General features: G+C 37.1%; 3 protein-coding genes across 4 annotated transcripts in view; 1 reads left to right on the forward strand and 2 right to left on the reverse strand.

Moving 5' to 3' along the window:
• Positions 1-4,700: 4,700 nt before the first annotated feature.
• Positions 4,701-27,482, reverse strand: LOC139742492 (uncharacterized). The gene is made up of 18 exons (XM_071653029.1): positions 27,285-27,482; positions 24,505-24,690; positions 19,794-19,914; positions 18,877-18,991; positions 17,994-18,122; positions 17,464-17,671; positions 16,736-16,818; positions 15,977-16,034; positions 13,393-13,482; positions 12,566-12,576; positions 11,435-11,560; positions 10,906-11,017; positions 10,405-10,434; positions 8,086-8,280; positions 7,415-7,593; positions 6,576-6,701; positions 5,710-5,811; positions 4,701-4,853 (listed from the first exon to the last, which is right to left on the reverse strand). Exons 1-18 carry the CDS (start codon positions 27,352-27,354, stop codon positions 4,701-4,703), a joined length of 2,094 nt encoding a protein of 697 aa, XP_071509130.1. The 5' UTR covers positions 27,355-27,482.
• A 7,218-nt stretch (positions 27,483-34,700) lies between these two features.
• On the forward strand, positions 34,701-58,226 carry LOC139742494 (kinesin-like protein KIF28). Its single transcript, XM_071653030.1, has 21 exons — positions 34,701-34,902; positions 37,609-37,809; positions 38,647-38,779; positions 39,996-40,190; positions 40,760-40,979; positions 41,694-41,824; positions 42,467-42,598; positions 43,178-43,348; positions 43,991-44,002; positions 45,594-45,709; positions 46,730-46,917; positions 47,306-47,437; positions 48,134-48,285; positions 49,220-49,368; positions 50,038-50,172; positions 51,005-51,088; positions 52,192-52,401; positions 53,050-53,337; positions 56,967-57,047; positions 57,396-57,573; positions 58,192-58,226. The coding sequence occupies exons 1-21, from the start codon at positions 34,858-34,860 to the stop codon at positions 58,224-58,226; spliced, it is 2,988 nt and encodes a 995-aa protein (XP_071509131.1). The 5' UTR covers positions 34,701-34,857.
• Positions 58,227-61,902: 3,676 nt separating this feature from the next.
• Positions 61,903-72,089, reverse strand: part of LOC139742506 (myosin light chain 3, skeletal muscle isoform-like) — a 12,696-nt gene continuing 2,509 nt past the window's right edge. The window contains exons 3-6 of one of the 2 annotated variants that reach the window (XM_071653040.1): positions 68,294-68,437; positions 67,654-67,815; positions 66,730-66,807; positions 61,903-62,977 (exon numbers count right to left, since the gene is read on the reverse strand). In XM_071653040.1, coding sequence (XP_071509141.1) covers positions 62,934-62,977; positions 66,730-66,807; positions 67,654-67,815; positions 68,294-68,437 — 428 coding nt within the window. In that variant the 3' untranslated portion in view covers positions 61,903-62,933. Of the gene's footprint in view, positions 62,978-63,018; positions 64,171-66,729; positions 66,808-67,653; positions 67,816-68,293; positions 68,438-72,089 lie in introns of those variants that run through there. The other variant, XM_071653041.1, reaches the window with a different exon arrangement.

Genomic DNA, 72,089 nt, shown 5'->3' on the forward strand with positions numbered 1-72,089 from the left:
ATCATTTATTTCTTTGGAAAAAACGTGGTTGTGTTAAATGCATTTGTTTAGTTGGTCCAGAGGTTACAAATTGTTTTAAATCTTACATCGCCTTTAATATAAAACAAGAATGAACATTACACACTATCAATAACGATGATCATCAAAAATATTTATTGTATGCAACCAATGCACGTATCAAACTTCTCTTGTCATGATTACTGCTTACATAAAGTTATGTCTTCATTAATTCCAATAAATACATCCTACGTGCTCTTGCATAGGCAGGAATTCCATAATTCAATGAATTACATTATCTTTTCATACTCCCTTTGTTTACTATGTACATTTCTCAATGTACTAAGGTAAACATGCTTGCATAGTTTGATGGTAATAAATATATCTGTACATGGAATGGCACAAAGATACTGTACATTTATTATTTTCTTAATTCATAAGGTATACATGATTTCCTCAATAAAATATCTGCCATTAAAAGACATTGATCAGAAAGGTCTGCTTGTAAAAGTCTCAACTTATCCAGTGACACCACTGAAAGACTTACGAACGCGAGTGAATATTTACATTGTAGGCAGTAATAAGGCCTGAATATGACTTTTCATAACTGAAATTTATGCCCGCCATATAAATAACCATGATACACACATATCATACCAAAGTTACCTTTAATAAAGTGGAAGATTTTGTCATACTTGAAGCAGAATATAATTTCTTAATGAAAAAAGAGAGAGAGAGAAAAAAACTTGATCAGGTTTGGCCATATACATTGTATACGCTGTGTCATAGAACAGCACAGATATACATGTACAATTGTATTCGCAATAAAAGAATACCACAGTAGTAAGATAAGTCAATTACCAGTGCAGTAAAACAAACAAGGCTGCAACACAAGTACAGTAAAAAAACAAACAAACAAACAAAGCAGTAAGATAACGGGAAAACCAACAAACCACTAAAGTAGGTTTCAACAAGCAAGTTCACAGCTGACTACAAGTATTGCACAAACATGATGAAGACACATAACAACAGTTGCACTCTTTCTGCATGCGTTTAAGACAAAAATACAAGGTCTAGGATTGCGCATTTTCTCCTAGGATAATATCTGAAGTATTGCCATCAGTTATTTCACTTAATATCACATAAAATAAAGAAGGTATAGCTACCTTTAAAAAGAGTTAAAAACATCCATATAACTCTGTGATGGTATTCTACATTGCGCTATGTGCAGACGTTATGGAAGAGAACATCTTTTAAAACATGATAAGTCTGAAGAAACATTTCTCCAGATAACATTCAGCCTTTAATGATTTTTATTTCAAAAAATTTGAAAGTACAGGTACTGTGGGATACAACTGTGCCCCTGTGTTGCATAGAAGAAACCACGAAGGAAACATACAAAAATTATTGTAATGCTCTGCAACATCTTGCACAACAATAATTTGCCAATTTGTTTCTTAATTTGCCTTTGATCTCTTGCATAGAATTTAACATCCATATCAAAACATTCATCTCTTCTCACAGTGTGAGGTCATACATTTGTTAATACAGGACTAGGGTTTCACATGACAAAAACATTATGCAATGCCAGCAATGATCAATACACATCCCCATTTATAGAAAGAATCTGATGCAAGAGCTATGCTCCTTGCCAGTCATGATTTATCACTGTACCCAAAGTGGGATACTCAAGAACTGATATAAAGCCAAGTTCTGCTACACACGCCATGAACAGATCTTCCTACATGCAACCATATTATGTTGTTACTGGTTACCCTGACCAAGGTCTCAATTTATTTGTTCTCTCTCTACTCTTACATGTAGCTTGTCTTCTTAGAAGCTAATATGTTTATGGTGGCATTAAAAAAGAAAATATTTTCAGATCCCAAATCCCAGCTAAGGTCCTTCTGTTAGCCACATGATGCAATTACTTTGCATAATAATGAGAGTTTCAGCCTTCTTTTTCAACTTAAAATTTCCCCAGAAATCTATACTTTCATAATATCTCTCTCTCCCCCTCTCTTGTTTTGTAAATAAATAGCTGATATTGCAAATGATAGCACACAAGTATGTTAACCATGCCAGGGGTCACGATTAGGCCAAAGCATACACCTATATCAGGGGCGGATCCAGGAATTCTGTAAAGGGGGGGGGGGGGGGTTGACTAATATTTCTGGTGCCACTTCCGGGTTTCATTTCATTTTTTTCTTTTTATTTCTTTTGTTTTTAACGAAAAATAAGGGGGGGGGGCGTGCGCCAGTTGCGCCCCCTCTGGATCCGCCACTGTATATAATGTACTACATATGACTTTAAATACATGCATTAATTTTTTAGACTTTAGGTTCTAAAAAACTAGCTGGAGCATGTACTTGTTCTCACACAAATGTTGGTCATAATATGTATAGTGGAAACACTGGTAATAACAGTAATAAAATTGAATCTTTACTTTATCTCATTACACATCACAATGCCACTTGAAATTGCATGAAAAGCACTGAAAATTTGACAAGATTGTGGTATTTAGCACATTTTGTATAACAAACCATGAAGACTATCATTCAGCCATGTTCAATCATAGCAACATATGCATGTAGAAATAAAAAGATGCAATTTACAATATATACATCTTTATTAGAATAAACAATGGAGGATGGATGTGACACATGGAAGTGTATATAAATAGCAATATTGCTCGCAAAAAAAAAGATAAAAAATAAGAAAATAATAATAATTTTAGTCAATGGATGCTTGTCATGGGTTTATCAAATCACATAAGATCTGCAACTGCATTCATCTTTTCCAAAAGAAACATAGCAGCACTAATCGGAATGAAAGTGGTGAAAGTTATCTTGGCATAAAGTTTGGTAAGCTGCATCTTTTAGAACAAGGAGCAGACCCCGTAAATTGAGAAGTATACCAGTATGTGATACCAAGTGTGATTCATCTCAGCTTCATAAAATTAGCCAGATCCATACCCTGATTTCATCTGACATTACATTTTTGATTGTGGCAAGTTCTGTGAGTTCAGCACTTCCGAAGAAAGCATTTGACTTGTGATGTTGCCTCCTCAGTAGTGACTGGATACCCTGTTGATTTCTATCTGTATGGTTTATGATTTACTCTTCCTCTTTTTGTAATAAAATGTTTTTATTTTATGACAAAAATATGATATCAAATCTCGGATCCTACAAGGTGTACGCTGCCCACGGTGCTCTCAGCTGGTATTGTCCATTCTGAACAAAAGAAAGACAAGAAACAAAAACAAATACCAAGTTAGCATTCGATGCCACAACCTTTTCTTGGGATTAACTGAGCATTCACACACTAAACATTACCCAATGCATGAAGGTCATTGTTTCCAAATCTTTCACTAGCATCAATGGTTCAAATCCCAGGGACAAGTTAAATAGAACAACTGGACAAGCAAATCATCTAACAGGTGCCCTCATTCTGTATTCTTCTTGTTTATAACTTATGGCACATTCATTTTCCCATCTTTCCTGATGACAGATCTTACCCATGGAAGGAAGCAGAAACATTCCCACCATTCATTTTTTCTTTCAGTTTTCTCATTCCCAACTTATATGCTCAAGATTAAAAAAAGCAGTTCATGATCAAGAATGAAGGTGAATCCTTTAAATATGTAAAATTACTATCAACATACAATTATGGGGGGAAGAGGGTGGCTTAACTGCAAAATGATACCATGGCACTTTTTGTTGTTGTTGTTGTTGTTAGACTGCCTCACTTTTGTTTATGCATTCAGTTACAATTAATTATGGCTTCAACATCAGAACATTACAATTGGGTAAAACAGAAAATATCAATGGTGCTTTATTAGGATGTCACTCAACAAAATGACAATTCACACTTAATAGATCAACAAACACACATCCATTAGGTAAATTATCAAACTGTTCTGTAAGTTCATTCTTTGCGACAAATGCATGTGCTTCTGTGCATGGCTCACGAAGATATACCAGTAGTATGACAGTTTAGCATATGATTGTATCACAAAATCAACTTAAAAGGTACAGTATTATCACAAAGAATTGAGACATAAGTGGGGAAAGGAAACTCCAGTAAGAAAACACAGAAAATCGGAATATATTATGATGATGTACTGGGTAATGTCAACTTCCCAAAAATGATAAAAGCAAAAAAAATATTTTGCCACTCACATACAAATGAAAATATTGCAAAACTTCATTCTCCTTTGACGATCATACATGAAAAGACAACATGTACACTACAAACATATGAAGTATTCCCAAGGAGATAACTTACAACTAACAAATATTTACAGCCAGAGTGTTATAATGTGTGGTTTTTTTTAATACATTGTAAAAATAAGTTTGTTGCTATGCTACCATCTAGTCCTACTTGCATAATTGTTCATATAAAACACTTTCAGGAAGTGCAGAATGGGATAAAATTAGAAAAATAAGGCAAATATTTCACATGCCTGGATATCTTCAAAAAGAATGATTCAGCATGGTTAAGAAAAGATAATAGGAGAAAATATTGATGAGTGAAGTTATCATTGTGAACTGAAATTACTCTTCAGAGAGTATGTTAGACCACAAGTCTGCACAGTCTTTTACTGTACTGTGAGACACATTTTGCTCTCCATTATGACAGGGTTAAAAGGAAAAACATAGCATTAGAACAAGTGACGGTCGAGTGTGAGCTTTTTTTTGGCACTACACCACAATACACACCACGACTGCAGGAACGGCCCCTACCGTGGGCTGCTGGCGCGGGACAGCCGGTTGCTGGGTTGGGTCCCTGAAGCGGGACTCCAGGGCTTTGGTCCGGGCGTTTGGCTGACCAGCATGGCGGGGAGTACCTTCCATCTGATTTGTGTTCATGCGCATTTTATGTATTGTGCATGGAAATGGACAGGGGCGCATAGGACGGCCATTGATGTGGTATGATGAGCAAAAATATGGCAAAATGGCCAGATTATGGGTGCAGAAATAGATATACATGTATGTTTTGGAACAGGGGTTTTGTTGTTTTTGTGGCAATATGTGGAATATTGTCATCATTTTTATCATTTGATATGAAGTTCAGAAATGTTTGAAACATGACAGAGTGTAGATATCATGCAGAGGGTGTATTTGTTTGTGTTAGACAGATGTAAAGAGGCATGCAAAGAAACAGAAAGACAGAAGAATAACATTGAGAAACATAGGTATGGCATGCAATAGAAAGCTATAACAAGTAACAGAAACTTTGAAACTTAATTCAGGAAATAATGCCTAGTCTGCAGTATGGGCAAGAATTTACAATAACACCGAGGTAGACAAAAGCAAAATAAGTAGCGAGTATTGGACTTGTTCAAGATAACAACTGAATGCCATATTGGACATCTCAATGGCTGCTTAATGGTCATGCCATTCTTGAAATTATTACAGTTTTGATGATTTGGAGGACTAGTCTGACTAGCCCTGCAATTGCTCTGCCTGGTAAGTATCTAGTAATCTCTTGAATGAAACCTTTTGGCGACCCCTCCTCTTCAGCTCTCTGACCATCTTTTAATCCATCCTGAGTCAACAGCTCACAATGCAATTGATATCATACACAAACAGATTGCCAGTATGGGGGTAACAAGAGAAAAACAAAACAAAACACAAACATATGCATACACACAAACACATGCAAACATAAATGCCAACACAACACACACAAAAGAGAGCAGTGTCTCACCTGATGTAGCTTGTTGAGGTCCAGTGAATGCCTCTTCATGGCTGGCTCGTAGGGGGCGCCATGGCCTGGCCTACCCCAGCGCTGGTCAAAGGTGTCGTAATGCTGCAGGGCACAATTCACATGAAAACATTAACGTTTCTTCTTCTTCTTCTTCTTCTTCTTTTTTTTTAATCCCATACAACCTTCAGTGACATAATTTACCATTCAACTGGTACCATGTATAACCCACAACACACACTGTAGCATATCATAGTGACAGAAATGGTCTTTGTAAAGCAGTTTTGATATTACAATCCGTATTTAAATGTAAAGCCATATTCCTTTCTGTTATGATAGTCTTGGGCATGAAAATTTTAATATGCATATTTTCTACGTAGAAGTATGATGAAATTATTCTACCTTTTATTATTACCTCATTCTTTTTCCAAGCAAAATACAGAAAATGACAACAATGATACAGTATAGTAATTCTTTGATCTAAAAACCTTTGACATTCTGGACATTGATTTGCTGCTTGCAATAGCAGCAACAGACAATAATATCAAGAAGTTTGTGATTTCATCTTTCCTAGAGGGACAGTGGTGAAGCTCAACTCAATGGCCAGTGTCAGCTTCCAGTCCCACATGCATCAAGTAATGTAAGTCACCTGAAATATGCTGCGCAAATCACAAAGGCCAGTAATGGCAGCAAAATTAAACATGGATTAGCACAGTCTTTGGGACTGATCATCCACAGCAGAATGCCATGTACTGCAGTTGATTGCTTTTAGATTCATTGCATCAACGGCTTTGCACTGTATGTGCCCCCCCCCCCCCAAAAAAAAAAAAATCAATTGTTTTATCATATGACATAATCTGACTGCCTACCTGATTGACGGCTTGTCTAGATACAATTTTCTCTGCATCCCGCTGTTGGGCCCTCTGTTCGGCCTGTCGGACAAGGTCTGTCCTGTAATCCTGAGCTTCAATTCCTGGTCTTCGAACGTCCATCATCTGGGGAGAAGATTTAAAGATACAGATAGCCATGAAGTACATGTTGACTGTCAAATTATCAAGATGAAATCATGACAATATTCCTGATGTATCACCTGAAGCTATAGGAAAGGAGAGGAATAGAGTGATGACTGATCCCAGCCGATATGAACAAACACAAAACCTAACAAATTGCCTAAATATGTCATTATTGTCATCAATAATTATATCCTTTGATTCTAAATGTCGAAATACATTTTGTACCTTTACAGAGTGGCTATGAAAGGCAAACTATATCTCATTGCTCTTTACATTAAAAACAATATGAGTATTCATGAAGTAGCAGTAACTAACAGCTGACCCTCCCATTGTGAAAATGTTTCATGGAGTGGACAATTTTGAATACATTCTGTAGAGCTGAGGGGAAATCTCTCTCTAAAATCATTTCGGATGTTCTCAATAGGAAGAACAAATCTCAATTAAAAACAAAGAAAGCAACCCTTTGGGCATTTGCAAGTTAAAATGCGTAAAGATGAAGTCATGTCAACCTGCTTTCAATAGTCATGAATGAAATGAGTGCTTTCATATGATAATAACAGTATGTGATTACAAGCAGTACATTCTATCACAGCAAAAGTCCAAACTGTGAACCACTGAATGAAATCATATCTCAACACAACTCCGAAAGCAATAATAACAAACTGATGAAAGCGCAGTACTTGGTTAATTCTTACATGTTTTGTGACATCAGAGTAGGCCTTGTGGTGGATGGGCAGCACGGTGCCTGTGGCTGGATCCCGGGCCCGGTAGCCCACCTCCTTACTCCTCATCCAGTTGACCGTCTCTCCTCCAGGTTTCTTCACCTCCCTCGCCTCGTACTCACGCTGCATCTTCTGTTCCTCCATATTTGATTCTATTAGAAAGATATAGATAGATGGATAGGGAAAGAAGAAGATAAACAAATTAATATATTTCTCATATCTGTGTATTACAAACACACAAATCTATACCTTTGTATGTATTCATCTCTTTTATATATTCCCTTGTTCATCTTTCTATTCCTCTACATAATAGTATGTATGTCTTTATGCCTACATGTACAAGTTGATATCATAGATAGTTACAGTAATACTAGGATACAGACATACATATGAATGGTATATATGCCAGAGTTTAATGACATACACTTGCAAAAGGAAGAGGTGATGCACATATTTGAATCTAAGGTGGACATACACTTTTACATACCTTTCACATTAATTTAAGTCATAGAGCAGTTTGTAAGATTCATACGTACGTACTCAAAATGTAAGAGAACAGTAAATATTCACTGCATGAAGAACAAAATAATAGGAGACAAGAGAATCTTGGAGGAGGCCTTGCAGTAGAAAGTCGAGTTACTTACTGAGCGTGGTGAGATATTTGCGCTTGGCTTCCACTTCTTCTGCTTTTGGGGGATCCACTCCCATCTTGTCCTTGGTAGCCTTGCCGCTCACGAGCACCTGCACCTTGCCATCTGGTCGATAGATAGGTGCCCCTCCCCCGGGTCTGCCCCAGGGTTCGTTGGGATCCCTTGTGCTCTCATCAATCTTAATGTGCTCTGAAAGGAAGGAAGGAAGGAAAGGGGGATGTTTAGGATACCACTTGAAGTCAGTCATATAACCATTTTTACAACAAAAGCACCATATCAAACATTACAGATGTATCATCCAAGCATAGAAAATCTGTGGGCAAGCTATGCACAGGGTATCACTGCAATTGTATCAAAAACAAACAAATAGATGGGAAAATATCCCTGACTACTCAAATCTGAGGAGATGAAAAGAAAGTGTTTGGACAATAACAAGTTATCATTGTCTCTCTGCTTATTTTGTGAATATTTTACTCCTAACCATAATCAACAGTAATCAAATCCAGGCAGTAGAAGTGAAACTGCATGAAATGAAATCATATCATTTCCATCCAAAGTTGTTATGAGCTCACACAATCCCTGTAAAACAGCTCTCAATTTGATTACTGTCAGAGGACCTCTTTACAGAGATTCTGTCAAATCTCCCAATCTCTCAAATTCAAGGTTACCCTGTTTGTGTGAAATCCTCTGTGTAATAAAGACAGCGGTGTTCCTATAGACACCTGGAAATATGTAGAATGTTAGTTATGACATCACAAGCAAACATTAGCAGGAACACATGAATAAGAGAGAATGTGAGAGTCAGTGAGAGAGAGAGAGAGAAAAGAGAGAGATTCACATACACAAAGCAGAAATTATATACACAACAAGCACATTGCAGAAAAATGAGAGAGGGAGAGATATATTAACATACAGGGAGAGAAATATACAAGATTGAGATAGATAGAGAGACAGAGATAAAGAGAAAGAAGGAGAGAGAGAGAGAGAGAGAAGAAATATTAAAATCAGTGTGTTAGAAAAGAAGAAGTGTGACTTGTGCATTCAAAGATGATTGGATAAGAGACATCAAGTGAAAAGCTTTGTTTGAATGGTGGTGAAAACACAACTGTGTGACTTTGGAGTAAAAGAAAGGGGGGGGGGACATTGAGGGAGTAGAAATAAAAACAATACGAAGTGGCAGCAAAATCATACTTGAGTGAACAAGAAACATCGTAGCTTAATTGCATAAAAGATTATTGCAGAAAGCCATTGCTCTGAAGAGAGAGTCTTTATGACTCTGCCTATGTTTCCATGTACACTAATTGTGTTGCTGTAGTTATTCAGCAAATTAGCACTGATTTGTAAATGGGCAGGGTAAACATGCATCCATTACCTTGCTAATTACCCTGACGGTGTTACCATGCTCGTGTAAAGTAAGATGTGCCTTCACTGGCTGAATACTTATTGGTTGTTATGCAAACAGGAAAAACTCTCTCACGCTATATGTATGGGAGTATTGCAGGTTTGTTGTTGAGACAATATAAAGTTGAGAGGTAGACTGCAGACGGTGGGTATTTCATAATCTGGCATAAAATTCTATCAGCTAAATGTAAAGTAGACTGCAAAAAGCAGCAAATATAATGCATGACACACACCACATATATATGAAATAGTTTCTGGAATTACAATTACATTACACAGCGGTTGCAACACAGCAACAACTAAGGATTGTGATTGAAAGGAGGAAAAGACAAAGAAAGAAACAAATAAGGTTGAGAGATTAAAGGGGATGGCTAGTAAACTGATCAGTGGGAATCAGTGGGAATGCTGGGGGATGATTGTTCCAATCCTTGTGCGATTCATTTAAAAGTACCTTATATATCTATTGATGTGTGAAAATTATTTGCTTCAGAATGGTCTCATTTTCATGTAATGTGCAGTTTAATGTTTCCAGGTTAGCATGACTGTACAGTGACGGGGCATTAAACTGCACATTACTTGAATATGAGACCGTTCTGAAGAAAATAATTTTCACACAACAACAGATATATAATGTACTCTTAAACGAATCTCATAAGAATTGGAACAATCATCCCCCAGCATTCCCACTGATTCTCACTGATCAGTTACTAGCCATCCCCTTTAAAAAGTCAAATGCAAAGAGTATGTACATATGTGGGGATGGGGAGGAGAAAGTGTGATAGAAGGAAGACGAGAAGACACTCCTACATACAAACAAGGGGTGGGTCAATCATTTACACAGCATTCCTGTGATACTAGTTTGAACACGAGTGAAACTAGACGCTGCAAACACTCGGCAAATAGAGACGGTACCTGCTTGACGGAGTGGCCCTCGAATTCCACCTCCTGATTGAGGTGAAGGGTAAAGTTTGGATGGGGAGTGGATGACAAAATGAAGGAGGAAACTTCAAGACTCTAAACAAGCTTCTGAACAGTACTACAAAAGAATTCATGATAAGACTACTCGAAGGGAGATAATAGGTAGACAATCAATATGCATTCACAGGTTCTATGAAATGAATACAGGCAATTAAGAATGTACTGCAGGAAGTTGAAAAAATACTCGAGTGTAAAAAAGAAAACAAGATACACAGACTCATCATTTGCACTGTTTGGGATGGGTGGGGGTACTTATCAAAAGAAACATGAGGTTTCACTTGCTATGAAAAAATATCCCATGTAACAACCTTTAAGCAACTGCACCGCTCTACTGGGTAGGTACACTGAACAAGTACACAATGAAGTACACAATGGAGTATGCACTCCTAATTGAAGTTTGGATCTTCTATTTTATAAGAAACCACACAAACGTACCTCCTGGATTTGAATCATGCTGTAAGGTTTGCTGGAGGCGTGTCTTCCTCTCCCCTCTCTCATCAATCAGGTGACCCCCTCCACCAACTGGCTTCGTTTCCAAGGCAACTCCCTGGGGAAAGAAAAAAATGTATATGTAATTGCTTTATTTTTACATTGCAAGTTTCGAAACCAGTTCAAGATAAATGATGAATTTCTATTCATAATAGGACTTGTGCACACACACAAACACACAGAAAAAAAAAATGGTAGTTATGATAATGCAAGATGAAGCTAGAGTTGAAGACATCCTGTGATTTGCAACAAATCACTAAAATATCAAATTCAAATAGTTCTGATCACATCATGTTTTCTACACAAATCATATGGTGTCATAAAACCAAAGCCAACAGTTTAATACATACAGTAATATCTTTGTTTCTTTTTGTGCCTAAAAGCTACTAGGACACAAATCATTCGGTGATGCAAACCAGATTATCACAGGCAGGAGCACTCGAAATTATGACAACAACATGAAAGAGGCACTTACAGTTGACATATTGACGTAGAATTCTGGTGCTGTGTTAGGGTTGGACCACATCAACCTCTTTGTGTTTCCCTCTGGATCACGAACTGGTGCTCCTTGACCTTTGCCCCACGGGTCATAGTCTCCACCCTGTTATTGATCAACGAGATAGGAGCTCATTTCGAATATGTATGTGCACAGGCCTACACACATGAAGGTAGAATAATTGTTGTTGATGTCTGAAAATTCATAACAGGAAGTAATAATCTCTGAATTTGTATCGAGTAAGCATCTATCCAACACTCACTCGACATTACTATCGCACACAATGAGAGATTAACAACTGTCATGCACACATTATTCTCTACATGTTCACACTGAGATAGGCTAAACTGCATTGTTGTACCTTCCCTGAAAATCTGGCACCTATCCTAAAACTGTCTTTAGAGACTCACACAATAAACTTTGTCTACACAGCTATTGCACAAATTCTGTTTTGTTGTTTTGTTTTAGTCAGTTGTTATACTGTGTTCTCATTTTTGTTCTTGCTACTAATTAAAAGGCATCAAAAATGAAGTTCTAAAACTTAATTGCACATAAATTATGCCTCCCTTCATGAGATACTGTGAGCAAAAAACGGGCATCATTTCTCTTTTGAAACACTTCATTCTCTTTGGGCATGCCCCATATTGACTTCATACACTAAACTCATAAAGGTACATGGTTCATTACAAACAGCAAATATGGAATACAGTAGATGAAGTGACAGAGAGAAACATAGGCAGAGGCAGAGAGAAAGACACAGAGAGAGAGAGAGAGAGAGAGAGAGAGAGTTGAGACAGAGAACAGACTCTACCCTTGAATACCAGTAACTATATCTTGTTTTAATAATGATTGTTTTCCCATCATGACAATAATGGAATTATCACTACTGTTTGTACTTATGATTTTTGCACATCCTGACAAAGACTTTTGGCAATACCAGTATTCTAACTTCAGGAGTGATGAAGATAAAACATAAATTTCTCCTCAAAGAAATACGAGAAACCCATTTTTTCCCCATTCTTTAAAGGTACTATCATACATAATGTTTAATTAGAGATGGAGATGAAGGGACAGAAATTAATGAAAAACATGTAAAACTCTGTTACTTACCGTTTCAGGAGCTTTTGATGACAATAGTAGGCAGGAGAAAATGGGGTATGGAAAGATAACGGAAACAGATGTATGAAAAACCTTTACCACAAATATCCAAAAGAAGTATATGTTATTAAAAATACGAATAGAACTATACACACAGAAAGAGTGACATTGTTAATGAAGCATTTTGTTGGCTCTAATTTGAAATTCTTAACAAGAAAGTGTTATTAAAGACCACAAAAGTTTACTCAAAGAAAACATGTTATCCATTGTAATAGCCATGAACACTCGTCTCTATCACACTTATACAATGCCGCCTTGTTCGCTGGTTAATCATACCACTGACATTATTTCTTCAAATGGCAAATTAAAGACATTAAAGTACAGTGAAATGGAACCTCCAGTGAAGCATGTAATTTCACACCTGCCACGTACAGAAAGAACAATTAACATGAAAGGCGTGCACGATCGATTTTTGACTCTTTTTTTTCTCTCTCTCTCTTGCTTCAGAAAAGTGTGTCGATTCTTTTAGTCCAGGATGCTCTCCAATAAATTTGTTAAATCAACCGTGAAAGTGCTAGATTCCATGTCTTCACAGTTAAATGGTTCTTTTGTCAGTGAACAATAAAATAGGAGTCACAAAGACAGCATCATGTGAGACATTACAGGTCTTTTGTTGGCTTTCACAAGTGAACATGGCAACTTCTGTGTGTCTAACAATGAAACCACTAAGTCTGCACTGGGTGTCTGCACTGCCATGATTTGCAGTGATTTACGAAGCGCCTAAGAGTGTACGATTCCACAGAAGCATATATATATTCGGCATAAAATCTATGTCTCACCCAGCTTCTTCATGTGTGGTTTCTCTTCAATTTGTTTCATCTCAGCCGGGTCCTTCACCAATGTCCTCACTCTCCCTGTTACAAGGTTTCCTACATACGGCATCATGATAAAAACAGGGTGTTTGTAAAATTCCATGATTACAATTCAGAGTGAGTGTGAAACAACAATAATAACTGTCTATCTTGACTGGAGGGAGAGGGTCAAACACAGAGACCACTTTTTGACACTCAGTGTCAAATGGATGCTATTTGTCTTAGGGAAAACAAAACAAAACACTACTCTTAAAACCTCAAAAGAAAAAGAGGGATGTCTTGGCCTGAATGGCCACTTTTCCGAAAAGCCTTCTTTTTCTTTTTACAATCTTGATAGACGGAGGGAGGCAAATACACAAGTCTAACATGACAATTCGCCGGATATTCTGTGTGAAATGGTTGTACATCCCGTAACTTAGGCAACGTCTCACTGACTGAGCTGCAGTTTCAATACAAGACTCATCACAGCAAAGGTAAAAGTGATGCTCCTAAAGCTTGTTTAATGATAAACATAGTTTTACTCTTAAGGATACACTGCACAAGCAATTACTACACATTTGCCTCCCACAGATCTGGCAGTCAGTCTTCATCAGCTTTGTTTATCTGTTTGCCAACCACTGGTCCATGTTTGTTTAAGACTATACGGTCAGTTTACTCAACGAACTTCCACAATCATCTCAGGTGCTAAGGGTGTGGCATGGGGAGGGACTAGAGATTTGGCTTGACAAAGTAAACACTAGCCAAACTTGAAGGGGGACACTATCTCTGAATAGACAATATACCAGGACAACAAAAGTGATGGGGCTTAGGTAACAAAAGTGATGAGACTTACGACAGCAAGTGGGGTTGTATCAACACAAGTGTACAAGTTGCTACAATGGATAGGTGATTTTTAGAGGAAGAGATGTCTCAAAAACAAGTATATGTTTGTTTTAACCCGCTGGAGTGGAGTCGAGAGTATACTAGGGCAGGTGTCTATGAAAAATGCATTTTCTAGCAAAATCAGCCCACCCTCAACGGGTAAATGTTTTGACGTACATAAAACAGGGGAATATAAAAGATGTGTGCAAAATTGACACATTTTCGCACAAACTACGCTCAATCATCACATCCTGTTTACCTATATTCCAGGAAACATGTTGTATATCGTTAAAGAAATTGCCACTACTTGTACATGTCTACCAATAAATCATGGCTTGACATCTCATCTATACCAACTAACCCACAGTAATGCAAATGAGATTTCAGTCATACATTGCATAGAAATAACCTAATAAGCACCACACAGCTGAACTTTCACATCTGGACCCTTGACTAATTGATGGATGATTTCATGTTTTTTTAATTGTGGTTTTGGTTTTGTTACATTTTTCCCTGACTGTTACTGCACTTGAACTTATATATTTACATACAATAGACTGAACATGGGGGCAACACAATATCATGAAATGACTTTAACAAGAGACTTTGAGCATAATTCGGGTATGAAAGCCACTTCTATGGTCTTGATCTCATGAAGCTCATTTGCACATAACTGCTATTTGCATATTTCATCAAATCCATGAAGTTACAAGCATAAAATCAATAGCAGGAAACCTAAGTCAGTAATATCTGAAATCCTCCACCCTTTCAGCCATGCTACCATTTCACGTAGATTGACCTCAGCGTATTATTGTTGGATACTGAAGGAGGCCCTTCTCTGCGCAACACTGGCTAATCAATGAAGAACTATGCCCCCCTTGCCAGGAACACTTTTCTTCCCTTACAAAGAGCAGTATTGATCCCAAGTCTCATACGCACCGCAGAGGCTCATATACCACCAGAAGCTCATGAAATATTCAGATGTTGTCTGTCATCCCTCGTATACTATAACTACATGCGAACATAGCAAAATCGTTGGTACAAGATCCTTTCAGCTGCACACAAGGTGCATCGTCCTCTGATGATTTGCATGTATTGCTGTAACATAGCATCTTTAACCCGTTGAGGACAGGCTGATTTTTCTACAACATGCATTCCCCATAGATGCCTGCCCGAGTATACTCGGGACTAGTCTTCAATGGGTTAAAGGCACAAAGTTTGTTCAAACTTTGTAACCATGGTAAAACTACATTGTAAGGGCAATAAAGAGAGCAACAACAACTGAAAAAAAGATTAAAAAAATCACATCCTTGCACGTACGTACTGTAAAACCAGAAACATTCACGGCATGAAACTCTTGTGAATACAAGCTGACAGTCTTTTCGTGGCATGAAACTTTTGAAAATTGATGACTAGAATTCAATGCATAGTGCAATCATACCAAAAATTTTGCATGTATTTTACTTCCATAAAATCTTGGCTCCTCGCAAAATCTGCTAAAGTTTCCTGCACGCTAACATTTCTGGTTTTACAGTATGCATCAGTCACGTATCTTACCATATTATGCATGTCAGCATGATATGTTGATTCAGTGTTAAGCTTGACATTAGGCATATTTAGACTATGAAGAGCATGAATCTTTATTTCTTTTCCGGCTCATACACGAATGAGTTCACAAAATCTTGCCTACCTGAGTCTGTCTTGATTGGAGCACCAGCCCCTGACTTTCCATAGGGGTTGAACTCCCACTGTTGGTATGAAAGAGATGATACGGTGTCCTCAGCACATTTATTATCTACATAGTAATACTATGTTACATCTATATAGTGAGCACAGGCATGGAATGGATATTTAGTTGTTTTCCTTTTTTTATGTTCAACAGAATGATCTCATCTGATCTAAAAATATGTGTATACCCACATCTTTCACTAGCAATTTATGAATATGAAGGTTGCAAAAGACACAATCAGTATTGTTCTGCTCTCAGCAGCCTCTACACAGTCATATTCTATCATTTGACTACTTGACATGACAAAATAATATTTGCACAAATAATGATGGTGAGCAATGAGTATTCATTGTGCAAAAATTTCACCTGGCAAGATGCTCACGGGTAATGAGAAATTTAAAAACACTGCTTAAAGAACATAAAGAGAGACAGACTAAGACTGCACTATTCTGTGCAAAGTCAAGATTAAACTATTATGAGCTTATTACAAAGTAGATATAATGTTTCAACAGATACCTTGTTACCATCGGTTGCAAATGATTAACTTTTGTCAGAAGATGGAAGTGCTACTTTAGCACCTTTATAAGACAAGTAATTTGAGAGGAAATTTAGGGAAAATTTACTGAATGATAAAGAGTGTGAGTGTGTAGGTGGAGGAGTATAGGAGAGGCAATATATGTTAAGTATTGAGTGTCTACTGATGATCTTAAGTGCACTTACAGTTTTTCTCTCCTCTTCTTTCTCCAGGTATCTCTCCATTTCTTTCTGTGTTTTCTTCTCGAGTGCCATGTTACCTACACAGGGTACATTTCAGATATCATCAACAGGTCATCATGGAGAATTATACCACAAATGCACTGTAACAATGGCATCTCAAAAAAGATAGCACATACATCCTCCTTGAGGTTATAAACATCGTCTGCTGTTCTTATATCATTCTACGCATGACACAACAAAATCATCCACCACAAGTTTTTTGCATATTTTGAAACAAGCATTTGCCATGCAATAGGAGCCATCTGTAACAGTTACAATGTATTTGCAATTTTTCACACATTTTGAGGCACATATGGCTTGTATATGAGAGTGCACATACATTTTACATGATCAGACACAATATAATACATAACATTAATTAGAAACTTAGTGACTGAATGGGTCCATAAACAATTCATTTCTAAGTTAGAAGTTGTAGAGAATGATGGGGTGATTTCTTGCAATTCGATACATAACTTTGTATTGATTCAGGATTTGAGGTATCAGAGTGGTAATTTTCATACTGATATGTGAAAAAAATGAAATAGCAATCTGATTTGCATCTTGCACAGCAAAGATCATTAATTAATGATGTTTTTTTGTGTGTGTGTGCTGACATGGAAATAAGATCTGAAAGCATTCATTGACTAATAAAAAGAGAGAGAGCAACATGAACCCAAATCAAAATGCAAACATCATGCACCCACCTAGCTCTTCGTTGACTTTGTCACCGAAATCCTTGCTGTTGGAATACCGCATTGTATTTTCCACCTGTTTTCTCAGCCCTAGACCATCCCTGAAGCGGATGTCGCTGTTGGCACGGATGCTGGTTTTAACCTTGCCTGAATCAGTGCGGATCGGGGCACCATGCCCTGGCTTACCGAACTGGGGAAACATGAGCTGGGAAAGAGACAGACAAGCAACCAAGCATGAGATTGAGAACAGATGTAGGAATGAAGAAGAAACAAAAAAGCACCACAAACACAAGCATGCATTAAAAGCTACAACATACTAGAACTTGAAGGAGAGAGAAAAGATTTTTAAAAAAAGATGTACATACAAACCATGATGAAAAAACAAGAAGATTTCTACTTAAGACTAAAGGAGAGAATTTTACACAGAAGGGCGACAGCACTCATCTGAATTTAATCTAATCTATTAGATCTTTCTGCTTTTGAACTGATAATGCAACAGTTTGAATATTAGCAAGGCTCTTCCTTACCATCTGAGGGCCTTGATTATCTAGTTCTTTTCTTGTAACAGCTTTAGTCCTGTATGCCTCCTGTTCCCGTCGTGGTGCCCCACCCCCGGGACGACCAAAGGGTTTGTAGTCTTGCAGCATCTTTAGATCCTGGGCCAGAAACAAGAGGCAACATGTTTGGTGAGTACCATAATGTACAAGGTATGTGTGAGCAAAATAACAGTGGAAAGGTTGGGGAACAATCTGATACTAGGTGAGTGTTAACGAAAAGCCTGTTCGAATGTCTCAAAACTGCTCTTTTGGCAACTAAAATGTCTCTACTCAATGCAAAAACAAACAGACAAAACAAAAGAATTATATTTGCATGATTATCTGCTGCCGCTGTCCATCAAAAACACTATAAGCCTGCAGCATCCCTCTCTATAAATCTATAACACTGCTTCATCATATCATGTCGTACACACATGTACCTTAACTACATGTGTGATGGCAATGCCCCAGTCTCTACAGCAACATTCATTTTTCAATGGCTGAATCTTATTTCAAACTGAGATAAAAGCAAACTCTTACATAATTGTGATAAACATAGGCAAATTGGTCTAAAATATTACAAATTAGGAAAACAAATCTGGGCAAAGTCTCCTAAATAGGAGAGAGCATAGAATTTTAAGAAAAAAGGAGAAACGTATAGCTAGAAAAATAGATAGGCAGTTAAACAGCCATATATAGCACATAGAGAGGCTGATACATAAAACAACAGAAATACAGATAGATGGACTCTGAAGGCACATCAAATAGACACAAAGAAAATAAAAGATTTTATATACAAATTATGAACTGTAAATACGCCCTTTCATTCAAATGAAATTCTGAAATATTGTGGAGAGTTGAGCAGATATCTTACCCTCTTTTTCTCCTCATAGGTATCCTTGGACTGCTGGTCCTTCTGCTTCATATACTGAGCTCTATCCCAGTCAGCATCCCGCTGCTGCCTAGCTTTCTTCCTCTCTTCAGCCGACCTGATCATATCCACAACACAGATTTACAAACAATTAGAAGTTCTGGAGTGTGCAGGACATTACCGTGCATATCGTTATGAAAGCATGTAGCAACGGGCAAATTACTCCTCTCCTGTTCGTAGCATCGTATTCCTGTTCAACTCGGTATCCAGTCTACAATACTACTCATTATTTTCTAGGCTTTTAATCATGCCTCCCAATGCTAAATATTCTATATCATATCTGAATAATTCATGTCCTGCAAGAAGCATACAATTCAGAGACTCTAATCTTTAATTGTCGACAATTCACGAAACTTTCACTTCGTGAATGTTAGTGATTTTACAGTAATTAATACTGAACTCTACTTTATCCCTCATTCACGCTAGGTATCACTTCATGGGGAAAGTCCAGTGCTGCAGGACTTTCCCTTCTAAACGACAGTGTGGACACTCACTGGGACTTCTCCCGGTGTCCCCGTAAAGAATGTTGGTCTTGGGACAAAATTTGAAAGGGAGAGTGACCCTAGGGACGTAATTGACAGTGCCAAGCATTATTCATTAGATGCGCACATGTGTAAACTCTGGTGTCAAATGGCAGGGCTTGCCCAAAATCCTGATTGCCCCCACAGCTCCCGGACAGTCAAGATAGTAGTGTGGATGATCATTCGTAAAAAAGGAAAGATCTCTCCTTACTGTTCCCGCGATGCTGGACCAACTGTGAATGACGGGTTTGTCCCTTTTTTCCCTCTACCTTGTACATAATTTACACTGAATAAAAGTTGTCTTAACAGATATTTGTATGAAACAAATCTATTTCTTACGTTCTGTCCTCATTCCAGAATGGAGTTTTCTTCTTAGGAGAAACGGGCACGGTACTGGTGACTCTATCATGTTCCTCCGAGCCATACTGCACTCCTGTCTTGGCAATCACATTGGGTCTCCCTTTGAGAAAGAAGAAAAAGAGACATCTTTATGGACTAGCTGGAGGCAGTATAACACACTGAATGATCAATCAGCAAAGAGAGAGAGAGAAAAAAAAAAGATGCAGATGTGTATGTGTAGAGGACGCTTAGAGAATGCCAAATCAGTTGTCATTAACAGTATATTACATCGAGTCAGTTTGGCAATAATTCAAACTGCATGTTCTTACTTGAACAGAGCTATATGTACCTACTCTATGTGCGCTGTAATACATACAGTGAAAGAACTACATCTGTGGTGATGCGGTTTATTATTATCATTATTGTGATATAATTAAAAAAAAGATTATGGAAATTAACACTAAGATGGCAACAGAAAGGTATCTCATATAGAGTAAATAACGAGATTCAAGAGATGTATAGAAAGGTGGTTTGTCAAGGAACACATAAGTGAGCATGAGAGAAAGATTGCTTTTAATAAATACACATACAATATTGTACACCCTGTACAACATTAATGAATAATTTTGTGGCCCAAGGTTGTCTACTAATAAACCAATCACACAAACCACACTGATAATTGACTACAATGACATGACAATCATTAGCTTTGAACATAGCATGCACTGTTTGGTTTGCAAATTATGGTATTGATGCCTGTGTCTCGATATTCTCATGACATGCTGCTAATTTCAGAGTCATTTTCAGAAATAAATTCTTCATTATCTCGTTGCTGACCACCAGGCCATTAGAAGTGATCATGCAAATCAATAAAGTGAATGACAATAATAAAGAAACAAGCAGCTGATGATAAAAACAACAATGCCTTTAGGCTAGGAAGTGGTCTTTGCATGTCCCTTAAGATATCACTTATTAGGAATTGTCAAAATACTGCAATTGGTATGGGAACATAAAACTCAATTAAAAAACAAAATACATTGCAGATTTTGGCAGTCACATCCTACAAGTTGTACTCTTATTTGTAAGTACAAACTTGAAACTAGGCACCACAATTTCACATTATTTTGTGATTTTTTTTTTTTTTTTTTTTTTAGTGCAACTAATTTAATTTCATCACAATTTTGCTGATAAATATGATCTGCACATACAGGCACAAAATAAAAAGTTGGATATTTTGACCATTTACCTGCAGAGACTCCAACTCTCCCGTTTTCGACGGGAGATCTCCCGCCGAAAACCCATTTTTGCAAAATATCCCGTTCTCCCGTTTGAGATTTAATTTCTCCCGCCCTGGCTCTTTGTCTCCCGTTGGAAAGGATTTCTTGCATATTTCTATCGTATGTTGAAAAAAATAAGCCTTAGATGGCACCAGAGAGCATCTAGGACCCTGGGAATTTCGCACTACGCACACATCAACTTTGAGTCTCCCGTTTGCTTGGGGTTTCAGTCGGGAGAATCTCAAGATCAGAAGGTACTTTGGGTTGGAGTCTCTGTATCTGTTGAAGACTAGTCCCGAGTAAACTCGTGCAGGTGTCTATGGACAATTTATAAAATATCAAAATTAACTGGTCCTCAATGAGTTACATAAAGGAATTTCTTCTATTAAAAATCAATTCTAGTTACAGATATCATGCTGGGCAGACAGAATTACAGAATGTATTCAATGAAGGCATCTAGTCAATGCAACTCCAGTTTCATCCACAGTACACTGCAATTTCGCACTCATCTACACTAGCCACATTTCAACATGGACAGCAAATGTAGAAACTAATTTATAATTGACAACCAATAATGGCTTTTCCATTTTTTTTTAAGCCCCATCCCCTCTGATTAATCAAGCCATTATTCAATGAAGCGTGCATTCGGGGTCACATGGTAATAGATTGAAATGCAACAACAGCCATAGCGGAATTGCCTAGGTGCTATTAATTTTGAATTTCATTCCACACGAATGCAGCTTATTCTGGGCTGTTGCTTTCTTTTTCGATCAGCAATGGAAAAACCTGTTAAGAGTGAGTAACCATGGATACCAGGACAGCACAAGCATTCATCCATTCATGATGATACCATCAAGTACGGTTGGTGAAGTGACTGAAAGTTATGATGAAAATCTTTTGTTGTACTGGCTAAATTCATCACGAGATCCTGCATTGAAAATGACAGCATCAGCTAACTAATGATGCAGCTGTCATATGAATACAAAAGGGTAGTAAGGATCTAAGGGAAATTTGGGTAGGAAAAAAAGTATTTGCACGATAGATTAGGGAAGCATTTTTTAAAAGTTATTAAAGTGTTAATCAGGGATGGAGTAAAGCAGGCATATTTCAATATAGCATTTACGTCAACATGCATAATATTGCATACCTTTAGAAGTACCTATGAGTATACATGCCACAGTAATGTTCAACAAAATCAAATATTGAGGTTAGTGGTTATATTTATGAAATGTGTAATAATGCTGTGTGAGAAAGCCATAAACATCCCCATACAGTTCGGCCAAAAAGAGTAGACAATAAGGTGAAAAAACTTTGTTCACTGCATGTGTAAATTTCCGTTGGAGATGCAAAACATGTGTTTGTTTTAAACCCTTAATTCACAACATAACCTCCCAGATAATAAAACTACACTGTCATCAGCAGTTTAGGGCAGATTCAGAAAATGCTCTTTATTTGTATAAAGCAGGATTCACTCAGCAATGATTTCGAAAAAAAAGAAAAGAAACAAAACAGAGGTGTATGGCTACTTCTAGACATTTGACCATGTGCAGCAATCAATGAGTTGAGGTTTATTGTACATTCTATACCATGCACATTTCACCTCATGCACTGAATGCCATATCATCTTGATGAAAGGATATCTTTTAATAAATATTGAATTTTGTGGATTAGCATACAATGGCTGTCTGATCAAATTGCTAATAATGTGATGGGGCTTGCCTTGAAGATCTCACAGACAATTTTCCATAGAAGCACAAAAACTCAAATTTGTCAACTATGTTATGCAGCGGCAATTTTCTGTGGTATTAGTCTTTTAGCAGAGGACATGCTTCAACTTCTCTTGTCCATTTTTTGAAAATGCACTTGATCATAAAATCCCCCTAATATGCAGGGTACTCATACATGTACAAAAGCACCTAAACAAACAAACAAACAAACAAACAAACAAGCAAACAAGCAAACAAACAAACAAACAAACAAACTTGGTAAACAAACAACATGGCTTGTTACACATGAAAAGTATATTGTCCCCGGCACCAAATGGTCTAAGCTGTTAATTCTGGTATGAAGAACATGAAGTGAACCAGATAAATATTGCTTTTGAATATATATTGAAAGTAGCCTAATGGCTATACATGTAGCATTAGGAATAAGCATCAATGACTATATAACATAATGACCCCATAAAGTGTTCAACATACATGTGCTGGGATGTACTCCATTTTCCGTGGCGATCTCAGCTTCAATAATATCCTGTTTGGTTTGACTTTTGTAATCATAGGGTAAACCTGACATTTGTCAAAAGAGAAGCTTGTGGTATTAGAACACAAAAGAGTCACTCACACTCATCTCTCACATTCATAAAGGGCATAATGGGATAAAAAATAGAACTCCGTATGTGTGATCAGATATAAACATACACGCAAATTATATGCTCTGTCGATGAATTCACTATCTGCTGTTTAAAAACAGTACAGTGGAGGTGGGAGGGGGAGAAGTGTATTTTTAGAGGGTAAAATTAATGAATCAGACACAACTGTGTTTTTTTCAACAAACACAGCACATGACTGAGATTTTGGCTGTGCAGGCTAAAGATGAGAACTGCTGAATATGACTACTGGGTATGTATCTATAGTAAATCTGTGTACAAGCTGTGTAAACTGCTCATATTTGAGGAGTGTCTGTATGTGTGTCTCCTATTAAAACTGAATTTGTGAAAAGTATATAAAACTAAAATTGTTTTGGAAATTATATATAAAACAAGCCTACAAACCTCATTCTGTTCTACTTTGTAAAAGTGCATACACGTGTACACACTGTATGTGCACATTTTATTGATTTCTTTTTTCATGAACAAAAAGGAAAACCATGAGAACAAATGTATTCTTCTCTATTATGGTCTGGAATGAGTTTGAAGTTATTTTTCTTCAAGAAAGTAAAAATAAGATATACAAACAAAAACAAAAAATCCTATGAAGCAAATATTGTGAATCATGGACCGGCCTCTCTGATGCCCCTCCTATTCAGCAGATAAAAAGATCCCCTATATGCATTCAAATAATATAAACATTGTTTAATTAGCTCAGAAGAAAGTATTATCTGATGTGACTCTACATTTGTATCTCAATCAGTCTTGATAATTAACCCGTTGGGGACGGTTTGATTTTGCTGCAACACGCATTTCCCATCTAGACGCTTGCCTGAGTATACTCAGGATTCGTCCTCAACGGGTTAATGTAGCAAAAGTTTAAAGATGCTGTTGTCCTTCATAAAGCTGTCAATGAATATGCTGTAAATCACAACAATTCGGTGGTAAATTTCACAGCTGTTGAAGCAACATGAAAGAGAAACATTTCAGTGAAATTCAACATATTTAAAGAAATGTCACACTTTGGTCACAAGTCCTGCATCAAAAGGTAATTTTCACGCCTTACCTTTCACAAAATGTTGGGGTCTCCTGTAGAAGCCCGATGTTTCAACAGGTTTTGGTGAGCCAAGCAAAGGATGCCTACCAGCTGTGAAGTTGGAGTCGGGAAATCCCTTGAAGCGGTACGAGTCATTGAGGTTAAACGAGTTGGACAGGCCAATGGTGTTGATGTGGTGGAGGTCTCGTGGGGTAACTGTAAACAAAATTGATTTCATAATGCACCAATCAAATCTGTGTTAATGGGATTTAATTAGTGTGACATACATCACATTGTGTGACAGTTTGGATAGAATCCATCAGTTTGGGATTTTTATATAACGGGAAAGAAAACTCAAAGTACCAGTTTCTTGCATCCATGCTCAACACTAAAATTGCAAAAAGTTATGCCTAGGGTATGTTGGAAGAAATCTGTCATGACAACAGACTCTTCCTTGATTTCCTTGATTCAGTGTTCACAGTGATGATGATGTTGATCCACAGCATTAGCATAGTGCCAACAGTGACCATGTTGAAAAAATAAATATCACAAATGTGAAGTAGGTCATCTATAAATGCTGACTTGTGATAGAACCACATGTCTGTCATGCAGCAAAGTTCTATTAAAGCAATTACCCATAGCCTTGACTAATCTGAATTTGTTTCTACATGTTGAACAGGACTTGGATTAATCTTTGAATTTCATAACAGGGTCTACTTTTAATTGTATACAACTTTTTTATGTTATACAATGTCTATAGATGATTTACATGTCACTCTACTACCTGCTTCTTGTATAGAGTAAACTAGAACTTGTATAGAAAACTACATTCCTTCTTGCTTTTTCCAAGAAAGGCAATTCTCTGAGTTATTGTGTGAATTATTTTTGCAAGATCAAATGAGATACAAGATCAAATGAATAGTCTACAATGAAAAAAAAGTTATTAAAATCATTCAAGCATCAGAAATCAACTCATGGGCACTTCAGGATCTAGATGTCTTGGCCCCTTTCGAAAAGAGCACCTGAAACATTCTGTGAATTTTACTGACTCATGAATCTTAACAGTCCAGAGCTTTTAAAAAATCTAATTAACTAGGACATTAAGATGTTTGTTTTCTGTCAGCCCTGCTCAGAAGAGTTTTACTGTTACTGCACATTTGTTGGAAATTAAAAATGAAATGAAATGAAATGAATCTGAAATTAAATCTGTGACAAGTTAACATTGTACAAAGTACTGTATACGCTATATATTGAGCGCGTCTAATTTTTGCGAATTGGGACTTCCCGGCAAATTCGCGAGTGGTTAAATTTGCGACTGTGGTGTGTTTAACACTACTGATCTGAATTGAGAATTGTCGTATCCGGGCAATTACCCCCAGAGGGCAATTACCCCTCCGGCTAAATACTGGTTTAGCGCTAAGGTTAGAGTAAAGATAAGGGTTAGGGTCAGGTTTAGGGTTAGGGTTAGGATTAGGTTCAGGATTAGGATTAGGATTAGGGCCAGGGGAAGTGTCCGGGGTAATTGCCCAGGGGATAATTGCCCTAGACCCGAGAATTGTATGTGTGCATGTCACATTCATGTCAGGATCAGGGGTCAGAGCTCATAGGCATATTTTCACATGTTTTTAAATTCGGGGATAGCTAATAAAAACCTTACAAAATATTTGGCATAGAGTACTACTCACTAGAGGTATCATCAAAGATATTTTCTGGCTTCTGCTCATATATTAGGGTTTTATTTGATAAGTCATTATTTCTTTTTTACCTTCTTGTTAGATTTAGACAGTCTATGTATGCCTATAGATCTAGATGTCTTTATCACTAACTTTACAGATCACACTTCTCTTGGTCTCAATGATGCTCACAGTCACATTACACAGATTAATGGAACAATCACACACTGTTGTATTAGTGTCTAAATACTGTGGAGTGTTGGGAGATCTAGACCCCAGTCTAATCAAGAACAATCCACTTTTTTTACATTTTCATTACAAGAATTCCACGTCCGTTTGTTACATATTCAGATTGATTATGCATTACATCACGGTCACAAGAAGTGCATGGCTAAAGTTTGGAGAAACTGGATCCATGTTAATGTATAGTATAGCTTCCTACAAAAAGCTACAACAGGAATTACTTCTTCAAGGTTCAATGACAGATACTGTATGTTACTGTATTGTTAAGTGCTATCTGTACACCAGAAGAACCAGACAGTAACTGTTACAGGGTTGGGTAAGTGTTTTCAAAATACTAGAATGAGAATTATTAAGATTAAATTTATAGTTTCACTGTTTGGCATTAGTAGATCTACTTACACTGGATCTAGAATACGGTAACTAGACTTTCTAGATCAAGAAGAAAGTTCTAAAATTGTTAGAGAGTTTAAACACCAACACACTCTTTCAATGTCACAACTGCACAGGATCTAGGATCCAGGATATGTAGAATAGGCCTATAGGCTCTAGCTAGAAATCTAAATGGAATGGCCTCTAGGCTCTACTTGTATACTCTAACGTTAGTCTATCGTTCGATAGAAACTTGTTCTTATTATAGAAGGTGTTCTAGAACTAGTTTTATAGAATCGTGTTAAACTGCACTTTTGTGTTCTGGACATCAATTCATCCTGTGTCCAGTTAGCTAACAATGCAACGTTTGTTAGTAGCATGACTATTCTAGAACATAGAAAGTAGAATCACTCTAGAAACTACTACTTGAGTGAAACATCTAAATTGCCAAAAAAAAAAAAAAAAAACATTCTAAATTTCTGTAGGTACCTACCCCACAAGTTCATAAGCACAAGGTTTACTTACTGTCATGTTCCAGTTTCAGTGGACCTTTGTTGGGGTCGTTTTTAACACCTGCCATCATTGTATCAGTCATCTGTTAATCCAGTCTGTTTCTCAGCTCAGCTAAGTTCAGTGATAAAAATCAAGCACTGTTGTTGCCGGTGATTCCAAAAACAATCCAAGTTGTTACTTCACGAGTTCCTTCTTTACAACTTGCACCAATCACTAAACGTGCTCCTAATGTACACACTTACAGACCAAGGACAACAAATGTCCGATTTATTCATGGCTCTTCGCAGCTCTTATTGTCCCTTTTGTTCCAGCTCGCTCATTGATTACTCTCGTTGCTAGGGCTTCTCCAGTGGGGCGTGTGTGTTGGGCGCGTCGACAGCTGCTAGCTAGAAGTCGTGGGTTCTGCCTGGTTCTGCCAAGTACAGTGTGCGCAGTGTTTACGGTCACAGGTTGCACAGTCTCTGAACAGACCTGTGTGAATGCTCTGTTCGCAGACGATTTTTCTGAGTGTAAACGGATGAGGACGCTCTTCACAAAGGTGGTACTCGGCAAAGAGATGTTTCTCTTATTAGTGGGGAAAAGCTCTTTGATAGGACACCTTCTCAGTAACTTGCAAAACTAATACACGACTTGCAAGGGGGGTAAACGCTGCATTTTTTAGTACAAATGTCCTACTTGGCACAGATGTTCTCTAAGGCAATTGAAAAATTTTCATCTAAAGAGACACTCTGTATCTATGCAATTAGGCCTTAATTTGCATAATTCATGCAGAAATACAATTATGAAAATTATTTACAAAATATATGTGCATCTAGCAGAAATACCTAATTTGGTAGAAGTATTCTATGGAGTAAGTGGAATCATTTCCTGCAAAAATTGAATTCATACCTATATAGGTAAACATAAAATTTACATAATTATGCAAGTTATAGTGCAAAAATCTGCATTTTTGAAAGAATTTCTAATCTATTAAGCACTGGATCTTGTAGTACAAAGTTTGAAACTGGGATAGATGTTCCTTGGGTCAAAAGCAAATGATTCATCTAAAGAGACAAACTGTCTCTATGCAAAAAAAAAAAAAAAAAAAAAAAATGTTATTTGCATAATATGCATATCACTACCTACACATAGATACATGTAATCAGAACAAACAAAAAGCAATTATGTGACAATGTCTTAAATCGCTTTGAACTTAATATCCAAAAAGGTAAGAATAAGACAATATTCTCATAACAACACTTTTCAGTTGCATAGATTGTTTCCATATAATTTGATTAACTTAGGCATTTTATGCATAAAGTATGTGAATATTAAAGTATACAAGACGTGAAATTTCGAAACATATTGGTCTTTGAAATAATTTTTACTATTAATTTTCCCTCATTGCATAAATGTTTTGCAGGGTGGGAAAAATAGCAATCGATAGTGACCCTCTTTAAATGTGATTATGCAAATATAACAGTATACAAGGGCCTAGTAGAAACAGATGCAAATCGGAACAATATTGTTTACAAAAGGATTGTTTTTCCCTTGCAAACACTACACAACTGAGGTCATGTTTAGAAAATCATTACAAAAAACACTACCATAATGAAAGTGTGAATTGTGATTTATATTGTATTTTGTAGGCAACCAAAAGAATAAGAGGCTTTTTACATCAAACTGATAATAAACTTGTGAAAATTATGTGGATGCAAGGGTATCTGCACACATGAAGAACTTACAAGCTTGAGTTAGAAACAAAGTCTGTTTCTGAAAAAAAAAAAACGTTCCCTCAGTATACTATGAGTTGCTATGGCATGGCACTATGCAAGGAAATTTATACACAATAACATTTTGATAAGGCAATATTTTATGCAAAAAATTGTCATGTGAACAATATAGGAGATGTTATACTATAAGTCAAATAATCTTAGTCTCTGACTTAAAATCAGTCAATTTCAACAATAAATCAAAGCAGAAATAATATGTTCATAGCCATAAAAGAGTATATTAGGTGGCCTTTACAATTACTAGGATGTGATTTGTTGACAGATCGTCACATGTTACTCTTTACGAGGATCGTAAATGTCATTATTTTCCCTGGTTGTGATTGTTTTCCCTTGGGATAATGTAACTCCTTGGCGGTCCAAAGAATGTTATATTTCACTACATACCAGCTAATGCCTGTATAGATGATAATGACCTACATGATCTTGAAGCTTTTTCCAAAAATAATTATGTTAACTGGTTTTGTGTAAAGATGTCAGAGGTTAAAATTAAAAAGAAATACACAGGTAAAATGTAAATGGTAAGAATGTCAGAGGTTATACATGATTGTGTGCATCAAAATCAACTTTCATGTAACCCATACATGAAATGCAATGACGGTGATGACTATACCATGTCACTGAATTCCATGTCCTTTCCTACTTATCGAGAGGAATCAAAAATACTTGAGAGTGGAGGGCAGCAGCCAAATTTTGTTCGATAATCAACAAGGGTATCACTGTAAGGTAGAACATGCACAAATATGTACTGTACTAAGTTTCATGATACCTTGATTCACATTCAAGATATGAAAGAAAGAGTGAAATATAGCACTTTCATTAGAGCTTTGACCTTTTGGCAGGAAATTTCCCAGAGAATCTCCATTAGTAAATACATGTATCTATTAAGTTTCAGGAAAAATTCTACAAGCATTGCAAACATATAAGGGAAATAGTGAAATTTTGATGGCCTAATTGACCTTGATCTTTGACCCCTGACCTTTGACAAATGACCCCTAGAAAATCCCTGCCAGTACCAATTACGTTCCATGAAGACACCTTGAACTATTTGCGAGATACAGAGAAAAAAAAAAGTGAAATTTTAACATTTTCACCTAACATTTGACCTTTGACCTCTCGATCTGAAACTCTCTGGAGAATCTTATCTTGGTAGTACATGTACGTAGTCACTAAGTTTCAAGAAAAATACCTTCAGGTATTGCATAGATATGGGGGAAATAAGTAAATTTTAGCATTGACCTTGAACTTTTTGACCTTTGACCTCTTGCCGATTTTACTTAAAAACTGCTTAATTAATTGCCCCATCATACGTCATCCTTGGACCAAATTTAGTGAAATTCGCTTAATCCAGTCTTGAGTTATGCACAATATGCTAATTAGGTGGTATTTGCATAGAGAAATAGTGTTTTGATATTACAAACCATTTCCTTTTGACTAAAGGATATGCGTACTACTTTGGTAGTTTCTATAATGCACTTCTTAGACAGTAAGGAAAACTTTAGAAATAATGTTTTTACTTTACTTTCTTTAGTAATTATGTAAATTAGCTGGTAATGATGGTTCAAATCAAATCCTTTTCTCATTTTGTTTCATAAGGTGTTTCTAACGGGTTATATCTATCTAGGATGAGATTGAAGGGGGTTTCATTGTTTACAAATCAATTTGCATAACTCTCATAACTATGCAAATTTTATGTCTGTTTACATATGTATGAAATCAATTTTTGTAGAAGTGTTTCCACATACTCCTACCAAATTAGGTATTTCTGCTGGATGCACATATATTTTTTATTAATTTTTATATGTATTTTTGCATCAATTATGCAAATTAAGGCTTATTTGCATAGGTGCAGATTGTTTCTTTAGATGAAAAAATTCCAATTGTACCAAGGAACATGTGTGCCAAGTAGCACATTTTGTACAACTACAAAATGCAGCGATCACCCCTTTTTCGCCCTTAGCAAGCCTACTATAACTATAGTATGCGGTATATAAAATACTTAGTACTATCATACATGGAGAAATCGTTGATAAGACATAAGACAGAAAGCAGAACAAAAATAAAACAGGTGGGAAAAAAACATTTATGCATGTATTTGTATATTGCATAGATCCTCTATTAGAGTTTTATGTTTTTTTTTGTTTTTTGGTTTTTTTTTGGGGGGGGGGGGTTGGGGATGCCATGATTGGAGGAGGGTTGGTTGGGTGCTCGATTGAGCAGGTCATCATACTATAGAGTACTTTATTTGGGAGGCGGGGGAATTGTTTCGCCAACATGAGTGTATATAAGTCTTAAATTTATTAAGGTACAGAGAGCCGCGCTTCTCACCTTTTTCAATCCAGGCCCACTTTGGCTCCCCCATTTTTTTAAAGGCCCATTTAGTTTAAATGTCATTGTTTTGTTGTGTTATGTGTGACTTTTTTTTTACCGACATCTGTGAGGGCGTCGTACGTGGCCCACCATGGAGAAGAACAGAGTACATATGTATATCATTAAACGAGTAACATTACAGAAGTTAGGCCTTATTACCGGCAGATAGAGGAAAATTACAGTTGCAAAAATTATTGTTTCAGTCAATATGTTGCTGTCAATATTATTAGTTTCTGACACAATGACGTCAGCAATATATAGATGAGATGAAGTTGTCAATTCTCATTGCCTCAGTATAACTCTTGAATTGATTGTTCATGAAAATATAACCCTAAACTCTAATTCAGATTTACAAAACTTTACAAAGCTGGCAATCACTGAATCGTTGGCCCCTGTATACACCAGGCACCCCCTCAAAAAATGGGGGGGGGGGGGGAGAGAAGCCCAGAAAACATGCATGTAGTTGAGATTTGTGTGCCACATCTTTCTTGTTATTAGGGAGCTTTAGATTTTAGACGCGCGGACGTCCAAAGGGGAATAAAAATGGTCTGAGCATGCGCAGTAGCGCACGTCAAGTTACTGCGCACGCTCAGACCATGTTTTTTTCCCTTTGAACGTCCGCGCGTCTAAAATCTAAAGCTCTCTAATATCTATCATCGTGACAACTTTATTGGTCTGTTTTTTTTTATGTTGCTATATATCACACATATACTCGAATATAAAGATTGATATTAATCAGTGGTGTTCTCCTGCCATCATTTTCTCCGTTCATTTGGGGATAAATAGAAAAAGGAAATTCAATAATAATTTGATGCATTTCGATTATCGAGTAGAGAGCTTTTAGATGAACTGTCTTAAAACCTTTAACAAGAACTGTGTTTGGTATAGGTTCCTAACCCTTATTAAACCATGCAGGGTGGCTGATTATTTGAGCGCTTAATTGCCCTTCAGTGGACAACCCGAAATCTTCGTCCCGGAGGGAAAATATGTTATACATTCCTGTATAGGAATGTGGCTAGTGCGCATTGCATTTATAATTGATCTTGTGGTTGTTGTTTGTCTATTTTATACGCCGGGCAAGACCTAGTGACTGGAGGAACATATAATATTATGTATATTGTACCATTATACCTCACAAATCGTTTAACGATTATATTTTCGTGGTCAAAATACGTTTTGAAGTATTTTCTTTTCACATGTTTCTTTTCACATGTTTCAAGAGCAAACAAAAATATAGGGGCCTATAATTATTTGTAATTATAAAGGCATAAATTTGCCATATGCAGATGAAACAAAAACTCATCATTAGAGCGTCGAAATAGTTCTAAAATATGAGTTAGGGAAAGACACAACCAACGTAAAAATTTTCATCAGTGTTATCGATGGTAAGTATTGTTAAATATACAAAATGTGAACAATAGTTATAAAAAAAAATGTTTACAGGCTAATTCGTTTACAGTTATGGTTTATTGAGAAAAATAGTGATATCTCCTTATATTTTAGGCTTTATTTGCGAAAATGTTATAATATGGTAGGATGTTTTGTGACACTTTACTGACCTACACATATGTGATATCTTGAACATTTTTTTTTAATCACTGCTTCCAAAGGTAAACAGGACCTTCAAGAACATGAACAAACAACCGGAAGCCTTCCTTTGCACCTTATCGATTATTTTAGTATATATAGGTAGTAGTGCAGAAGCAGAAGTCCATATATGGTTGAAATTTTGCTTAAATGTAATTATTATTCCGACAATTGACTAAATCGCCGCTGTAGACCCCATATAGTGAAAAATGAACCGTATACTTTAGTAGTAAGCTCTGTTTCTGTAAAGTGACAACGGTTGTATAATTGCAACTCATCAAGGTGCCAACCATATTTTCCGCTTTGACAAGACAGAGGGTATATACAGTTCGTTATTCTGAAGATTCATAATTCCGAAAATGAAAAGAAAAATCGTTATTCCGAAAATTCGTTAAGTAGTCAAAAAAAGAAGAAGAAAAAAATGGATCGTTATCCCAAAGTTTCGAACGTAATCTGAAAACGAAATACGACTCATTATTCCGAACTTTTTGTTATACGCATCACCTTCTTGTCATTTTAGGATTAACGAACCGAATTTCATTAACGGACTAACGAAACTTCAGAATAACGAATATATATATATATATATATATATATATATATATATATATCTTATATATATATATATATTTTTTTTTTGTCTAGGTAGGCTAAACGGAATTTGAGTGTTTCGGAAGACTGAGAGAATCCTAATTGTTTCATTTTTGAAAGTCATTTTTGAAAATCTTTTAAGATACATAATAACAAACATACACGTATTTTTTTCCTCGAAGCAAGACATTTACATGTTGATGTAAAAATCTTCCACTGTCCTTGTTCACAATAAAGGTATATAGTCTATTCTGATCCCGAAATTATATTGCGACATTATTTAACAACGAGCTCCCAAGATCGCTATGCAGATTATACGCAAACAAATATACAAAAACAGGATCTCGAAAGAGTGAAGGTTTGACCATTTCTGTCCGTATTAATTTTATCTTGAAATATTACAAAGTGAGTGAGTTCCCTTTACTTCACAGAATAGAAAATTGAAGGATGCAACTATACGTTTGGAGTGTTTTTGTTTTTTTCACTATCCCGATGGAATCCTATTTTCTTTTATCATTTATATTTTCATCATCTGCGTACAAACTGCTCATTATCCTCGGGTATGAAAACAGGATACTGACAAACATATAGTACACACATGGTTAGATATGATAGAAATATAGATATGGGGTTAAAGAGGTAGAGTAAAAGTATCGAACGGATAGACAGATCGAGATTATGGATTTATTGACAGGACAGGTAGATAGATAGGTATATTTATTATACGTCGATAGATTCATTAGATTGGTAGTGAATATCACATTATGCACTTTACGTCGATAGATTCATTAGATTGGTAGTTAGAATATCACATTATGCACTTTAGAAAAATTTTCACGAAGGAGATTTGACCGACCAATTGGCCCCTTCCAATACTGTGCTATATATGTAACATAGAATTCAATAAAACCCTTTCAACGAGGGTTATATATCGGAAGTGTAAACAACGAAGATGCACCTATAGCGCCTCGCGCAGTGTTTCCTACCGACAACCAAACTCCTTTGAGTAGGACAATAGGAGCCTTTTCAGGCTCGTACGTCAGCTGGCCCCGGCTAGCACGGGTCTCTATAGCGATGACTATAAACAACATACACATGTGTACGGGGAAAATGGCTGACGAATCCCTGGCCTAAAAGTGAGTGCAGAGTATTGGAAAGGTAATTTGCTCGTGTTCTAGGCCATCTACCTCCGTGCAACTGCAATATCACAGTCTTCAAAAGCTTCTAAACGGCATTTGCTAAGAATTTGGAGGATATAAGCTGCGAAGATGTCGGAGGAAAGCGTCAAAGTAGCAGTGAGAGTGCGGCCATTCATATCCTTTTCAATTTCAAGCGATCGATAATCCACCTATTCAATAATCCCGTACATGTACGTACCTAGTAGTAGTAGTGATGTTCGTGTTCGAACTACAGTAGAGTTCTACGCCATAGTTGAAGCACTTAAGATCTTCTCAAGTTTACAAATTGGTTCCAATTAGTTGAATTGCATTGGTTGAATTGCTATGGTTCACATGAATAACATACTTATTAGGGCCGATATTAGACTTTTTATTGCAGTGATCAAAGGGTCTGATATCATAATGTTTTGAGGTTGCAATGACAATGCCACTTTCTCATTATTGCCAGTATGTAGGGTTGGGGGTACCACCTATTGATCGTCACCCTAAGGATCTGTAGCTTGTTTATTCTAAAAATATGACACAAATTCGCCTAAAATTCTTACCTCAAATAGACCTATGCCATAAATACTGCAGTTTTGAATGTCGTGACCGTCTCGTTGATTATGAATCTCCGTTTTAAAATAGCGCAATTTTAGTGTGTGCGTTCCGTTTTCTTCGCGCAACTAAAAAGGGTACCTTGCGATCGGCACCCCCTCCCCTCCATAGGTAATACACATGAATTTCACAGCATAGGTAATACACGTGAATTTCACAGCCATGCGTCGTTATACTAAGCGGATGTGTAATTTTTAGCTTGGTTTGTTAGTTTGTTTTTGAGTTTGATTTTCGTTTCTTCGTTTTTATTGTCTTTATAGCTAATGACACTTAATCCCGCGCGTACCTTCGCGTTCTATACGCAAACAGCCATGATACGTAGGGTGCCGATGGGAAGGTACCCTGCCGATAGGTGGTACCCCTACCATACACAGCGCTGCTGAGATAGGCAGAATAAATGCCACATTGCACATAAACAGTCTAGTATAATGGCTTCCTTTTAACATGAGTATGATGATTTATATTGGTCCAGAAACATTGAAACTCGACAATGATGGGATCTAGGAACATATATAGGATCTTGAGTGTTCTATCTTTGCAGACTGCAGTGAGATTACTTTTGTACATCCAAGGTTTAATGGTAGCAAATAACAAAATCCTAGTACTATATGATCGAGATAGTAAACAATTATATTAACGTTAACCAGTGACAGTGTGTCATACTGTTGAGTGAATTGGCTAAATTGATTCATTGATTTTTCAATTTCTGGTTCTGGGCGATTTAAGTTTCAACATTTTCTTCCCATCATCAATAGTAATTAATAGTGGGGCGTTTTTAATTCTACCAGTTACTGATATCCATTCTTCCCAAACATCAATGCGACAAACAAAAGAGAAAAATATAGGCTCTGTAGACTGGTACCCATAATTCATGAATTGAAATAGAAAAAAGAAAGTGAATACTAGAATAGAAAAACTACAGCCACATGAACTCATGATCAAAGATAAACAATTGAGGCAGTGCTGTTTTATTTTAGACAGTGCTGTTTTTATTTTGGCTACTGCTGCATTTACTTGTACAGTAAAGTTGTTGCTAAGATAGTAAGATTATTGGCAGTTAAGCAGGCCGCATACATGTTTGAGATGTGGCCTTACACTCATGATTACAGTATGGCCTACCGTACAGTTAACCTCATTTGAAACACTTTGCTGCCAGTACCACAGTAATGTGTGACAATGTTGCAGCTGTATATGATTCATTTACAACAAGAAACCCTTTTTAAAATGTATCTGATGCTTGAAAAGTATGCCCCTTTCCCAAGAACAAAACAAGTGTTAATACAATGTACTTCTCTTTGTTAGTGAACTGCCTTCTGTGGTGGTTACTGCTAATCTTAAAAGTTGTAACACTTAAAAGTTGTAACACTACAATATGTTAAAAAATGTATGGTAATTATAAATTTTTAAGACTTGCCATTTCATACAATATTCCTACAACTACAGTACATGTACTCTACCCTGCTCCTAACTGCTACCAGCAGCCCCAAACGCATAGCGTGATGGAGCTGCGCACTGTAACATTCAGGATCATGACAGATTAGTATAGCGGACAAATATCGACTTAAAATCAAAAAATTTCTTCAATTTGAAGACTTACCGGTGAAGTTGAAGTATCGACAACAGGGTTCGTGCAACGTTTAGTTCTGCCAATAGTCCCTTTCTGTTCAAATTGAAGACTTAATATGACTCTGTCCAGAGGAACCTGGGAGAGCTACACTGAATTGACTGCCAGCGCATGCGCACACATCACATGCGCACAAACCCAAATCCATTGACTGGATAAGATGTCTGTGTGCGCATGCGCTGGCCGTCAGTTCCGTGTAGTTCTCCCAGGTTCCTCTGGATCGAGTCACAGCCCCATTACGCTATGCATATGGCGCTGCTGGTCATAGTTACCCTGCTCCCTCTACCAACACACAACATGGCAGATTTCAACCAGACAGATTATACACAGAATGTACACGGTGTATGCCTGATTGCATTCTAAGATTTTACAGATCTCATTTCATGTTTTATGCTCGATCACCTACCCTGTGTTGTTGAAATAAACTTCATTTTACACTTTCTACAGCTTAGAGTTCTGTTAACTTTAAGCTTACAGACTTGAATGATAATCCATACTGTATTGGTTGTAAGATATATAATGCATGTCAGCAGATCCATGATAGAGTGAATAGGTAAATGGCTACCAAGGTACATTGTAGGAGTGCCTGCATTGTATACTGGACCTTAACTCCAGTGCACAACTCCAGAGAGAAGGCCCGCAATGCTGAACTGATTATTGCCATGAATGGAAACACAACAATCATCAGGAATCCTGAAGACAAGAACGAAGAGCCTCGCAAGTTCAACTTTGACTTCAGCTACTGGTCACATGACGGCTTTGTCGAACCCAGCACACCCGATGGATACTTGGCACCAGCAAATAGCAAATATGCAGACCAGGTACCGATACTTCATAAGTTCTATTGCTTCTTTGTTTAGTACCCTGTATTTGTTGAGATTCATGTAGTTTTCTCTAATTATTTTTCTATAAAAAAACCCTGAATAGAAATTGCCACTCGCAGGACATTTTCCTTCTCAAATTAGTGTAGTACGTAGCAGTCACAAACCACATCAAGATAGTATGTTCATCTATGCCTCCAGATTTCAATCATGATTGTGATTATCTGTCCATGCTGTACGTGGAATAGATGACAAGAGAGGACGAGTGATCCTTGATTGTTCTAGAGGAGTCTCAGTTTGAGGAGACCACATGGCTTGTAAACAAAATACAGTTCCATAATTCCTCTGTACGTAAATTCCTCCTCAAAATCCCAATCTCAACAGAATGTGTAAGAAACAACTTCTAACATCTCTTCCTGTGAAGAATGCAGGTTTCACATTCCAGCTTGTGATCATTATGCTGGCAGAAGCTGTAAGCAAAATAAGGCGTGCATCCTTAACTCATGTGCTGTACTACCCTGTTATAATCTAAGTAGGCAAAGAAGAAAGGATTCAGCAATAGCAAAGTGTGTAAATTCACACACTTTTTACATATTTGAAGCATGTCCTTTCCTGATCCTCTTTCCATTGCTCATAACAGAAATAAAAACTAGGATGCTTGGATCTCAACAAACTTTATCTTGCAGTGTACTTATTCCTACTAAGATGTACAGACTGTATATCATACATGTATGTACTTTCTGATGTATCATGTGTGCACATCAAAGTGAGACTTATAGAAAATCCCATTCCTAATTACCTACTTTTCCTCATCTTCCTCTAATTCTCCCACCTCAGAAAAAGGTCTTTGAGGATCTTGGACGTGGAGTTCTGGCCAATGCCTGGGCGGGCTACAACTCCTGTTTGTTTGCCTATGGCCAGACAGGTTCAGGAAAGTCCTATTCTATGCAAGGATATGGAGAAAACAAAGGTAGGAATGAGGATGACTGAGGCAGTGCTTGATAAAGCATGTATGGAAGTAAAAGGAATAAAGCATGGACAGAGAATGAATATATCCATATAGAAACTTACTTTGAATGGATCTGATTAAGCAGAATGAAGTGATCAGTAAAAATTTAAACCAATGAAATTGGACAGGAAATGTCTTGGAAATTGTGATTGATATGAACATCAGTAAGAGTAAGGAATGTATGGTATGCAATGATGATCAATGATGATCATCTGAGATCTGTCTTGGTTTTTCAATCAAATTTTCATTATTGCCCACAGTAACTTTTTGTTGGATATAAGAAATGATTCTGTATAAAATTTCCTCATTTGGAGTGGAGGAATGAGTCACACAGACCCCGTTTACAGCCCGGCCTCAATTGCGCGGCCGAGCCTCGCAATTTCATCTGTTTACACTGCTGGGCTCGGCCGCGCTTTTAATTCAAACCTTTCAATATTTTGTCGTAGTGGCGCTCTGCTTGTAAACAAACGCAATTTGGTATTGTCTGCCTTTCAGACCCTTTGCCAAATGAATTCCGTGTCGATGAAGTTGCCGTTCGGGCAAAGGCCTTTGCCGAAGGAAAAATCCTTTGCAGGACAAGACCACCTTAAACTATACTAGTTTTTGACGTTGAGGGGGTTAATATCCTGAATAGTGAAAGATACTGGCAGAGGGTTTGGAAGCCAGACTAAAATTGGCCGCGCAATTGGCCGCGCATTTGGCCCAGTTTGCGTTTACACCAAGAAAAGGCCTGGCTCGGCCGCGGCCGAGCCGCGGCCGAGACCACCTCCAGAGCGAGGCCAAATGCGAGGCCAATTTTGGCCTCGCATTTGGCCTTTTGCGTGTTTACACTGAAGCGGGGCTGGGCACGGCCGTGGCCGATCCGCGGCCGAGCCTCGCACTGTAAACGGGGTCCTAGACATTTTTTTTTTTGTTAGCCTCTAGATGACGATTTCCGTAATCTCAAAACCATGGTATCTCATTCACCTAAAAACACAATGTAGAAGTAACCTGTTTTGTCTCTTTGTACACAGACAGAAATAACTTTGTTAAAAAACTGCAGACTGTGTTATGTTCTTCTAGAGTCTTTTATGAGGGACATACATTTAGTATTTTGCATACCGCACCTTTTTATAAATTTGATATTATTGTAATTATCCTGTCACCAATTATGTTTATTTCCTCATCTGCCATTCAGGTATTATGCCGACATTTTGTGACAAGATCTTCCAGGAGATTGACCAGAAGAAGAGCGAGGGGGTCAAGGCAGAGTACGAGGTCACCTGCAGCTTGCTGGAGATCTACAACGAGCAGGTGCGTGACCTCCTCAACCCCGCCTCCAACAAGAAGGGAGGGCTGAAGATCAGGGAGCACCCAAAGAAGGGCTTCTACGGTGAGTCAACAGAAAAGGAAGCTCAGCTTCAGATAGATATAACTTGCTGTAAGTTGTGAGAGCATTGTGATATCCCAGACTTGAACTACATGTATGTAGCACCACCAGGTGCTGTAATTTTGTGTTATCATCTGACAAACAATGCTTGTATACTTTAAGACTTCTTGATATAATGTTCCATGTACATTAGGCAGCCTGCTAAACTTCCTTTGCCCTTTTTCATTGTTGTTGCTATGTTGAGCTTATTCTTGTACATCCTAAATTCAATATTGTCTGTTGAGAATGAGAAGGGCGTTAAGTGGTCTTGAACACTATGGGTTTTGTGGCAACTTAACGCCCTTATCATTCTCAACCGACGATATGCTCTATTTACATAAGTTCACATGTCTGTATGCAGAAATATTTGATTGACTAATATGAAGAGCAGTCACGGAATGTGCCAAAAGATGTTGTCTCTTTAGCTTGCAGTTTATAATCTGAAATATTTTGAATACAACACAAAACTTGGGCAACACTGCAATGTCGCAAGAGAGATGTATTATGTTATTGTTTATTTCTCTCTCAAACAGTGGAGCAACTCCGAGCCACCCCAGTGCAGAGCTATGCAGAGATTGAGGCTCGTAATGAGGAGGGCATGCGAAACCGGACCGTAGCTGCTACCCAGATGAATGCGACCAGCAGCCGCGCCCACACCATCATGAGCATCACTTTCACGCAGAAGACAATCAACGATGCAGGACAGGAGATGGCCAAGACATCCATCGCAAACCTTGTGGACTTGGCTGGAAGGTGAGTCACCAGAATGACAGGAATCATGGAAACTTTGTAGCATGCCTATGTGCCTTCGTCGTTGGGGTACGTCGTGGTTTATTTGACCATGCACCTAAAACACCTGCAGGAATATGTGTTTGAAGGTTTTTTTGTTGATTAGCAAGTGTAATGACATGAATAATGATTTCTCATGATCACTTAATGGGATGAAGATAGCTTATACTGTGTTTAGAAAGTTGAGAAGCAGAAATCCCAGCAGGCTGGTATTTGCAGCAATCTTTACTTCAGTCTAGGAATACAGGTCCAAATAAGATGCCTACATGATGTAGACATTAATATCGAAGTAGAAAATGTCCCCTGGGTAGATGTAGGTATGGAGTCAGGATTAGTGTATCTCATGATATGGTAGCATTTGATGAACACTGCAGGCAGGGCTGAATGGACAGCAGTCCCTCTGAATAATGAGCAGTATTGAAGACTAACAAGTCCTTCAAAACTCTTGTTTTCAGAAATCAGAGACTTATAAATACTTGTATTAACACATGTTCATCATGCATATAACACTTGTGAGTGGGGGTACAAATTCAAGAATCAAGAAACCACTGCTGTAGTGCTAGTTAACCAGCTTGTTAACAACAAATCTGTAAACACAGGTAGCAGGATTTGTTTGCATATATCCTCTTAGTAGTCACACCAAGTCATGAATGATATCATTCCGTTTTTCTCACCCAGTGAGAGGGCTGAGTCAACGGGAGCCACAGGGGATCGGCTGAAGGAGGGTGCAGCCATCAACAAGTCCCTGTCGTCTCTCGGAAACTGCATCGCAGCACTGGCAGACAAGGCCAAAGGAATGAATGTCAAAGGTCAGCATCAGTCGTGACGGAATGACATCTCATATCAATTCAACATTTGATTTGATTTCAACTACTTGCGATGTCACTATGCCAAGCCAATGGAAATACGCAGAAAAGAATTTACACTAATAGAAACAGAAGTGAAAAACAAATGTCGTCATTATCAATCAAATTTTTTTTTGATCAGCAGCTCACTGAAATAATGATCAGATGATCGATGCAAACGCAAATATACTATAATCCCACTGAAAACCACAGTTACACATTTTGTGATTTAGTTCCAAAGTCATAGACTATTGATTCAAAGAATAGATGACATGCTGTCTATTGGATGTAGTTCTCTCTGTCTTCAATGTGGTGGACAGCATGACATCGTTCATATTCATGAAGAGAAATAAAAGCAAGCTTGTGAATTAGTTCTATTTGTTAAAAAAAACAATTCAATATATGCATTGTTATAATTCAGTGCCATATCTGAATGATCTGCAAACTCACTATGCAGGGTCTTTATGTGCTTTCAAGCCTATATGTATTTATGAATGTATGTATGTATGTATCACACACTTAATGCTCAAGTAGTACCAGACTAAACAGTATTACAAATTCATCCTTGAAGTAATTTGAATGACTATGTTGCCTGCTTCTGTGTAGTTCCCTTCCGTGACTCTGCACTGACCAAACTGCTGAAGAATGCCTTGGGAGGTAACAGCAAGACTGTCATGGTGGCCGCCCTCTCTCCCGCAGACATCAACTACGAGGAAACCCTCTCGACTCTCCGATATGGTGAGAAACTTTTCTTGGGTCCGTTTCATGAAGTCATCACATATTAAAAGTCTTTATGTATTCAGAACAGCCAAAGTCGCTCATATGTAAGTTGTAGCTGTATGAGACTTTCAAATCCATTACATGAAGTCTCTCATAAGAATTACATGATACGCACCAGCGGAGGTTTTGATGCCAAATGTCTTAGAGATCAACACAGCATATGTATACATTTCCACAAGTGTCCACCTGTGTGGGTGGAATCAGATGATAAGTGTGATCTTATCCAAACGAGGACTTAAACAAATGTGTCAAATCAAAATGAAAATGAATTTGAGAGAGTCAAAGATGTTAAAGCAGATAGTTACAACATCTAAGGTGAGCTTTTGAGTTGTGACGTACAGTAGGAGGACAGACAAAGTGCTGGCTTCATTTGAGAGCTCAAAGGTGAGAAATATAATTTGGCATGTGGAGGGAGACAAAAACTACGTAAAGTGACGATGGCGTACACTAATTAACACCTAGAAACACATCCAGAAAAAGAAAAAAGATATTGCAAACTATTAAATCCATCTGTCCTTTATATGCTGCCCTCACCAGCTGACAGAGCCAAGCAGATCAAGACCGTTGCCATGGTGAACGAGGACCCGACAGAGAAGCTGATCAGGGAGCTGAAGGAGGAGAATGCTCGCCTCATGGAGGCTATCAAGAAGGGTGGGATAAGCGCCATCGCCCCCAGCGACTCGGACACTGCTGGGATGACAGAAGAAGGTCAGTAGTCGAACCTCAAAACCCTAAAATAACCAACAGTCATAGGACAGTGAGAATGGTTAAACCTCCCCCCCTCCCCCCCAAAAAAAATAAATAAATAAAGAGAAAAACTAAATCAAAAAAGAGTATTGCTCTCTTTCCTTCACCCACTTAAAACTGGACAAAGCTGTTTAATCCATTTTGATGTTATCAGTGATAGTAGAAGAAAATTGTAGAAATTGATTGATGTAGAAAGTTACGTGTGGAGCACATTGAATTTTAAAAATCTGAGTCTGTGGTCCTAAATGTGAATGAAAATATGATATGTTTGCTTTTTGTCAAGTGCCTCTTTTTTTAAAGCCTGATAGTTTAGTTTAGCATGCATTATGAACGAAGATGTCAAATTCGAAAAAACAAACAAACAAACATCCTGTAATGAATGGGTGTAAAGTCTTTGCCATTAGGTCAACATGGAAATGTACAATCTACTAATTATGCGGACAGTTTAATTAAGTACACATGGTAATCACCCTGTAAGTAAACATTACTGAAGTTACAGTCTTTCAGGTGTGATTTTTTAGTCAGATCACTGAATTGTGCATTGTTCTGATTTTGCTTCTTTCTGCATCTTGCCAATTTTACATCTCTCTCCTGCATTGACAGAAATTGAAGCAGGTAAATTACACAACAATTTGTTTGCACAGAATTGCTTTGTTTCTTAGTACAACAAATTAAGAAGAAATCACTCGTGCTCTAGCAGTGTTTCACGACAGCTTATCTTTCCCTTTCTCTGGTGTCCATGTTGTTGTTGTTTTTTTTTCAGCACACAATTTGTGTCTTACGTCTTCTGTCTATGCCAAATATTTTGCATAATCATTATTTTTATATCATGAGCTTTCTTTGTTTGTGTGTATTGGGACATGAAAGACAAATATGCCAGAGGTTAGATTAATGATCAAGAACTGTTGTATTAAGCATAGATATTCCAGTGTTACTGCCACTAGTTGTATTTTGCATGGGCAGTATCTACATAATATTATATTTCATTGTTGTATTTTGGAATAGTACTCTGGCTTGATGTTGATTCTGAGAATCTCGTTTGTTAATATTCTGTTGATTTTATACAAAAGAGAATGACTGTGAAATATATGGCATAAACAGTGAAGCTACTTACTTTGTCACAAACATGTGATGTTCTGTGTAGTTGGGTGTTGTGTTTTGTAGCTTGAGCATGGCATAAGGGTAAATAAAATTGTGACATTGTGCTTGTTTGTCCCCTTTGACCCCTATTTAAATTCATAACCATCACATACGTGATGAATATCCTACAAATGCATTTTATGATTTTCCCCCAAATTTCTGCAGTGCAGGAGTTTCACATCCTAAACTGATGTATTTCTTCCCGGCACTTCCCATCCCATCCCACTCCACACCCCTCCCCCTCCAACTTGTTTTCCTTCTTCTGTTTTTCCAAGTTGATTTATTAACTTGTTTTGAAAAAAAAAAGGAATGAACGGGTGTGCAGAGTCTTGTTGAAATGATGATATTGGGGTTTGTGTTTTGCTGTTGTTCATCTCAGCTGTTGTTTGCCTGTGAATATCCAAAAGATGAGCCAGTAAAAAAAAAAACCACGAACAAAAAAACCATGAATTTCTCTTTCTGTTGTAGCTCAAGTATCTAGAAAGTATTTCCTTGCAGCTTGGTGTCAGTTTAGCATTTTATGACCTGTGATTAAATCTTTGTGGCTTATTAATTGTTTGATAATGTACCTTCTTTTTAACTTTGACATTAGAGCAATGGAAAATATGAGTTAATACAGTGTGAGTTATATACATGTATGAGTTAGTACAAAGTGTCCTTTGGCAAATCAATGAATATGATACGAAACAGCTATGTAGTCATTCTTGCATGGCTCACAACAATTCTTTGTCACTGTGTTTTTGATTTAGATAAAAGTGAGAGAGACATTATATGTGAGTGACAGTTTAAATGCTTGACTGGAAGACACTGCAACGTCCAAACGTACATCCAACTCTGGACAAATGAACACAAAAAAGTCACTGTCTTTTTTATCCTTTGTGAGGAAACAGGAATATAGAATGTGCATTAAGGATATTTCCTAGATGGGGCATGAACTATGAACATCAGACATTTCCCACAAGGCAAGAAATTAAAAACTAATCAATAAAGAAGAAAAAAATGAATTTGTCATGATTATGAGATGGTCAAGCCATTAACAGTGAGTGATCATGTTCTCGGCCCACAGAGAAGGAGCGACTGAAGGCAGAGCTGGAGGAAGAGATGGAGGCTCGTCTCGCTGACAACGAGAAGGAGATGGAGGAGATGAAGAAGACTTGGGAAGAGAAACTCAGACAGGCTCACGTGAGTGAACGTAAATTTAACGTCCGCAGTAGAAGAATTGTCAACTTATTTATACCCCCCCCCCCCCCAGTTTAAGAAGGGGCAGGTAGGAATCCTCTAGTGGTTAGAGGTTAGTCGGTCAGTCTTTTGGATGAGCTGTTTGTCAGCCTGTTGCAAAATTGCTTCACTGGTTTTCAATCATTGTACTGGTAAGTCATTTATGGTACCATTGATGTCCACCAAGCTAAAAAATGGAAGGTATGTTTTGTTTTGTATTTTTCTATGTTATATGCCCCTAGCATTGCCAAGACAGGCCTATTAAATCAAGAAGGGAAAAAAAAGATCTTGGTTTATCTCTTACAAACAGGTGATAAACAGGTATTTACATTTACTGATGAATTTAGGTTTTAGTTATTACCTGTTGTTATTACTTAATGAATACGTCTTACTCTAGCCTTGTTTTTTTTTTCACCATTTATTTGCTACTCACTTAAGGTACATGTATTTCATGTACTTGTGTTGTAATCAATGATGTGGACATGGAGTGGTCACAAAACTTACTAAGTGGCATTATTGAATATCTAGGACTGCATCTAGTATTAAGATTTATATCTGACATTTTGTTGGTATCCAAGCAAAAGTTCACATGGCAGATGCATGTAGATAAAGCAGCTTTAGCTCCTGAAAGTGAAACAGCGTAAAGGTATATTGTGCTTCATGTACTCGTCTGCATTGCAGAATTGTTTTACCATGTATTGTTATGAAAAATATCTTTACAGTTTTTTTTTTCAAGAAAGTATTGCTCTTTTCAACAAATTTGTTCAGTCTTGATACTTCATTATCTTGTATGACAGACAATACAAACATATTCCCTTTGAGCAATTTGTGAAATGTTAATCTACTTTAAGTATTCAACATAATCTTTAAATTGGCAACAGGGATTTGGGGACATAAGTTGCCAATTTGGCATGCTTCAATCATTTCACAGCAGTCAGCATGCTTTATGCCATCTATGTCTTGCCTCCTCTATGGTTCCTACAGGCTGCAAACAGTGGGGATGATTCAGAGAGGGCCAAGAAAGAGGCTTGCAAGACCACCCCGCATTTCTACAATCTCAACGTTGACCCTGCCCTGACCGGTATGATCGTGCACCTCCTCGGATCCGGCAAGTACAACATTGGCAGCGACAAGGCTGATGTCAAACCAGAGATCGTCCTCAATGGTCTGAGGTGAGTGTTTACATGAAAAGCGAAGGAAACATGTTGTCTGTATTTATGCCAGCTTGAAATATACCTATTGATGGCTCTTTGTATGGTGTTTGAATTTCTTGTCAATGAAGAAATTTGATGCTGTATCAGCTCATAAGAATGGCTTCCTAATTGACATATGGGGAGGAGGGAGGAAAGAAAGGTTTCAACCACTTGTAGCATGGAATACAAATAACCATTTTTGCTTATTGGCATAGATAATTAGAATACGGTAAATCAGTCTTCAAGTTGTTCTTGTACTGCAACATGGATAAATGTATAAGTACATGTATCATACATACATATGAAATTTGTTTTACTGGTGTACGTTATTAAACTGTTACTTCATGCCAAACGTTACACCATACAGCATCCAGAAGCAGCATGCAGTGATTACCAATGATGGAGGAAAGGTGTTCATCGACAAGGTCAGCCCGGAGGCAAAGCTGCTGGTGAATGGCGACCCCATCACCACCAGGCAGGAGCTGGACCATAACGACAGGTGAGGAGAAGAAAGTGATTGGGCAATGCAGTGTGTGTTTGTGTGTGTGTGCTTGACGAGGAACCAAGGGGGACGGGAAGGACAGTGATGTCTGCCTAGTAATAGGCTGGATTTTAAAGGGGAAGGGAGATGTGAATATGGTGGGGTTTTTAATGTTTTTGGTTATTTACAGTTGCTTTGCTGGGAAGGGTATCTAGGGAGAATTGTCTTTTGGGATGGATTTTATTTTGGATATAATATACTCTCTTTTTTTGCTGGTAATTTGCTGCAATATTGTCTCATTTTACTTATTATATTGAAAAATGAAATGTATATCTCAGTTGCTATTTTTGTTAACGGAATTATTTTGTTATAATGTACAGTAATACCAAAGTAAATTGATTCTTTGAATGGAGGTGAAAAAAATATTCAAAAAAAAGTGTGTGTGTATGAGAGAGAGAGAGAGGGAGAGACAGACAAACAGACAGAAAGAAGGACAGAGAAAGAGGGAAAGTCTGGTGGCTACTTCTAGTGTTGAACTGGACATGTTAGCTCAACCTGCTGCTACTGATTACACCATGGACGGTGTCTGAACAGATTGAGATTGTTTTTAGTCCAATAGTAGTAGAATATATTATAAGGTAATAAGTTTTCCACAGAAAATCTTGTCAAGTATGTCTAGGACTGTCACCATTTTATTCATCTCTTCTCCTCCAGGATAATGTTTGGGTCCAACCACCTGTATGTGTTCCAACATCCGGCCCTCAAGCTTGCCAAGCCCTCTGCGTATGGCGTTGTCACATATGAGATGGCTCAGCAGGAGATTGCCCAGAAGAATGGATTCGACATGTCCTCCAAGAAATCAGGAGGTGATTTGACTTTGTTGTCGATTCTCATTGAAGGGTCCAGATTATACTGTAGTGAGCTGTTATTCATTTTTGTAAATATATATTTTAGATGCTGCCAAGTATATGTGCATTTGACAATAGGATATATACACTGTATATTTAGCGAGTCTAATTTTTCGTGAATCAAGACTTTCCAACAATTTTACAAGTGGTTAAATTCGCGATCATGGAGTACAGTACTGCACATTATTTATAGTTCATCCCCTCCCCCCCCCCCCCCCCCCACCAAAAAAAAAAAAAAAAAAAAAAAAAAACCCTAAAGTAAAACCAAAGTGATCCCAAATAAAAGGTGGGTCCAATCTTTTATTAGGATGGCTTTGTTTTGGATATCTCAGCCATTCCAAAACCAATTTTTTGCAAATAAACTTTGAATTCCTTGTAGAATTATGTGCTCTTTCATATTTCATAAGAGGTTTCTCATTTTCTCAACAACAAAAAAACCATCATCAAAAAGCATTGGAAAACCTGAAGCCCTATTTATGTCAACGGTAACCCATCCCATTAAAGGTCCTGTTTACCTTTGGGAGCAGTGATTTAAAAAACGTTCAAGGTATCACTTTTGATGCATATGTGTAGGTCAGTTGTATCACAAAACATCATACCATATAAAATTTTCGCAGTAAAGCCTAAAATATAAGGAGATATCACTATTTTTCTCATTAAACCGTAACTATAGACGGTTTAGTCTGGAAACACTTTTATCATAACTATTGTTCACATTTTGTATATTTAACAATACTTTATTAACATCAATTATACTGGTTCAAATTTTTGCATTGCTTGTTTCTATCCCTAACTCACATTTTAGAACTATTTTGAAGCAGTAATGCTGGGTTTTTGTTCCATCTGCAAATGGTAAATTATGCCTTTAATGTAAATGTTTTGTCTTCTGTAGAAGACCTGTTGCTTCAGGAGGAGCTGGTGGAGATGATCCCACTGGTGGAGGAAGCCAATGCCATCAGCGAAGAGCTGGACAGGAAGGTCAAGTTTGAGGTCATCGTCATGTCGCCCAAGTCTAGGGGGCTCACTCACGGTCGCACAGAGGTGAGACAGGAGTGTATGGTATATACCAACCATTAGGAAACAATTGTCGTTAATCTGACTGTTGTTGTTATTAGCATTGTAAGTTGTTGTTACTAGTATTGTTATTGTTGCTAGCATTATAAGTTGTTACTCTTATTGTTTTTCTTACTATAATTGTTATTGGGATTATTATTTCCATGATAAACTTTGTAACATCAGCAGCAGCAGCATGACCATCAATACTATTATCAATGTCATTTTTACTCTTGTAGACTTGCTAGATAAAGCCACTACATTGCAAATCATATCTAAATGCATCGAAAACATATCACTGAATGTAAAAACATGGGGTTAGTCTTGCCATGTGCCACCCTCCATTAGAAGAAATTCTGCCACTTTGGAGAAAAGCAAATATTACAGACTGATGCTTGTTTGATAAGATCTATGTTTGTATATTTGTTGGTCTTTTTTGGTGCATGTATATCGTCAAGAAATATGAGGGAGTGTCTATATTACTAGCCACTTACATAATATCACACAAGCTGCGTAATGCACACTTTTACTCAGAAATTTTGATGTGTTTGAAGTCATATTGCATAATTTCTTTGTCTATTTGGCAGATGATGAAGCTAGATTTTGTTTTTTCTTTTAACAAGCACTAATCTGAGATGATTATTGTGATGTTGCCAGGTCTGTGTGAAAGTGCGAAACTTGGAGAACGAGTTGGAGTACATCTGGCCAAGGGACAAGTTTGTCAGGAGGAAGTACCTCATGCAGGAGATGTATCAGAACTTTGCTGAAGGATCCGACTGGCAGCTGCCTGATGTAAGTTCTCCTTTGGTCTATTGACTTCAATTTGCATCTTCCTCTCTCCAACAACTCTTTCTGTACTTTGTGCTATCTTCCAGTGTCTTGAGCTTATCTTCGTTTATAAAGTTTTACACAATTTCTCATCACGCAGTATGCATCATTGAAATTTAATTCTCACTTGAGTACCCATGGTCCGTATTGCAAAGGAGTGATATTCAAGATTAATATTACATGTTGAATACAAATGCAATTTTATTTTGATAGGTTGAAAGAAAAGAAAAGAAAAGGGAGATTTTCATTGGTTCATTTCAAACCTAACCAAAGATGCAGCATGGCCCAGAACTTTCTTTCACTTTCATCCCAACAGTTTATATCTTTCTTGTATCCGCTTGTTTACTTCTTTTTTACTGTTGGGAAAATAATCAACAAATCATTTCTCCTTGTAATTCCATGGCAAAACCTATGCAAAACCCACGTTATGTTCAAGAGGAGCTGAAGTAAAAAGGAAAACGGACCAAAAAGAAAAAGCCTAAGGTCATAGTGGCTCCTTAATTATTGTTCTGTGTACATGGATCAAGTGATAGAAGAGTTATCGGTATTATTATTGACATATGAGGGATGTTGCAGAGCTGTTCTGTATGGTGAAAAGAAAGTGGATTTTGTTTGGGAAACATGAGTTCTGTCTATTTTCAAGCACTCATCTTACAAAAGAGAATGATTGTGTATCTTCATAATAAAAATGTGTCTATGATCTGCATTCAGTTTCTAAGCTTAGCAATGTAGAGACATGTCAGCATTTGTCTGATTCTTCTTTCGTTTCCCACTCGTTCATGTCTGATATGAACAGGAGAAGGATCCTTTCACCGAGCCCCTTGACACCAAGGTCCAGATTGGAGTTGTCAATGTTTACCTCCAGAGTCTCGCGTACATGGTCAGTGACAACTTTGACAAAAGGAGTGGTTTTAGTGTTTGTGTTAGTGTTAAGTGTCAGCATTAAAATCAGCATAGATATTAGAGTTTGCTCCCATCTTTTGTAGTTGCAGAGGCACTGCCTTTCTGCTGATGCTTCAGTTTTCCTGCCATTAAGTGTTTGTGAGACGTAGACTCCAAATACATGAACAATGTCCCAAGACTTCTGCCACTACATTTGTGTTCTTTCTTTTTGGAAATACAGAATTATTTCATAGTTGGTATCCAGTCTTTGGTTGTACATGTACCAGTCACAAATACATGCTGACAGCATTAACTGAACTTGACCATTAGAACTCCAAACAGCGAAGCCAGTAGCAAGGCAGATTTTCCTTTCTGTGGCACACTGCTGTTGAGAATCCTCTCCAATATACTCCAATCCAATCCAATCCAATCCAGATTTATTTCGGATATAAAACAAGGTAGATATTACAAGGATTCATTTGGGTGACACCTATAAGAAGCAAACGCTTGTCGGGTAAGATGCACCCTATTGCAACTGTATAATAAACATAAATAATGATATAATATACAACATAAAAGCGACTAAAAATAAAAAACATACATGCATACATACATACAAAATACATTCACAAAGACAACAAATAAAAAAAAATAATGGATATCGGGTAAGTGAGGCATCAAAAAAAGTAATGTTGGTTGAAACGTACGTTGACTCAAAAGATGTGAAATATCAGATTGGATAAGTTAAACAGAGGCCAGGTAAACAGTAAAAAATCATTCAATTAGTCAATCAGCATTCGAAATATATTATAAGCGTCAATGGTATAATTCCTTTGATTTTTATAGAAAAATAATCAATACTAAGGCACGCAGGCCAGAAGATATTTCAAAATTAGTTGGGTCCTCATTACTAATTGCTGTCTGAGAAAGATTAGATTTGAAAATGCCGATAGCAGTAATTAGAATGAAAACAGAAAGAGAAGATTAAGGGGAAAAAAGTGTTTCAAAATGTGTAACAAATGTACGTCTTTGCCATACATATTCAATTTGAATGATAATGTTATCAAAACTACCAACAACAACTCTAACACCATTTTACAGATTGAAACCAAGGAGTCCATCGAGATCAGCGATTACCGTGGTAAGCAACAGGGTCTGCTTGACGTCGAGGTCGTTCCCTGTGATAGCAATGGCAAAGAACTCACAGAGGCTGATGATGTCTTCGTGGATGATCCCAAGGAGCTGATTGGACGATGTGTGAACTTTGTTGTGAAGATCCGAGCAGTCACTGGAATCCCAAATAAGTACAAGGTAATGGCTGTGTGTGTGTGTGTGTGTTCGTGTGTGTGTGTGGTTTTGTTTCTTTTTGTTTGGTAGTTCTTGTGTGATATACCTTCCCCTTTTGATTAAAAAAAAAATCATTCTTTTTCATATCCTGGCGGTAAATTACCATTTTAAAACATTTCAGGTCATAAAAGAGTTGAGGTTCCTGAGTAAAGTAGTTTGGTGTTCCTTGCTAGAGGTTGGTTGAAATACATCTAGCAGTTTGAACAAAATCAAAAGACAAAAAACAAAACAAACAGAAGACTCCATATACCATTGTCTTAGGTAGGTGTCTGTTTTTTCTCAGGAGGAGAGAGTGATAATGATAATGATAATAATAATAATGATAGATAATACACATGATAATCTGCTGCTGATGGTGATGTTGATGACGATAATCATCAAAATCAGCATTGTCATCTCCGTCATTATCATCATCCTTTTTGCTCTCGCTGTGATATGTCCTTTGTTGTGGTATATATAAATTGTAAACTATATCTGTAGCTCATGATTTAGGCAATCATTTGTCACGTCATCACTCATCATAGCGCTGCAAAGGCAACAGTACCGACTAGAGATCAAGTATCATTTCCTTAGAGAGCTAAATGTTGCCTTCCTCTTTATTGTCGTCCACAGGACGTGTTCTGCATGTACAAGATGTACCTTGACAACGAGGAGAACAAGACAGACTGCAAGGACAGTGCTGGCAGCTCGGATTTCAACTACCGGAAGTTCTACAACTTTCAGGTGGCGACCTCCCAGCTGGTAGACTACCTCCAGAACGGCATGCTGACGATACAGGTGTGGGGCCGGCAGGAACCCAAGACGTCTAGCCGGACCAAGAATCTCAACACCAAGCAGATCAACATGTCTGAGACGCTGGCCAAGGGAGCGTCTTCGTCGTCCGTGGCGGCCATCGAGAAGGTGAAAGAACTTTCCATTGCTATGGCTTTGTTGTTGTTTTTTTTGTGGAAGTTAGCTGCTTATTGTTTTTATTTGATTTCATGCTCTTTGGTACAGTAGAGTATGGTAATGATACAAGCGTTTGTTACAAAACACTTCTCCTCCATTCCATGTTGCTCAAAGCTTTTTGCAGCATGTTGCATCTAGTTTATAATGGTAGCGTGATAGAACTAAAAGTGATGGCATGTTTCATCGAATATCTGAACTCATACTATTTCTGTTTGATATTTTGGGAACCTTTCCCTCTTCTTTACATTCTGTTCTTCGCAATTCCTGAGTAAATGTGTTGACCTTTTTTTCCCTTCTGCTTTTAGAAAACTTGACAAACTTGACATTTTAAAAATGTCAAGGTGATTGTAACTTCTGTAGTTTTCTGTGACCCTCTTTGATTCATTAAAGAATATACACTACTTGCATGTTCTAATTACATATTTTAAGAGTTCAGAACAAAAATAAATCATCCTTTATCATGCTTCATTGAAAAAGACAAATATCCTATTCAACTTTGATCGTTCAAGACATAAGATCATAAGTGTAACATGAGGTAATGATAAGTTTGATAAATATCTTGGTGATCTCGGAGTCTGGATTTCTGTCAAAACGTAGGAAATGCTTTTGATGTGTGTGTGTGTTTCCAAGTTACAGTCATTTTTCACTCTGACAATTCTGGCAGAGCTTTGCTTTTGATTTAAGTGCCATGAGCACGAAAGGTGGGCATGAGTGCTATACAAATAACCACTATCATAACTATTATTATTGTTATTATGATATTGATGTGATAGACATTTCCATAATCCATTTTCACTGATTCCATAATACTTCCTATTAGTCTCCAGATGGGAATCCCTTTGTAAGTTTTAGCCTGATTTCTTTTTCTGTTTTTTATTTTTCTTCTGACTTATGGTGGATGAGTGAGTGATTAACAAATGACATTCATGTCAGAGGTGTTTGCTGTGATTTTGTGTCATAACCATGCACTGCTGTCTTGATAGTGTATCCCAGTGTCAATCAACAAATATGACGACTTTCATGAAACTTTCTGCTCTAAATATTTGAAAATATTTGGATTTTGTCTTTGGCTGAATACACACAGATGAAATTACTTTCAATTGCATGAATCTTCCTCAATGTTGATTGTTCAGTCACTGGTGATATTTCTAGGTAAATGGTTTAACTCTATTCCAACTGGGGTGGGGGGGTCAAATTGCCCCCCTCAACATTTCGCGCTACGAATCTGCAACGTGCAAAGATTTTGCCGCGTTGTTTCATGACTTTTTTCATTAAAGTCTCCCGCATATTTTGAGACCAAATTTGCGACGTCCGGGTACACTGTTCTGAAGTTACATAATGTTTTGCATATGCATGTCAACCCAAAAATGGCTCAAATTTATGATATTGTGTGCAAATCCAATGCAAACTGTGTTTTTTTTTTTGTTAAATCGATATAAATTAGATTATTTCAACTTTTAACCATTGAAATTAATCAATTCTAATGTAGATAAGCTTGAAAAAGTGCCTGCAACAAATTTTGGCCAAAAACAATAGAAAACAAAAGGTTGAAAAACAATAAAATACATAAGAAATTAATAAAACAATCAAAAACAAAAGAAATTGATTTTAATTTCGTTACTTTTTTACAAGAAAATTGTTCGATGTGTCTTGAGGAACTCTGACACAAAAATTTAGAGATCCTTCAGTCATTTTAATGGAGTTATAGGTGAAAATATGATTTCATGCATAAATTTGCATAATTAATTTACTAAAAATAGAAAGCCAATATTTTTCTATTGTATGAACATGTAATCTTGTAGTTGACATCCAGCTCTATCTTCAGGCAAAATTTTGCGGCGATCGCGCGATCAGCGGCCGAGATCTGAAGGGGGGGGTCAAATTGACCCCCCCAGTAAAAACTTGGTCTCAAATAGCCCAGTTAAAATAGGGTTAAGTTTTTCTTAGGTGTACTATCTTATGAGAGTAATGATGGCTATTTTTGTGAAGGCCCTTGCCATTAACTTGTGGAGCTTGAAAGACTTTAAAACATAACACCGTTTGGTTGTTGATTTGGTTGATTGATGAGTAGGTAGTGCATCATTGCTTCATGGTGATGCTGCTGAACTGTCGAATGTCATTGAGATATTAAAAATAACATGATTAATCTTTGATGATCACAGTTTGTTTGACTAAATTTACAAGTGATCTTAGCAAAGGGTTTTGTTTGCTATGCAAGAGCAAAACAGGTAATCAGTTTGCCAGCACCAGAGCACTTGTTGGTGTGAACTACTTCAATCTAATTGCAGCAATAAAGATGAACTGTGTGGTTTGCTGAGATGCCACGGCTGATTCTGTGCCATTATTACAATATAGATAACTAATCCCAGATAATCACATTTTGGTTTGAAAGACATCCTGCAGATCCTTGCTCAGAAATCTTCTCTACCTCTGATGCACAGTCAAATACATATATGTATTTCCAGTGGGAGATTTTAAGATATTCTCCAATTTCACCGTTACCTGATAAATCTTACAGAATGTAAACAATGTAGAAAAAAGAGACATAGTGAGCAAAGAAGGAAGGAATGACAAATCATTAATGCTGTGTTTAAAGTAATGAACACTGTCTCAAACACAAATCAGTTAGTGCCCCAAGTCAGTTGCACCAATTACGAATGCACTAATGCACAAGCTTTTGCTTGGATGATTCATATTCACTTCTTTTGGTGTTAAATGAAAGGCTTCTTATGCATTAGGAGGTATGATTTTCATTCAGTATATCCAATATTCAAGGCATTTACTTTGAAACACTTTTTTTTTTACAGAAAAAAAGAGAGAAAGATATTTTGTTCTTAAAAAATGGGCATACTTTTTAGTTGTAGTTTGTCTATTTGTCGTTGTTCCCCTCTTATGGTTTCACTTTATGGCTTCTTGTGTCTGGATTCAACACCAGCTCTTTTTCCTTACTGATATTCTATCCTGATAAAGTATTCAATGCAAAGCAAATTGAAGCAGCTGTTAACTGCCCCATGAGCTAGCTAACAAACATGACCTATTAAAGCATTTTACCAGCTCAAAATCATGCACAGATTCTTTCAGCAAGCTGTGGTAAGAGTATGGTGGAAACATATATAAACATATTTCATCCCATATTCACAGATGACAGTAATATTATCTGTGACTATTGTTATATATCCTAGGAGAATTGTAGATTCAATTTTGCCCTTGGGTTACATTCAAAACTGTAATACCAAAATTTATCACCTGCACATGACACTGTTATATGCTGAAAATAACAAAACCATGAAACAAAAGCTACTGTAAAACAACGCTAGACAATAGCGGTGGCCCGGTGGCCCAGGGCCACTAGAAATAGATATCAGGCCACCACTTTCAAAGAAGACTTTTTTTTTTGAGGGCACAGCTAGGCTGCCATAAGAAAAAAATAGTGTTGAGCCTTGCATAAAACTTAGAAGTTACGGTTGTGCTATATAAGGAGATGTCAAAATCTCTTATCATGGAAATGGGATGGTTCTGTAGTGTCAGTTAGCACCTTTAATAACATCATGTTTTTTCGTCATTTCTTACATGTCCCCCAGACTATAGATACCAACAAGGTTGCACACCACTTCCAACTAGCGATCTACAAGAAGAAGCAGGAACGCATGGACATGAAGATGGTGAGTTTTGTAGTCATCCCCGTCACTCATTAACTGTGAAAGAATCTTGACAAGTGGCTCACAAGCTGAGAAGAAATCAGAAAACAGATACAGTATGTTTGCTTTGCAGCCATTTTCGTCTTTGAATTTCGTCAGTAATATTTGATTTAGATTAAATGTGGGATGTTACGATGACCTGACCTGTCATCAGCTGAGAAGCAGGAACGTAATAATGCTCTACAAAACATGGGCTCAGACAAACAACCCATTGGAATATTTATCTTTCTGCTTCTATAATGATGGTACACTTGTATACTCATCCCCATCTCCTAACCGTTCTTTCCACCATCCACTTTGTCCCACCCTCAGGCCCTGCTGAAGAAGATGTTGGATGCTGCCGAGCAGTCTGGCCATAAGAGCATCCCGACACAGATCATCAAGGGAGTCTTGGTGGCATCCAACCACATGGTGGCTGATAAGATCATTGCAGGCATCCTGAAGCAGCCCCGTGGGTCCTCCGCTCCAGAGCCCAGGGCTGCAGGAGGAAGTAAGTTCACATTTTTCTGCTATCCTCGAGCTTCTTTATCACCGCATTATCTCCCTCTCCTTCATCTTTGTTTGTATCTCCTTCTTCATCTTCCTTTTCATCATCCTTCTCTCCTTTTCCATCTGCTTCTCCTTCTTTTTCCATCTCTTTGTATTCTATTGCTTTCTTCTTTTCTTTCCTCATCTTCCCCTCCATCTGTTTCATCTTCATCTTCTTCTTCCAGCTTTTTGTGTGTTTTTTTCTTCTTTTGCATTTTCTTCTTCTCTTTGTTCTGTCTCTTCTATCTTTGTCTTCTTGTATCCTAAGTTCAACCCCATGCATAGAATATTGCATGTTCTGCAGTGCTGAGGTACAGTATGCAATCAACTCCAGATGAGATTCATGCTCATGAATGTGTAGATCCATCAAATGATGAATAATGTCAAAAGTTAGCAGGTGGGACTGAAATCTACCTCCAACTAAGGTAGTGTTCATGTACACTCAACCCTGGGTATTATGCAGTGTAGTACATGTAATCATGATTGTGTAAGCTTGCTTTCGTGTTTGTGTGTGTATTTTGGTATTTTAATGTTTTTCAATTATATTCTGTTGTACAATTTGTTTTTGTCTGATCAACAGAAGAAACCAGCTCGTCAGTGTGCTCCATCATGTAAACAGCGGTGGGATCTGGGGGAACATTCTAGCTGAGATGAACTGGAGAATTGCATTCCGCCTTCATTTCTCTTTACTACATTACAAAACGAATACTAGTACTGTTTCAAGCACCGCATAGCTTTTATGATCAAGGTACATGTTATGAACTGACACAGGGATTCTTATTCTGTGATTACATCATGTATGATTCTTCTCTAAACAGAGTCAAAGGAATATCTATTACAATGTTTTCCTTGAAAAGTCTTTCATGGTGTAAAAACACACTGTCTTCACAAGGGAGCATGAATGAATAGGAGGTGTAAGATACACATGGTCCTTTGCTGAACGTAATAAATGAACGGAAACATTGTAGCAATGTTGCATGGCGCCAGATTGAGTTTTACGTCAACGCTTCCTCAGAAATGTCACTGGATGCAAGTGACAACAAAATGTACCACAAATACCTCTACATTGTCATTTACAGAAGCAATCACTGGGCAGTATGAATTCACGAAAATAAAAAACACAAACTGAAAAATCTATCCGTCCTAATCTTGTATTACCCCAAAATAAAGAAAACACATTTCTTTGACTGATACCAAAGAATGAATGCTGTATATGAAATATATATTTGATCAAATTCTATTTGGTGAGATCCTTTTTGAAGTGTTGTGATAGTACCAGATTTGAATATATAAGAATTCTGTAAGTCAGTGCTCACTCTGTTATCACCTTGTAATGTATATAGAGTACATCTGTATATTTGATATAAATGAGAAATTTCACAAGATGGCATAATGTTTTGCTGGGAGTGATTGAGTATACTGAAAAAAACCAAACCAAATCAAGTATCACAAAAATGAGAGGATCTACCAATATCATATTTTTGTTTGTTTCGTTTTTATTCAGAGAGGCTATGTTGAAAACTTTATCAAGATTTGTTATTCATATGTACCTGGGGGGCGTTTCATGAAAGGTCTTGTCGGATAAAATGTCCGACAAGTCAATTATATCCGACAAGTTCAGAGAAATCAGCCAATCAGACTAAAGAATTTCTCAAAACTTGTCGGATAAAAGAGACTTGTCAGATATTTTATCCGACAAGTTCCTTCATGAAATGGTCCCCAGATTACATATTTTTAGAGACTCTTTCGGACTACTGGTCTTGACATTATTGGCTTGTACTAAAATCTGTGGGATGATGGTCTCAAATCTTTGGACCTGCTGGTCCTGATAATATTGTAGTATTAGATGTGTGGTATGTTGGTCTTGAAGATATTACTTTGCTGGAAAGTGGTTGTGAAAGAGATGAAATGTATAGGATTATTATGATTATGTGGCTATGTAAAGCAAGATGTGCTTCTGTGCAGCAGCACCAAAAGCAGCACTGTATTGCATTTCGTTTGAGAATTGCGTGGTAGGTCCGAAAAAAGCAGTCTTATTCTGTAATGAGATGTGACAATCTAAGTGCATGATCTTTTAATAATGGCAATAACAGGTGTAGAGTCTATATTTGTCTTGCACGTAATTATAAAGATGTAATGTATGTATGTGTCTGAGTGAATGTGTGTGACTGTATAATAGAAAAAGAAAATAATGTGTGGGCATTACTTCCTGTAGTCCATTCTATCTCATCAATGAGGGTTTGCACACTTATAAAAGACCTTGTTATATGTGTGTTAAAAAGACACATTTCATCACAATCAAGATATTTTCATAAGTCTGACAGCAAACTGGAATCATGTTTCCTAAAACAATATTTCTCCCAGACATGTGTCTCAAATCATGTTTATGCTGTCGTTGTCTATTCATTGTTTTAAAAGTAAGCTCTGCTTAGTTTGGCTTTTGCAACAAATTGACCTCCAGAGAAGGAAATACACTTAGTGTCATGCAGTATTTGCTTCCGCCATGGTGCACACGTAAAGGTATATATTCAAAGTTTAACTGTTTTTTAAGAGTTGCATGTTTGACTTAGAGACCATGATGTTTTATGGGAAAGTTGATTGCAGTTAGTGGTTGGTGAGGAGACTCACTTCTTCTCGCTACTTCTGAACACTGCAACACTCTAAACATGATTTGAAACTTGTTTCAGACACCTGATTACAAATTATTGCTTTGCAAGTGTGAAACCGCTCTATGAGCTTCTTGCGCCATGTTGAGTACATTGCTTTGGTTTTTTTTTTTTATGTATTGAAACTTGTTTTGTATATATTTGGTGCTGTTTCTGAGACACTTTTGCAGGTAGAAAATGCATTCCCTCTATTTCATGTAAAGATAATCTCCCCCATTTTATTTGTATATGTGAAGAATGTACAGATGTGCACATCCATACAATCATACTCATCACTAGCTTTCTTGTAAAAATTTGTAAATTTAGATTAATCTTGTGTTGTCATTACCAACCTTGTTGTCAGAAAGACTTTATATGTGTTAAAAAGGTTTGGAACAGGTTTTTACTTTATACACAATTGTCTTTCATTTTTGTTCATGGTAAAGAAAACTGTTATCCTTCAACCATGAAAAGAAAATGTGTATATATTTCTGAGCCTGCCTAAGAAACTGCAAAATAGCTTTTGCCTTGATTCACTGTCTTTCATTGTATTCATGTATATAGAAAAACTATATCTTTGTGCAAGATTTTTTTTTTTCACCACATTTGTGTAGTGTGTTCAAATGTAACCGCTAAACTGGTCGTATAAAGGTGAAGATCAGTTGCCAAAGGCATTAGTGAATTTTGATTCAAAAAGGGTTAACTATTTCTTCATATCTCAGGCCACAATGAAAACGAAAAATGAGATAACATAGGCGATATCTGACTGGCCTTGTTTGTGAGGAATTTCAAAAGCACTCTGAAGAATTCTAAAGGTACTTGCATAGAAAAATCTAAAGCTGATGCAGAATTTGTGTTTCTTCCTGTATTTCTAGCATTTTATTGATGTGTTCATATATATAGATATGAATCAAATCATGGGCTGCAAATTCAAAATCTCCAGCAATCACCTTTATCAACTAATTTCTAGTATCTTGATTTTCTTTCTTTCTTCATGAACCGATACATACCTTGTACAAGATGTACCGTCCCTCAACAGCCGAGAGCTCTATTAAACGTGTCTGCAAGAAGTAATTTGAGATAGTCTTGATGTTTGTACATGCGTGGAATCCTGAACGTGATGTATTCGTGAGTTCTCATTCCCCATATCAGTCCCCCATGTGTGTTAACACCATCATTGGACATTGATCTACATGTTTTGACATGCTTTAATATGTTCTGTGCCATATATAATATGTATTTACATGTATACGTATATACTCAATATATAAACTCAAACCAGTTAATATCAATCTATTGTAAATGATATTAACAATGGATTAATATTAACTCGTTTGTGTTATATATATATATATATATATATATATATATATATATATATATATATATATATGTATATATATGTTTACATATTTCATGAACATGAAGTAATTGTTTTGCGAGCAGGGGTGCAAAAAAAAATGGTAACAATGTAAATTAAAGACAAGTTTTGCTATAGCTAAGCTACTTTGATGATGAAATACATCATAATCAAGTACAATGCTGCTACGTACAGTGACAATATCAATGTGTGTAAGACAAAATTGTCGCACTGTAAAACAAACGAAAGAAGCAAGATCAACATACACTTTACACTTCAGAAAATTGCCACAGTTTTAATCTCTGTAACAAAATCACCGTTCGACAAATAGGCAACAATTTTATACAAGATTTAACCTTTATACACATGAAAAGATGACACACAATTGAAGATGTTGCAAAGAAGGAAAACAGAAGACCGATTCCGTACACGGCCGCCTCGGTTACTGCAATTCAGTGGCGAATAAATATACTATTTGTAATGAGATTTCTTGGCTCAACTGAAAAAGTGCTATTGTTGACACCGATGAAAATGGTTACTTAAGCTAATGTATTGCACACCCATATCCCTGATTCCTAAACCTGTCTAAAGTTGTGATTCAAGCAGATGTAAACGATATTAGAAACGGAGAAAATCAATTAGAAAAGTAAGACGAATGTCAGTGAGATAAGACAAACATTAAGCTCTTCGGTTATTGTCACTCACTCCTGTTTTTGTTTTTGTTTTTGTTTTAACTTACGCAATAAATAACACACACAGCTGACACACCAATAATAACTTGTAAGATAAATGAAACTAAAATGAACAGTATACAGAATGTATAAAAAAGGTCTTGTCTGTCATTTTGCTCTATGAAAGCTTCATTCTAGTTTTCAGAGCGAATTTGTCTTTATTACTTAGTTACCCTTGGTTACTTCACAATTTGAAAACACGAATAAAGACTTCATTTTCAATGGCCCTATTCCCCATCTCCGTTGGCATTCTTCAAGTAATTGGACCCCGCTTCCGTGTAAGTCACTTCGAGTCTGGTAGATAAGATTTGAAACATGGAAAAAATGGGAGCTGATGGTAAGATATATTGTCACCCTTTCTTCCTCCGCCAATTGCAGAATATCATGAAACCCCGTTTAATTCAGTAATCTTGCGTATGTAATGCTATAAACCGCAAAGATGATGTCGATACTGATATGCGATAATTGCGATTTTACATCGTGCGATGAACACTCTTGACAATCATTTGCTGAAACTATACCCACTCCTCGTCGTCGTAAAAACGAAAAAAAAAAAAGAGAAAAAATGCTGCACATCGTTGAGATTTTATATTTCATCCAGGAGGTTATACATGATTTTCTTGACGAAGGCTGTTCGCGAAGAGGAGAGAGAAAGAGAATGTACGAAAATAATGCATTAGGCAGGGCACCCGTTCTCTTCACAAATTCGTGCGCACAATCCGACATGCATCTCAAAATGGCAACGTGGACAGATGATGATGGTGATGATGATGTAGCAACCTCAAAAACGCGAAAAAAAAAATGTCGATGAATGTGTGTACATGCATCTCAGATAGTTGGAAAAGCCTCTGAACAGCTGTTTGGACGGTAGATAGTGACTGTCTAGGTCCGTATAGCGTTCATCAATAATGTTGCTCAATGTCATCGACATGAGCTGCAGCCAATTCCTGGATTCCTCCGCAGAATTGAGATTTTTTTCAATGAATGGTCGATGTGATTCGAAGCAAAATGGAATTTCATTCACTGGTGTTTGTCTGCTTTGATCATGAATTTGTTTTGTCAGGACGAATGTGTACTGGAAAGACAGACTAACCACAAAGGTTATCCGTCGGATTTCCTCAGATAAACCTCTCAGAGCATCGCTCTACGTGCCTTCATAGGCCGTACTATCTGTTGCTGTGCCAACACAACAGGGTGTTACCTGTCGATAACCTTCATTTCATCAATATAATTTCTCATTTGTTTTCGAAAGATTTGTGCCAGACTGCGTTCGAGTACAGTTTCGTCCTGACTTTAGCAACACACACACACACTCACATGAAAATACCTTTCACTTCATGCACCTCATTGTTCTTCCATCTCCAATAAAAAGAGCCCCAAAGCTTTGCAATGATTATTTTTCCCATGATGCCACAAGCTTTACCCGATGGAAGCATTGGAGAAAGAAAGACAAATCCTTACGTTTTTATTAGAGAAACCTAAATGAGAACTGAACTGAATAACTGACAACCATCCACATCAATGTTTATGTCCGTAAGACTTTCCTCCCACCCCATTTTTTTTTTTCTCGCGTTTCATCTCCCTCCGTTACCAACCCTTCCCGTGCCAAGCAGCATTCGTGATGCAGACGATGAAGATGAAAAAAAAAAGAGAAAGATAGAAAAGCAGAGCATGGATTGGCGGTTTTCCTTGAAATCAATGATGCGATTCGCACTATCGCAAGTGACGAAGATGGGATGATGGTTGCAGACTCCAACATGCACAGCACTCAGAGCCCCTCTACATGCCCTCCAAGACATTGACCATCATTTTCTTGACCAAGTCTGTTTTCAGAGAAAAGAAACATTTTTGACATTGGTTAACGCATGAGATTTACTTTCTCTACAATAGAAAGTGTATAAAAATACAAAATGAATTAATAAAGTAAAAAAAAAAAAGCAGTGGAGCATCAAAGCGATACAATATTGAGGAAACGAACAGTAATCAGAATGTGCTTTCTTGTTTAAAAGTGATGACGGGTATCCTCAAGGTTTCAGTGTAAATGGGATGATTGTTCCATTGCGCGGCAATGAAACTTTTTTGTTTTCAGGATGAGATATCCAATAGTTGAGTAAGTAGTTTTGTTTTGTTTTTTATCTCATGAGAAACGAACAAAAACTTTCTGTGCTAACTTTAAATTGCAATCTTATCAAACAGAAGATGATAAATCGAATTTCGGCATGAATTACGCAATTACGACTGTTCACTTCACGAGCTGTTCTACGAAACCTCAACATATCCTGTGATGTAATTTGTCACAGACTCTCAGTTTCATTTTTTTATTTATCTTTTTTTTTTTGTTAACCAAAAGACCGAGGAAGATGAAGAATTAACAACTCTTTATTCGGGTATGATAATAATTTGGGTTCTTCAGGCTTTGCGTATCATGAATGTTACCTTGAGAATTGTCAAGGATAATAACCGTAAATGTTTCTCTGGATATGTGACCACCTGATATGATTAGGAAATTCCTGACATTTAAGATCACTGATAGAAAATGATGTTAAAATGCACCCATCACTTTTCTATGACATGTGATTTTCTGACAGTCGACTTTAGGAAGTTTAGCTCTCTTTGTCTTCGTCACATAAAAATAACATCTTAGCAGGTGTTGTTGTTTTCATCTTTCTTTCTTTCTTTTCTTTCTTTTCTTTTAAACAAAATTTTCTTTCAGCATTGCTTTCAAGGTTGCGTTATCAGACTGATCGATGCTACATTCACTTTTAACAAGTCATTTATAGGGCCTACATACAAACCTGTGGAATTCCGAAGAGTTGACATGCATATTTATCCTTTTGCTTTTGTGGCGATTTTTTTTTTTTTTTTGGGGGGGGGGGGGTGCTTGCTTCAACAAATGGCAACATCTTTAAAAAATAACTTTCTCAGCAATTGTGTGCAAGATGACGACTTCAAAGACAGGCATGATCATGCAAATGATTTATTCAGAAGAAAGAACTGCAGCAAATGTGCATGTTTTGACACAAATTGAATCAAAGACCCGGTGAGCAGAAATCCATGGAATTCATGAATGCGTTTCGTATATCATGATCAAATTTTATGATACGATTTCGACCTTCTTCATCTAACATAACAGTAGAGATATGACATTGTCAAAGAAACAACTGCGATGGTGTCGTCACATCGGCAATTGCTGCGCATGCGTAAAGTCTTCTCCCTCATCCATTATGAAGTAAGAAACAAGATTCCTTATTCGCATCCAATGGGGGCGATGCGCGATTAATCGACTTCACGCATGCGCTGAGTTTCCAAAGTGGCGATTTCGCATTTTTATGTAGTTGACAAAGCTATGATTTGGACCCCCAATAAATATTGATATCACTTGAATTAATGATGATGAGTCAGATGAATAACTGCTTTAATATTATGTGTTGCTTGAAGGTTTTAATTTTCTGCTTTAATGTTCGACTTTGGCGCCATTTGTGTACGCAAAATGGTTTGGCATCATTGCAACAAGTCGTGGCTTTTTGCCCACTTCTTTAACAGACAAATTCACTATAGCAAAAACTTTGTCGCTATGATAGTGTCAAACAATAAATGTTTTAAATTTAGCATCACTGATACAACCATAACATCTTGTTGACATCAACTTTAGATCTATCATATGTCTTTTGTTATTGTGTCACATTAGCGCATTAGCGTATTTACGTTTTCCCTTTACTGAGTGAGGGAAGGGGACAAGGAAGAACGATAATAAAACAAATTTCCAACAATCAAAAACTAGAGAATCGGGTGACTGGAGTATGGATGAGAATTTGCAACATTGGTTAAATTAACAGTTTCACGAACAAACCTCAATACATACAAAAATATACAAGCCAGTCTTATGTTCTGTCTATTCTCAATTTTTTTTTAAACTTGGCGACTATATATTTACATCGATTGTGATAATCCAGTTAGGCCTGGAGATCAGCCATGTGTTTTGTTATTAAATACCGCATGACATAAAACTGTACGTATTTTTGAAAACGTTCATTTTGTCAACATTCAAAAGCTTCATATTCTTATTCTTATTGCGGGGATTTCACAATGATATGGCTATCCTTCTGAAATGAGATCATAATGATATCAATGATGAGAATAAGAATAATAAAGATTGACACTGATTATATCAGTCCTTCATTATGGCTATCATTATCATTGTTACTATCAGGCCCTTAATGTTATAATTATTATTGCTATCATTATCATTATTATTATTATCATTATTATTATCATTATTATTGCCATTATTATCTTTATTCATGATTATCATTAATATGTCCTCATCACTGTTACACTTCGAGGCACGAGGTGGCAAACATTATGTAATGTCTTTGTCTTACCCTCAATGGCGATCATTCCTTTCTTGTCTTCCATGCCTTTGAGAATGACGTCAGCTTCGGCCTCTTCCAACCTCTCACCTGCATGAAACAATAGTGAAGTAAAAGCTTAGTCGCACTCAAGTCTCTGCAAGTTGCAATTTTAAAACCCGAGGCTGAGTAGAGTCTCAAGACATCTGCGAATAACGTCTTCACACTCAAAGCAATCAAAGGCGACTGTATCAAAGAAATCTTGTTTACACACAAACCAATTATCTCTTTTTGCCTTTGTATTTGTATATCACATTACATTAAACTTATCTTCCGTCTAAAACGACACCCGAGTACGGTATAAAGTTTATGAGCATGATGATGAGAGCAACGATAGATAGACCTGCAGTGAAATTGGACACCGCTAAAGAGCCATATACTCATTTTTGCCCACAGAACGCACCCATTCTTCCTGTCCAGGAAAAGGTATGGTTATAAGTTTAATGATACATCAAATTTTGTGAAATACATGAAAAGCTTGATACAACAGGGAAATCAGGAAAATCAAGACAGAAAAATAAAAGCGTGATAATTCAAGAGAAAAAAAAAATAGTCCAGCTTTTTATATCCTTTTTTGTGTGAATTGATTTACATGCTATGTCTTTTTCTTCTTTCGTAGCTTGTTGAGTGAAGTATGCTTCTAGCGGTCCTTTTGGTTTTCTTTTGTTTTTAAATTAAATCTTCTGATACTAAAGGCAGTCATGAAATCCGCATTTTGGTCTGTGTATCACCATGCATTCCATACGTACGTTTGATCATAAAATGAAAATATTACAAGGTTAAAAAAAATAGATCTCATTTTCATAAGATCAGTACAGACCAAGAGCACCAATAGTCAACCGAACAATGATAGGCCTGTTCTGGCGCCACACAGCAGTGACGTTGTATTATACCCACCTAGCGTGCAAATAACGTGGCGGATTTCTGCGCAGTTTACATTGCCGCTGTTGTCTTTGTCGAACACCTTGAGACCTTCTGTGAAGTCATCGGCCGTACCAAACTTTCCCGTGCAGACCTCCTTCATCATGGGGAAGTATTCCTCGAACGAAACGCGGTCGTCTGCAAAAACGCAAAAAGCGAGGAGCAGGTTGATTTACAGTTGGCGTTGACTCGAAACATATTTAATAAAGTGAGTTTTGAAGTTCGTGTGTCCCCTTTTCACGAGTTGACGATATCATGCCCCCACAAAATTTGATAATATCATGTATATGTTATGTATGAAATTCGGAAAATTGTTAGTTTTAGCTAATACAGATAAACGGATATTCCCATGCCAAAATATATCAGAGGTAACGATTGTTCGTTGGTTTTAAGGCAAGTTTTATGTTTATACAGCTAAAATATGAGATTTTTGTCATTTTCGTATATATCTGAAAAATGTTGAAATTTCAGAATGTCATAACTTAATTATTTCTCATCCGATTTTGATCATTTTTTGCACTTTCCTGCACGGAATTTTCTCCTCTTTCTTATAAAATCGATACAACTTTGGAGTGGATTCCTTCTTTAATCATAATAATTGGGAAGGCCAGCTTACATTCGTCGCGGTCTGGTCCGATGACCTTCTTCAGTGACTTCTCAGTCGGGTTCCACAGCAGCGACCTCATCACGTGACCGACGTGGGGAACGGCCACCTTCTGGTCACCTTTCCTGTCCCACATCAGGAAGGTGTCCTTGTACTCTGAGGGAGGGAAACGCACGCACGGATTACTGGGTCACTACATTAATCAAGCGCTCGCATAGATTAATCTTCATTGGATACAAATTGCACTTTTCTCTCTTTTCAGGGGTTGTCATTAATAATAACCATGATGAATGATAATGATCATAAAATTATAATGATTAGTCTTTTATATATAGTGCGTTTCCAATATCATACTGATCAACGAACTTTGCACGCTAAAACTGTCGAAGTAATGAGCTAAAAAAAAAAGAATATAATTCTTTGTTGAAATTTGACATTGATGGCGATGAGTGGGGCTTCTTTGGCCATATTTTCATATTCCATGATGTTGGTTCACAGACAAAATTGTTCATGTTACTTTCCTTTTCCAGATTTAAAGCATTCTTTCACTAGGTGTCGTATTTCCGATTTGATATCGGCATACATCATTGGGACTGGTTGCAGTGAAATCCCAATTTGGGGGTTCACTGTCGACTCTTGTTTGACACAAAAAAGGATACCTGTGTTTATATACATAAAGACATAGATATCTTTCTATATGCTTCATGAAACATGCAGTATTTGACTGAATGCCATTTAATCTTGAGATACACTATACCCGAGAAGACCTCAGTGAATGTGAATTATCTAAGATCATGAAATTTATGCCTGACTCTTTACGTTAGCCTCTCTTCATTGTGCCTGATTGTAGGTTACAATGCATAATGGTGTCGCAGAATAACACTCAGAAATAGAACATGCATGCATCATGAGATTTGAAAAAGGGAGAGAAAATGAAAATGCTTATAGAATGGAAATAATAATTAAGTACGGTCACATCTCCCGTCTCATCAATCTCATTGCTTGAATGTTATTTGATAATGATGGTGTTTTTGTTACAATACACTTTATGACAAAATGTATAACCGTATTCATCTTGATATTGGTGGTGAAGGATTAGACGATGTTAGCAGAATTCATTTTGGATGATGTGGTTTGAATGTTTGAGATTCTTTCTTTATTGTTGAAGAGGCAATTACTTTCTAGCAGTATTTCTTGATACCCAACATAATGTCTCAGAACTACGAATTCTCAATGTCAGATTCAAATGAGATGTTTAGCATCTACATAGAGTAACTACATCAGTGCATGGAAATAAGGTTTTTAATAACTTAAAAGGGCCCATATAATTTCATATCAGGTACTGTAGTACATAAGTAGATACAGTGCCACGCTGAGATTTGTGGAATTTATTGTGGTCCTTGAGCAGATTAAAAAGAAAATACACTGAACGAGGATGATGGCATAAGAGCTCCCATGATACCACTTGCTTAACAGGTTCACCTGTGTATAATCTATGCATGGCTGTTTTCTTTTGTTCTGTATACCTTTATCCAATCACGCATTCTTTTGTGGAGCTGCTATCATCGTCCTTGTTCATTGTGATTTGTTATGAACATTGGAAACATTCTCATTTCTCTTCCATATCACAATAAATTCTGAAACTCTTTACAAAGTATAAGCATTTTATTATGTTCAAATGCAAAATTCTAGAAATCATCTGGAGGTCTCCCTTACTATGGGACACAACGGAAGGAACAGCGATAAACATACATGAAGCGCTAATAAACCATTTACTGAGTACTGCGATTCACAGTTAGCAGTAGTCTGCAATGACCTCTGAATCATAGACTTTTCAAAACATGGATCAATCATTTAATCAAAAATTCAATTGAAAACAGCCAATATGAAAGAGGTAAGTCACAATCATGTTAGTGCCGCATTGAATAGCTTTTGTTAACTTGATTGTAAAGAATGCACATTCACCTGTACTTTCCAATTTGATATTATGCACCCAAGTCATACATGAATATTTAAAAAACAGTTCCATGAAGAACTGTCCAGTTGTTTCAAATACATGTACCTCAGTTACAAGTAAATTTCAAGAGAATGTCTCCAATGACCTTTATCTGCACATGCTCATATTGTATCTGTGAATTGGCTTTTAGTAACGCGAATATACATCCTTATCGCCAAGACCTGCTGGCAAGTAGCCACAGACATAAAACAATATACTCGTTATTTTCATCAGCGGTGAGAGATATGACATCCCTGTTAAGAGCAAGAGCCAACATTAAAGGGTGGCAACGGCGCCCGATAAAACCCTGGACTGCATAAACATCCATGCACACGACACCATGCCTACAGCATGAACTGGAGATGAATGAACAAATTTGGTAAATGGGATGAGCTGCGCACGGGAGTCTGCGCAGGCTGCGGGTCGGGCCTAGGGATGCCAAGAATTCCTGCTGCGGTTTGATAGGCCGAGGCAGTGACGGTTCTGTCGAATTGGGAATTTGCTGGCCCGAAAAAGGCGCGCTGTCAAACTTTCGCCTTTCCTCTTTTCTCTCAGCTTCTTTGAAGACGCAGACAATGTGACCATGTACAGACGAACACAACAGTGATGTCACGATTTAGATTAGGTCAAAGGTATGACAGTTAAAGGGGACAGTATCTGTACTGATAGCATACGTGTACTTCTTCGCAGATCACAGTTCTTATAACCATGGGTTGAAAAGGGACCTTAACAATTCCTTTCGCTATAGTCTGGCCAGAGAGTCTTGATGCGAAGTTTCTTCTCCTTTTTTCTTTCATCAGAGCAATGCGATTATAAAACTCCCTGTTCTGTCATTCGAGACGTATTCTATTAAATGTGAAATAATTCTAAATCTATTCTGTAAATCTTAATTGAGTATTTACTAGACAATTTCCCCCCATGGGATGAGGGAACAGGATAATGGCTAACAGCTGAGAGTAGTTTCAGAACATGGAAATTTGCGATGCCATGGGGAAGGTGATGTATACTTAGCATGTCGCTGACATTTCAAATGCTCGGAGTCGATATCGCTCAGTTTTTTGCATGTACTTTAACCCTTTCAATTATAAAAAATTCCTTATCTTTGAATTCGTTTAAGCGAAGGTTAAAATATCTTTTGCTGAACTCATATTAAGATATATACAATTCATTACTTAGCTGGTATTTACAGCCTAGGGGTTCATCGTCAATCATTGATTTCATCATTGTGTATTTTTTACATTATCTTATTTGTATAAACTTTGCTCGGCTGATTGAGCTGAAACACCTCAATTCCTTCTTCTGATCCCGATGTTCAGCACCTCAATTCCCTCTTCTGATACCGATGTTCAGCGTGTTGGTTTTTCCTTTTATTTCCTTTTTCTTTCTCTCCTTTCTTTCCATTATTCTTTTTGTGTTTTATTACTGTCATGGTACACCCTACTGTAAAGTCATGTAATGTCGTTGTGTTTCTACTGTCTTGTTCTGTCCTGTCTTGTTCTCTCCTGTCTTTGTAAAAAAAAATTTAATGTATTCACAAGAATCCTTTGAGTGGTTCACAATTTACAAGCATGCTTTTCAGTGAACCTCTCAGTTCTTTCTTTTTTTCTTCCAGACATAACTTTGTATTCTGCCGGTATGCATGTATAATTTCCTATTTGTTAACCATTATCTACCATGTAAAGTCGAATGCATGCCTATGTTATATCTTCTGATTAATTTCGTGTTATGTTTGACGAAAACGAAAGAAGGAATGAAATAAGTGAAATGAAATGAAATGAAATGAAATCTATACTCTTGGAACAAAAATACTCC

This window comes from Diadema antillarum, unplaced genomic scaffold, assembly GCF_040938485.1.
Source record: "Diadema antillarum isolate AM-2024a unplaced genomic scaffold, OU_Dant_1.0 seq00001003_RagTag, whole genome shotgun sequence".
Taxonomy (NCBI): domain Eukaryota; kingdom Metazoa; phylum Echinodermata; class Echinoidea; order Diadematoida; family Diadematidae; genus Diadema; species Diadema antillarum.

Excerpts from the sequence above, each read along its gene's own strand:
- LOC139742492 (XM_071653029.1), bottom strand. The coding sequence starts at position 27,354 with ATGACTGATACAATGATGGCAGGTGTTAAAAACGACCCCAACAAAGGT. Across the intron at positions 10,435-10,905 it reads GCATGATTCAAATCCAGGAG|GTGGAATTCGAGGGCCACTC; the intron begins GTACGTTTGTGT and ends CTCAATCAGGAG. Across the intron at positions 8,281-10,404 it reads AGGGCCACTCCGTCAAGCAG|AGCACATTAAGATTGATGAG; the intron begins GTACCGTCTCTA and ends CCTTCCTTTCAG.
- LOC139742494 (XM_071653030.1), top strand. The coding sequence starts at position 34,858 with ATGTCGGAGGAAAGCGTCAAAGTAGCAGTGAGAGTGCGGCCATTC. Across the intron at positions 48,286-49,219 it reads GTCCTCCAAGAAATCAGGAG|AAGACCTGTTGCTTCAGGAG; the intron begins GTGATTTGACTT and ends TGTCTTCTGTAG. Across the intron at positions 49,369-50,037 it reads TCACTCACGGTCGCACAGAG|GTCTGTGTGAAAGTGCGAAA; the intron begins GTGAGACAGGAG and ends TGATGTTGCCAG.